General features: G+C 44.4%; 2 long non-coding RNA genes across 2 annotated transcripts; both read left to right on the plus strand.

Annotated features, from left to right (window-relative positions):
• The first annotated feature begins 15,222 nt into the window (after window positions 1-15,222).
• On the plus strand, window positions 15,223-17,710 carry LOC308476798. The gene is made up of 2 exons (XR_013986106.1): window positions 15,223-16,147; window positions 16,953-17,710. It is a non-coding gene; the product is annotated as an uncharacterized lncRNA (long non-coding RNA).
• A 17,312-nt stretch (window positions 17,711-35,022) lies between these two features.
• On the plus strand, window positions 35,023-39,747 carry LOC308476939. Its single transcript, XR_013986238.1, has 4 exons — window positions 35,023-35,234; window positions 35,516-35,693; window positions 37,230-37,345; window positions 39,590-39,747. It is a non-coding gene; the product is annotated as an uncharacterized lncRNA (long non-coding RNA).
• The last annotated feature ends 32,342 nt before the right edge of the window (window positions 39,748-72,089 follow it).

The raw sequence follows: 72,089 nt of genomic DNA on the forward strand, positions 1-72,089 counted from the left end.
AGTTTTCTGTTTATTTAATTTAAATCCAGCCACCCGACCAAAATCATTAATCAGTTGTAATACTCTTTTCGTACTGGGCTCTGGCTTCTGCAGGGTCAACACCAGGTCATCTGCAAAAGCTTTTAATTTATATTGTTTCTGACCGACCTGAATTCCTTCCACCAACCGATCCTCTCTAATCATGTTTAATAGCACTTCCAGAACCGAAATAAATAACAAAGGGGAAATAGGGCAACCTTGTCGTGTCCCTTTTTCAATTTTAAACTCTTCTGTAACCACATTATTAACTATCAGTTTAGCTTTCTGTTCTGAATATATCGCCCCAATCCCATTCTCAAAACCCCGTCCCACTCCCATCTCTTTCAAATTTCCCATCATAAATTTCCAGGAGATATTGTCAAAGGCCTTCTCCGCGTCTATAAAAATTAAGACTGCTTTTGTATTTATGTCTGTTTGCAAAAGTTCCAAGATATCAATAATGTTCCTTGTGTTAGCAAACAGATGTCTTCCTGGGAGAAAGCCGGCCTGGTCCTTATGAATTACTTCATTTAAAACTTTTTTAAATCTAATTGCCAGAATGTCTGCAAATATTTTGTAATCCACATTTAAAAGAGAGATGGGACGGTAGTTCTTAAGTTGTGTCTTTTCAGCTTCCAACTTTGGTATTAATGTGATAAACGCTTCTTTCCACGACTCCGGTGCCCTCTTCCCCTCCATAATTTCATTGCTGACCTCCATCAAAGGTTGTATCAAATAGTCTTTTAATGTCTTATAGTACTTGGAGGTCAGCCCATCTGGTCCTGGAGATTTGCCAAGTTGCATGTTCTGGATAGCTTGTTCAATCTCTTGTCGTGTTATTTTAGAATTCAGGATTGTCCTATTTTCTTGTGACAATTTAGATAGTCCGTTTTTTACCAAAAATTGTTTAATCTCAACATCATCTTGCGGCCCTTGGGTATATAATTTTTTGAAGTATCTCTGGAAACACTTTCTAATGTCCACTGGATTCTGAATGTTTTTTCCATCAACCTCTAAGTTTGTAACAGTGTTTAATCTTTGTCTTCTCTTCAACTGCCAAGCTAGCAGTTTTCCACATTTATTCGCCGACTCAAACGTTTTTTGTTTCATTAATTTAACCTTCCATTCAATTTCCTGGTTTATCAATTTAGAATATTGTGTTTGATAAAGTTTAATTTCTCTCAGAGTTGGCTGTGACTTCGGATTCACTCTTAATTTCTTCTCTAATTCTTTTATTTTTTCCAAGATCTTATCTTTTTTCTCATTTTGTGTTCTTTTCTTTACTGCATTCTGTTGTATCAAGAATCCCCTCATTACAGCTTTACTTGCGTCCCAGATTATTCTTTTTTCCACCATGTTATTCATATTTATCTCAAAATAGTCCTTCAGAACTTTTTGGGCCTTCTTGGTAATTTCCTGATCTCTAAACAAATTGTCATTCATCTTCCATCTAAAGGATCCAGTTGGTAATAATGTCATATCCATCTTTACTGCATTATGGTCGGAGCAGATCTTTGGGCAGATTTCCACTTTTCTGACCTTAGGTGCCAGGCCTCTGGAAATCCATATTTGGTCGATTCTTGTCCAGGTCAGTTGGGCTTCAGAAAAGAATGTTCCCTCTCTTCCTAGCGGGTTCTTTGTCCTCCAAATGTCAATCAAATCCATATTGTCAGTCATTTCAAAAAAGGTTTTAGGTAGTCTGCCGTCTTTTGTAACATTTTGACTTTGTGACTTGTCCATGTTAGTTGATACGACCCCATTCATATCTCCCATCATTATGATGTTGTTATAATCTAGGTAGTCCAGCATTGTCTCCTGCAACTTCTTGTAAAATTCCGATTTCCCTTCATTAGGTGCATAGATTCCTAATATCAGCAGTTTCTCACCTTGATGTTGTATCTCAATAGCCAAAATTCTTCCATGTTCATCTTTAAATAGGAATTTAGGTGACAGGCTCTCTTTTGCATATATCACCACACCTCTCTTCTTGACTTTGTCGGACGATACAAATTCCTGGCCCAATCTTTTATTTATTAACACTTTTCTGTGGAGCCTCGTCACATGTGTTTCTTGTAAACAAATAATGTCCAATTGTTCTTTTTTTAATATATGAAATATTTTCTTCCTTTTTTCCGGAATGTTACAACCATTAATATTCCAGCTCAACAGTTGCAGAGACATCCTGAACTAACTGGTTATTTTTCAAGGGGTGGTATCTTCTCAGGGTCTTCAGGTTCCACAGATGCTGATGTTGGTACTGGCGTTGCCTCAGGCCCAGAAGGTAGTTCAGTTCCTTTTTGAAGGTCTTCTCCGTGTGTAGACAAGAATTTATCTCTCTCTTCCAGTGTTCTCACTTTGACCTTTCTCCCTCTAAAGGTAAAAGATATTCCTTGGGGAAATTCCCACCTGAATGGAATTGCGTTGCTCCTTAGTAGTTTAACAAGTTCAGAATAGGCGGCTCTAAGATCAAGCAGTAGTCTTGGGATATCTTTATAAATTTCAATTCTTCTATCCAACACCTCCAGTGATTTTACAAAGTGTAGTCCCAAAATCTTATCCCTTTCCTCCTTTGATCTCAATGTTATCAAACAGTCTCTGGGCCTCTCCTTCTTTATAAATCTTCCAAGTCTGAAAGCTGACACAATTTTAAAGTCCTTTTCTTCCAGGTTCCAGAACTTGGAGAATTCTTTGGTCAAAAACTCAGTTAGATGTCCTTCTTCTGCCTCTTGTAGTGATCTAATCCTTAAGTTGTTCTCACGGTTTCGCAGTTCTATCATCGAGAGATAAATCTGGTGTTCCCCGACTTGTTTAGTGAGTGGTCTTACCTCTTGCTCTAAGTTTTCAAATCTTTGTCTGGTGTCCTCAGTCAATTTCCGATTTTCTGCTGAGGCCTCCGTTAACTGTCCAATTGCTTGTGCATTCTGTACCACTTGTGTGGTTAATTTATTTAGACATTCAGTGTTTTTATCAATCTTTGCTGATTGCGCATCTGCTTTCTTGTCCAAAGCTTCCAATTTTTCAAAAATTTTGTCTAGTACAGAAACAGATGCTCCTGAGGCCATATCTTCCAGTTGTAACTGCTCTACTTCGCCCTCTCCCTCCACTTCTGAGGGCAAAGTAGGCACAGATGATCTGCGTGTCTGTGAGGCTGAGGTTAGAGTTGTTAGAGTTGTTTGTTTAGCTCTCCCTCTTTTTCTTGTGCCACTCATTCCAACGTTATCTGTCAGTCAAGGTCACACTGAGTTGTTCCCATGGGAATGGAAAGGCCCAGAGCAAGCAAACAGCAAGGGAATCGAAAGTAAAAAGTGCATGTAAAATCACTGTTATAATCCAATCCTCTAGAGGGAGCTTAATCTGTCTTTCAGAGTCTAATTTAATGTCCAAGAACCTTCAAATACAAATGTTTAGCAGAGTTTATAAATGGTCACTTTGTTGCAGACAGTGCTTATTTATCTCCAAAAAGAATGTTTCAAATTTAAAAGGTCTCAATACCCTCAGATTGTTTCAAGTTCCAATATACAGTATCCAAATCTGCAGTGCTGACAGCTCCCTTAATACTCAGGCAGCTCCTGACTCTGGGTTTCACCTTCTAATTTGTAATCCAATAAGAGGAGGAAAGTCAAGTGCAAACAAAAATCCCAAATCTTTAACTTATAGTCTTTACTTTAAGATGCAAGTTCAATAGATGCTTGGATCTGTAAAACTTGGAGTCTCTTTCTTTCAGCCTCCACTCCTCCAGCTGATTGCTTTTTTTCAAGTTCAATGGCTGCGGAAGACGGACTTCCTGCTTCCACGTCTCTCCGCTCTCAGCCAAGTTCAAGTCAATTTAAGTTTCCCTTTTAAAGTCTCAAATTCAAGTGATTCAGTCTTTTACTCACAAGTTAGTTGCTTTTTCGTCCGAATCCGTAATTTAGCAGGAAAAGGGATCAGCGCTCACCGACAGTAGCAGCGCGGCTTCGCTCCTCAGGCTGTGAAGCAGCTCACAGCGCCGCAACCCCCCTCCGTGCTCCGGAGCCCCTTACGGGGTTCCTTCTGCACTTGGAGGGTCGCTCTAGGCGCCCACCGAGCCTCAAGACCCCAGGCTCTTGCCGCCTGGGGTTTTCCAGAGTGGGTCTCCGCTTCGCCGTAGCGGACGACCCGTTGCCTGCGGAGCCTCCTCTCCCGTTCAGAAGAGGACCGCCATTGCCGTTCGCGCCGCCCCCGGAAGTGTGGCTGCAGAATTACCCAATCTGATGCATCTGACTTTGCTTATGGATTGAAACAAACTCCCTTTTCCTGTCAGTGCAAGGATTTCCACTTGTGCAGCAAAACTTTCCCCATCCTCTCCCTGCACGTACCCTACTCCCCTCTCAAATCTGCTCCAGAGGGTTGGGGGAAAAAGCATGTGGCGGCAGGAGAGGGAGGAAAGTTCCGTTACACAAGGGGAAATTGGTGAGGGGTTTTTCCATGAAATTGCATCAGTTCTCCCCATGCCATCACAACCCCTTTCTGTGTGCTGTTTGTTCTGGAGATCATCATGGAATTGGAAGGGGTCACGTAAGTCATCTATTCCAGAATCCTGCTTGCTTTAAGAAGCCTGGAGTCTGAGCATCCTCAACAGATAATTGTCCTGCCTTTCTTTGAAGATCTCTAGATCAGTGTTCTTCAGCCTTGGATCCCCAAATGTTGTTGGGCTACGATTACCATCCTCTCTCACCCTTGGCTAAGCTGGCTGGGGATGGTGGAAATTGAAGTCCAACAATATCCAAAGTCCCAAGGTTGAAGAACACTGATCTAGATCATACTGCTTGAACTAGTTTAACCAAAATTTCTCATGAAGCCCTCAGATAATCTGAGAAGACCAGTTCCCTAGGTGTTTCATGTACCTAATTTGAAGCAGCCATATCTCTGTCTGAGTACATGTTTTAATTTAATTTGCATTTATATCCCATCTTTCCCTCATCATGGAACACACAGTTCCCAGGTGTCCACCTGTCCAGGCACTGACCAGATCGAGACCTGCTTAGCATGTGCCTCCAGACCATACATTGGGCTACAGGAGGTTTCATTCTGGGTGAGAATTGCCCAGTCCAGCCACAACTTCTCAAAAGACATTTTCAGTGGTGGTTCTCTTGGAAACTGCCACTCCAGATCAGGGTTTTAGTGAGGTCCAGTCACATAAACATTCCTGGATGCCATTTTTCTTATGAAAAAATAGATTTCCTAGCAGGTAGGCTATCATGATGGATACATTTGTAAACCATAAACAAACACTGCTTTTTTCTGACCTTATTGAAATCTCCTTCTTTGGGAGGAAAAAAAAATCAATTTCCCATTCTTAAACTGGGGCATTTAATTATCATTGATATTGATTTTAAAGTATCTCAAATGGAATCAGACATTGCTTTGAAAAATACCAAGCAGCAGCAAAACCGCTTGCAGTAAATCTCTGATGCGGCAAAGATGCTTCCGACAAGGAGGATTTTTGTACTCGTTTTTCTTTTTCCCCCTTCCCCCAAGTGAGACAAAATGGCCCACGTTTGTGAACAATCACTGGACAGCATATGTTATCAGAATGGACATGCAGCTTTAAACTAAACCTCGGCCATCTGTTCCGCTTTGTAATTACAGATGCAGCAAAAAATACAAACTCCTCCTGAATGATAAAAAGAGCGGTGATGGATGCAGTTTAAATGCCTTGGTGGGTTGGCCCATTACAGTGATGGATCTGTACAAGATCTTGAGAGGTCATAGAGGACCATGGAGTCTTCTGAGCTCTCTTGGCCTAGTCATGTGAAACTGTGTGCACCCTGTGCACCTTTGTTAAAGGTAAAGGACCCCTGACAGTTAAGTCCAGTCACGAACAACTCTGGGGTTGCAGCGCTCATCTCACTTTACTGGCTGAGGGAGCGGGTGTTTGTCCGCAGACAGTTTTTCCGGGTCATGTGGCCAGCGTGACCAAGCCGCATCTGGCGAAACCAGAGCAGCACACGGAAACGCCGTTTACCTTCTCGCCCGAGCGGTACCTATTTATCTACTTGCACTTTGACGTGCTTTCGAACTGCTAGGTTGAATGAATGAATGAATTTATTAATACGGTCACAGACCAGCGCCAACACACACAACATCACCGATCATAAAAAATATATATCAAAAATACAGAGGACAATATGAGTATAGCAAGCATTTAAATATAAAAAATTAAAATTAATTATTAGCATGCCCCCTGCAATTAACATTTGGGGGTTTGGTCACCATGGGATACCACTTGCTTCCTGCGACTAATTGCAGCCGCACAGAATTTGGCTACATTTAATGTAGTCTTGGGATTCTTGTCCTCTAGTAGTGGTTCCAAACCATGGTGTTCCGACTCTTTCCTGGACTTCCGCAAAACAGGTGCAATAAAAGTCAAACGTATATCCTCATAAAGACGGCAACGTAACAGTACATGTGAAGCAGTCTCAACCTCCAACGAGCCACAGGGGCAGACCCGCGCTGTGTATGGTTTACCCTCAAATCTGCCCTGAAGTAAGGCAGAAGGGAGAACGTTGAATCTGGCGAGGGTAAAAGACCGTCTGTATTTGGGTACCTGAAGACCTGACAGGTAGTTAGCTGGAGAAAAACCTCTCCCATAGTCCCTTATTGCAGGATGTTTGATCATTTCACTCATGTGGCATTGTAATTCTACGTCCCAGATATGCTGGCGAATTGTAGTCCTAGCTTTCTCAAAGCCTGTCGCTATCAGGGTCTGCTGTGGGATCCCCAAGCCTTTAAGCTTTTCCAGAACTGCTAGGTTGGCAGGAGCTGGGACCGAGCAACGGGAGCTCACCCTGTTGCGGGGATTCAAACCTCCGACCTTCCGATTGGCAAGCCCTAGGCTCAGTGGTACTGTGCCTTTGGTATTGTGCATGAAACTTTAGCTGTCTGCTTTTATTCTCTCCAAAGCAAAGCATAACATATATATTGTAATACAGGCTAAACTTAGGATAATAGGTGGCCATGTAGCTAACTGAGGACTGTTCAGTGGAGTAGCTGCGCAAGCCCCAGTGATCGTCTGGTCACTGAAGCTTGTAAGGCTCTGTGTAAACCCCCTTGTAAGACCAACAATCAGCTGGCCCTGAGCTCAGAAGACTCCCTGAGGCAGAACATTGATCCAGGGTATTGTGTAGAGGCAAGAATAACCAATGGTGAGTTTGGCAGTCCCAGCAGGGTTCGCAAAGCACTGTGTACAGGATTTTTGCTGGGACTGCCAAACTCTCAGTTGGTGCAGCCATGCCTTTATGCAGGTGGGTGTGACTTGGTCAAAATGGCCTGGTGGACTTAGTCGTATTTTTATTGCCAGGGAAGGGAAGATGGACTTCCAATAATAATAAATCAATAATTAACTATTCTTGCCTCTTCACAATCCTTGGCTCAATGGCCTGCTTCAGTTTGACAAGTGGTACTGTCAGGGTGTTGTCAGCAGCTCCCGGCTGGATGCCCAGGAAAGTATAAAAAGAATGAAAAGTTTCTTACAGTCCTTTTTTTAATTCCAAACTTTACAGTGTTCCAGTGTGGTGTAGTGGTTAAGAGTGGTAGACTCGTAATCTGGTGAACTGGGTTCGCTTCCCCGCTCCTCCACATGCAGCTGCTGGGTGACCTTGGGCTAGTCACACTTCTCTGAAGTCTCTCAACCTCACTCACCTCACAGAGTGTTTGTTGTGGGGGAGGAAGGGAAAGGAGATTGTTAACTGCTTTGAGACTCCTTAGGGCAGTGATAAAGCAGGATATCAAATCCAAACTCCTCCTCCTCCTCCTCCTCCTCCTCCTCTTCTTCTTCTTCTTCTTCTTCTTCTGACTTCAGCAGCTGACACATTGTCACTAGAAAGCATTCCAGACCCACCATCTCCCAGAACTAGGCGAGCCTTAAAAGTAGGAGAGCAAAGAGCTCGAAGACAGAGGGCACTTAGCGGCACCCATAGAGGATATTAGGATGATGGTGCATGAGGAAGTGGGAGAGATGGGGGGAGATGGAGATTCACTCGTGACAACGCCATTATCCAAGAGGCTGGGTTATATAGCCTCTCTCAGAAGAAGAAGGCTCGCCTAGTTCTGGGAGATGGTGGGTCTGGAATGCTTTCTAGTGACAATGTGTCGGTCAGCTGCTGCTCTGGCTCTGTCTGCTCCTCCTTTCCCATGATTTCCCAACTTTTACCCTCATCTGCCCATCAACTTTTCCCTTTTTTATAGGGAAATCCTATTCGGAATAAGGGAATTTCCCTTAAAAAATGGGAAACGTTGACAGCTATGCATCTGCCTCTGAGCTGTGATGTGATGGCCTGGGATTCTGATTCAGAGGCTGAACCGGAGGAATCCCAGCCTGCACAGGAGTCCCCGCCTCCAGGGCCGGCTGAACTGGGGCAGGGCCTTGATTCTGAGGCGCCTACACCTGTGCCGGATCCTCAGGAGCAGGCACCAGGTGAATCCATTCTGGCTCCAGAGGTGGTTGAGGACTCAGTGCCTACAGGTGAGTCTCCCCCTGGGCCCAGTAACCCTTCAGCCTCTCCTGAACTGCAGAGGCTCAGGGCAGAGAGGCGAAGGGAACTGGTTTCTCCCAGGAGGAGTGCTCGCCTTAAGGCCAGGAGAGGCGGGTCTCCTGGGGGCCGGGACCGCCCCTGGCCTCAGAGAAGATAAAGGCCAGTCAGCCCGGTCCCAGGTTGCGGGAGCAATGTCGTCGTTGATGAGCTATTTCGGCCAGCATCCAGTCCTGTTCCCCCAGTGTTCCTGTCCCCGCCCGGCTTCCTGCTTCGGACCCCACCTCGCTCCTTGTGAACTGTTTCCAGACCAGCGACCCGGGACCGGACTTTGACTACGCCAACGGTAACCTTCCCCCCGGGACCAGCACAGTTTGCTCCCGCCACACCCGCACTCCCCCTTCGTTGGGGTGCATTCGGGAAAAGCCAGGAGCCATAGCCGACCAGGCAGCTGCGCTGGTGGCATTGGCCCAGGAGAACCAGGCCTTGACTCACACCGTGCAGCAGCTCAGCGATGCGGTTACGGCACTTCAGCAGCGGTTGGACAGCCTTCCGGCTCCTGTGGCCGACGCCCCAGCTCCAGGCAAGTACCCAGTGGCCTTGCCGGAGAAATTTGATGGGGCCCCGGCCAGCTTTCCCATGTTCCTCGCCCAGGCCAAGTTGTATATTCAGGGGCGAGCCCGGAACTTCCCTGACGACCGCACCAAGGTGCACTTTTTGATCAGTTTGTTAAAGGACCAGGCGGCCAAGTGGGCATTGCCGCTGCTCAGGCAAGACTCCCCCTTGCTGACAGACTATATGGGGTTTTGCAACCATTTGGAGGCCGCATTCGGCAACCCCCAGAAGGCGAGTCAAGCCAACCGGGCAATTAGGCGTTTGAAACAGGGCAAGTCCACTGCAGCCGCCTACACCATGGAGTTTCGGCTGTTGGCGCAAGACTTGTCTTGGAATGACTCTGCACTTCGGGACCAGTATCTTGAGGGACTGTCGGATGAGATACTGGACCAGTTGGCCATGATGGATCATCCCACCACGCTGGACGCCCTGATTCAGCGGAGCCTGCAGATAGACAATCGGTTGGAGGACCGTCGCCAGACCTGGGACCGCCAGCACCCCCGGCTCCTGGCTCCAGTCCTTCCCAGCAGGTCCACGCCCACAGCCGAGTTGCCGGACGCACCAACGCAGCTCGGGGCTGCGCGACCTCACCTTTCCCCCTCGGAGAAGACGCGGCGTCGGGAGGGGAACCTGTGTCTTTACTGCGGTGGGAGTGGACATTACGCCCGATCCTGTCCCAAGAAGATGCCAGTTGCAGGGAAACCGCCAACCTCGGTAGCCGAAGGCCCTAGCAACCTGGGGTCCCAAACCATGCAAGAGGGGCCCTCACCAGTGGATTTGCGACATCTCATGGTTCCGGTGCGTCTCTACCCTCCAGGTGGGCCCTGGATTCTTATCCACGCTCTGGTGGATTCAGGGGCAACCCGCTCCTATATGGACGCTGCCTTTGCCACTCATCATCAGGTGCCACTTCAGAACAAGCCAGAACCGGTACAGGTGGAGGCAATTGACGGACGGCTCCTGCGTTCGGGTGTCGTCACTCGGGAGACCCAGCCCTTGGTCCTGTGTCTCCAGCAGCACCGGGAGATGCGAACTTTGGACATTGCCTCCATGCCCCGGTTCCCCCTGGTGCTCGGGATGGACTGGCTGGAGGCTCACAATGTTCAGATTGACTGGGTCAATCAGACTGTGCACTTCCCAGACCCATGTCCCCATGCTCAGTCCGAGATGCTAGCAGCCACACCCACTGAGGAGGCTGCATCCACGCTCCCCGCCAGGTACCAGGACTACCAAGACGTGTTCAAGGAACGGGGGGCAGACCAGCTGCCGCCGCATCGGTCTTTTGACTGCGGCATAGACCTCCAGCCTGGAGTGCCCCTGCTGGTGAGTCGCTTATACTCTCTAACAGAGCCAGAGCGCGAAGCGTTGCAGGACTTCCTGCACAAGAACCTGGAGCGTGGTTTCATTAGACCTTCTACCTCGCCCACCGCTGCGCCAGTGCTCTTTGTTAAGAAGAAATGTGGGGAGCTTCGCCTTTGCCATGATTACCGGGCCCTGAACAAAATTACCATCCCAGACCGGTACCCCTTGCCCCTGATTTTGGAGTTGCTGGAGCGGGTGCAAGGGGCGCAGGTGTTCACCAAGCTAGACCTCCGGGGGGCCTACAATTTAATTCGGATCCGAGCCAGGGATGAGTGGAAGACAGCATTCGGGACCCGATACGGGCAGTTCGAATACTTGGTTATGCCCTTCGGATTGTGCAACGCGCCCGCTGTGTTCCAATGGTACATCAACCACGTGTTCCAGGACTTGCTAGACAAGTACGTGGTGGTGTACTTAGATGACATTCTGGTTTTCTCCCGTGACCCGGCTCTCCACGAGGGTCATGTCCGGACCATGCTGCAGCGCTTGAGGGAGCACTGCCTGTATGCGAAGCTCAGCAAGTGCGAGTTCCATCAGCGGTCAGTGGACTTCCTTGGTCACCGACTCTCTCCAGATGGGGTGCAGATGGATTTGACTATGCCAATGGTAACCTTCCCCCCGGGACCAGCACATGTGACTTCCCGCAAACCCTTGTTGTCAATCTATACTGTTTTCCTCTTTCTCCTCCCTGGAAGAGTCTGGATGGGGAGGCAGTCTCCACCACTCTTCCTCCTCTGTTCGGTCCCTGATGGGGAGCGTGAAGCCCTGGGAGGTCTGTCCCTCCAAAGAGTAAAGAATTCTGCTTTATCTAAATGATCTGGTTACACCTGGTGCATGGAAGTCAGAATATGAGACAAAGCCAGGGCAGTAAATCTTCCAGCGATGTCACTTCCTTTGTGGGTGGATGCTTATGGCTCTCAGGAGAGTTACTTTTTAAAATTCATTCCTGGCTTGCAGCATGTTAGCATTTTGCTTGTGTGTGTTGGTGTACGATATTTCTGTACCCATCTGCATATCTGGAAATTACCATTGGGTTGGGAGTCATAGAATCATAAATATGGATGCAAGCTTGCAGCTCAACCTTTTGGTTAGATGCAGAGAATATGTGGCATCCCCAACTAATGGCTATCCAGCTTCTGCTTGAAAATCTCCAGGGAGGGAAAGCCCCTCACCCAAGTAGGCAATGGGTTGCACTGCATAAATTCATTGCACTTAACCCAGAGATTAGGCAGAGATCAAAGTGCCATGGCTGTTCGTTTTTGTTTCTCACTGAGCAGCTGCGTGGAGTCACAGGACTCTGTTTACATTCCAGAGACCTTGCAGTCTCACAGGAAAGGGAGACGGGATGTAAAGTTAATGGTTTCCTGTTTCCTTTGTTCCTTTGTTCAGTTGCTCTCTGCTTTCATAGAGAGAGGATGTCTTTTCTGTTCTGCGTAGTTTAGAAATAAAACTCTTTACAATGTAGCCAAACCTCTCGTCTCTTCCCTGTGCTGGGAACCCTGCTGGATAGAATGTGCTTGAGGCCTTATCAAAGGCTCAGGTCATTAAACACGTCGGAGGCAATTTCAAAGGCTCGGCTCAGAGGAAGATGAGGCCCTATTGGCTTGGCCGAGCGGAGTTCCAAGAATGGCAAGGAAAAGACCCAGCAATAGCATTTCTAAACAACAGCTATTTTGTCTGTCTAAATTGTGTGGCATAACAACAACCTTCTGATATTACAATGGCATTCTTCCTTCAGCCTTCAGCCTTTGAAGGCTCTGTCCTCCATGTCCTTGCCTTGTGGTTCTCTTGCAAATGCAACATCCCAGCCTTCACTTGCTCAGCCATTCTCACTCACATTTCAATTTCCATTCTATAATTTATGTAATTTCAATAATTTCTCCAACTGTTTCCCCTTAGTTCTAAGAAAGGCCCTGTCTTTCCTTGGAACTCATATTTCTAGACTTAGCATTCCAATATCCATCATACCTTGTGCCTCTTCCTCTTCCTTCATGACTTCCATACACAAATCTTCATCTATATTTCTCTCCCCCTCCCCCGGCTGGTCCACCTTCTGAGAGAGGGCTCTTCTGGTGTCACTGCAGCTTCATGATATGACATGACTAAAGGGGCAAGCGAAATTGACTGATTGTCACTAGATCTAGCTCTGCTTACTGCGACCAAAGTGGGTGGAGCTGTGGTCTAAACTACTGAGTCTCTTGGGCTTGCTGATTAGAAGGTCGGTGGTTCAAATCCCCGTGATGGGGTGAGCTCCCATTGCTCTTTGCCAGCTCCTGCCAACCTAGCAGTTCAAAAGCACACCAGTGCAAGTAGATAAATAAGTACCGTAGAGGTGGGAAGGTAAATGGCATTTCTGTTGCTCTGGCTTCCATCACAGTATTCTGTTGCACCAGAAACAGTTTAGTCATGCTGGCCACATGACCTGGAAAGCTATCTGCAGACAAATGCCAGCTCCCTCAGCCTGAAAGTGAGATGAGTGCGGCAACTCTAGTCGCCTTTGACTGAACTTAACCGTCCAAGGTTCCTTTACCTTTTACTTTACTGGGACCACAGAAAAACATGCCTTTGCCCTCTTTTCCATGACAGACCTCTAGCTATTTGAAGAGTGCTATCATAATCCTACCCATCTACCCAGGGGTTTGAACTAGATGACCCTTGGAGTCCCTTCCAACTTTACAATTCTATGATTCTATAGCTCCTTCAGCCTTCCTTCATGTAGGACTTATTTTCCATACTGCTGACCATCTTACCCTCCTCTGAACTCATTCCATTCGGTCTCTATCATTCTTAAAGGGCAGCCCTTTTAAGATAAGGTCAAAAGAGCACACTGTACAGGATTGTGCATTTGCTTCCAGGAATGTCTCCAAAAGTTCAGCAGCAGTGAAGTGATTAATCACACTGGATGAAGAAATAGGCAGTTTTATTTTCTTCTTCTCTAGCTTCCATTCTTTGTATTGGCATAAAATGGGAAGTGAAAAACCAAAAGCCTGAAAACAACTCTGGTTAGAGCTTGGATTGAGAGAGACAAATTGCAGCAAAAAAAATGCAGAGCTGTTCTAAGCCCTCTCCACTGAGGTTTATTGGTTAGAAAAGCATCTCAGGAGGTCAGCCAGGCCCCATCAGAATTAACTGATGGACACATTTCTGTTTACAAATAAGTGGGCGGATTGAAGCAAAGTAAAAAAAAGAGATTACTGGAAGTTCTGCTGTTCAAAAGGATGGGAGGATCTCCACTAAAACGCAGCTAAGAGGAAGTCACCTGCCATTCTTCTTTTTCTGGTACTTCTCCTTTCGGACATCTCTGGGCTAGTACCATTCTCGCTGCTGTTGCTGCGTGCATAAAAAAGTATTTTATCTTCTCTTGGTAACTCTTCACCTGTTATACCTACCAAAAAGGCTTCTGGTTTTTTAAACAAATGTATTTTTAAAGATCTTCTTTTGTTCATTATATATCATTTCCCAGAAACCCTTTAGCAATACACATGTCTGTCAGGGAACTGCCATCAGTGCCGGAGGGAGAGAGCAAAAGCCAGAGGGATTCCAGAGAGCGTCCAGGGATCGGGAGAAGCAGCCCATCTTCTGGGGAAGAGAATCAGCGTAGCACCAGTGGAGAAGGGGGGCAGATGGGGGAAGCGGCGAGGCGGTCCCGTGACTCCTTGCCTGGGACCAGCGGGGAGAGTAGGGGTCCTCCATTGCCTACGCCCTCCTTGCGCAGAAGGCTTTCGCGCAGAGAGAGTAGGAGGAGACTAGGCGTCAAAGAGCTTCTTTGCTGGAAGAAGTTTAAGAAACGCCCACTGACGGATTCTGCCAGCGATTGAGTCAGCCACGGGTGAGTGGCTGTCCGGACAGAAAAGGTTCACTTTGGCAACCCAGCCAGGTGTTTGCACCCAGCCGGGGAGATCAGCACCGGCTTACGCACGAGCAACCCCTAGAACCATTACAATGTCCAAATTCATAGGTTCATTTTTAGCCCATTTGCTATTTTGGTTGAATCGCACAATTCCCTGCCTCTTCCAACCTCCATCAGTGATATGATTTGGGAGCAGGGAATGCACAACATTATAATGGAGGTTAGCAGATCCTATGTTCCATGGGTTTGGGATGGGACATGTCGCATGGATGTTGTTTTCAGCAGCGGTCCCATATTGAGTGAAATGTAGAGGGTTGCCCAATGAGTGCTGGGTAATTTTAAAAACCACTATATTGTAAATAGCTCTGGTGGATATTGAACTTTCAAGGAGAAAACTTGCTGCGTGGCATGTTTTTCCCCCCTCCCCTTAAGAAATCTGGAACAGAATGAAGGACAAGCTAATGAGCATTTGCTTTATTCATAAATGTGAATTGTAAATGACACCCTTGAGCAATTTCAGAAAGGGTTAATGGTTAGATACATTGCCCTGGAAATGCCCAAGAGTAAGATTTTGATTCCTCAAATGTTACTCCAGCTCTGCTTTATGGACATACATAAATTACAGCGTAAATCATTAATATCCAATTTCGGAAAGCCACTGTGCAGGCAACGTAAATGAAAATACAAAGCTACCAGCAATATATTAATTTTGTAGGGCTTAAAATGGAGTCTGGAGCTGTACTTTGCCTAAAGGAGCTGGCTCTCCTTTATCTGGTGAGATTAACTCCTAAGCAAGTGGGGAGAACCCTAATGGTATTTGGCGCATTTAAGATCAAAGCAATTTGTTTCTTCTGGAGACCAGGAAGGTTTCTGATGGTTGTCTAAGTGAAAACACAGCCTTAGGAGCAAATCCGGCTGCATCTCTTGTCAATTTGCATTTCCCTGGAGCAGACCCGTCACTTAACCAAATCATTTTCCCTTCCCTTCAGAGAATCAAGTCAGAATATTGTTGGACAGGCAACAGCAAGAAGCACAGGAGGGGAAGAGGAGGAAGAGTTTTGCCACTTTTTCAGGGGAACAATCTCCCACAATTCTGTTCAGTTATCCAGAGTGCATTCGATTAACTTTTACGAGGTTCTCAATCGGGTGTGGATTGTGTGATGCACACATACAGCTACGTGAACAGGGGTTGTGGGCAGGGCTCAAGGATGGAGCCCATGTGACTGAAATTCCCAGGTGTCAAAAAAGTTTATTTATGTATACCACTTCTGCAGCCCATGTTTTGTTAGCCCCCAAATGGAAAACCAGCGAGGTCCCACTCCTGCTTAGCTTCACCTACTTGGCAGCCTTATGTTCCTCAAGACCACCAACAGTGAAGGATCCTCCTTGGCCACTAGCCCACTGTTCTTTTAAATAACTGTTGGCAACTCCAGGTGGGACCAGGCCCATCTCCCAACTCCCATCAAGCAGCTGGAGCCTCCACATCTCCATACTGAACTCAAGCTTACAGTACACACAGTGGGATCAAGTGAAAATAGCTCACAATCGACCGCTTTTATGATGTAAGCCATGACCTCATGCAAGCTTGTGGCCAGCAAGGATGGAGGCAAGTCAGTTACTGCCTATAGCTATGGCAGGGTAGACTTGCCCTGTTCACATCAGAAGAGGAGGCCACCAAGTGCTTCCATCAGTGCAGCTAGATTCACACCAGAGCTCCTTTGTATGATAAAAGAAAGTCATGGCTCAAGTTGTCTTCTTTGTGTGGGCACAACTCTTCTTCCTGATACATTAGTTTTCTACATGAAAAAAGGTACTTTTCGTGTGGTGGACCTGTAAAAGGGTAAAAGAGTATTGGGAAATAATCCATAATGAATTGAAAAACATGCTTAAAAGTATTTTTCAAAAGAAAAGCCCAGAGTCCATTTTGTTAGGAATAATTCAGACAGAAATTCCCAGGTGCAGCCTGTGTTTTGTTCGCCCAAAAATGGAAAATGAGCGAGGTCCAAACCAAAGAAGAATGGCAACTTAAGTTGATGGAATATGTGCAGCTTGCAGATGTAACATATAGCGTAAGAGAACAAGAAAAACATACGTTTAGAGAAGATTGGAAAATGTTTATTGAATATATGGGAGGAAATTGTGTACACTTGAAAATGTTGCAGCATTAAGATAAATTCAACAGTGTAAATAAGTTTTGATTGATGTAATAATGGAATACTGAGTGGTTTAGTTTATAGACAATATGCAAGGATTTAACATATGCAAAATGAACCATGGAAAGAGAAGAAGGCCAGTCATTGATATTTTAAGGATATTTAAATGAGTATTTTAAAGTGTAAAACAGAAAATCATATTTATTTAATCGGTACATTCATTTAACAATTGATTGGATTAAACTGGGACTGAACTGGATTAATAGAGTCCCTTTTTGAGGCAACTACTCATCCACGCGCAACGTTGAAGCGTGATTCAACTTTAATTGAGAATTTTTATTATTTTTCAAAAATATGTATCAGCTATCAGATGTTTTGTAAGCTTTGCTCTAGTACAAAACACATTCCCCCTCTATCACTATGGGCCTTGGCTTAGTGGCATACCACATTGTTTGTCCACAGAAGCTCAGTCCCAAGCATCTCCACTGGGAATGCTCCTTTCTGAACCTCTGGAGAACCTGTGACAATCGGTGGGGATCCTGCTGAATTAGATGGACCAATGGATTGGAGACTTGGTATAAACTGCTTCTTCTATGCTTCTAATTATGTCATTCTGGTGGCATATAAATTGCAGTGAACCCTCCTTATCATGAAAATCATACAGGCACATGAAAACTGGAAGAGGAAAGCTTCTAGGCTACTGGCAGATCACCAACCAGGAACTCATACATGCAAACCTCTCTGGGTTTTCTTCTTAGACGATTGTCAAACAAAGGGTAACGAATTGTTGAATGGTGACATGAACCCCTTGCCAGGTTATCATGATATCAGAACAAACTGAGTGTGAGAGCCCATGAAGATGCCATCTGTTTCTAATAGAACAACCATGATGTTTTATGTAAGCAGCCCCCTGTGATATTATATTACATGGAAGCCTGCCCACAGAACCAGAATATGCAGTGGAGCAGAATGGAACACTGCCGTTAGCAGTAAATTGAATATTCACTGAGGGATCCACACATCCAATTAAGTTTGTGGCACATCCAGACTCAAAGCTCAGCACAGAACTTAAGCTTCCTACCTAGATTCAGCAGAACCTCCCTTAGTCACTGGTGCTAACAAAGTCTGTTAAATAATGCAGACAGAATCCCAAGAGAATAGAAATCCTGCTAACACTTTACTGAGCAAAACTGAACAAAAACACAGCGAAGACAAAGGAACGGAGACGTTTTGTCTTTCTTACATCAAGCCTTCTACATAGCAGAGAAACATACAACCAAACATATAGAGGAAAAGCTCCCTCAGAACTGTACAGCCAATCAGAGCATGTGCTACTTCTGCCCGTTGCTAAACTATGGGCCCCCACCCCAAGCTCAGTAGACTTAACACTGAGAACAGAATTAACCCTTCAGTTGCAAACTGAATGACAACTGCTGTTGTATTTCCAGTAATTGGGACTGGACCTAATGGTCAGGGGTCCCTTTACCTTTACCTTAACCAGAGCCTAGCTCTGTGATTCTGTCCTCCATTACACATGATTTGGTACTTCTTAATTCTTCCTCATCCTTTTCAACTCCTGCCTTATGTAACATCTTGCCTGATGAACAATTTTGGAGAACTCAAAAGCTTCCTACTGCAACATTTTGATTCATTGCTTTTTTATATATATATAAAAAATTATCTCAATCACTGGACTGAATGCTGGTTCCAGTCAAAAGTAGAAATGGGTAGGAAATTCAGTTTTGTTTACAATTTTAATGAGAAGCTACCTAATTTACACTTCTCAAACCAATATGCAAACTGAGAAACAATCATGCTTTGAAATATTCACTTCTATGAATTTTGCAATGCAGTTCTCCAACTGAATTTGAGACTGGAAAAAAGAAGAAACGGAGAAATTAACAGATTTCCATCCCTACCCAGAAGTGACATGGTTGTTTCTCTCCCATTTGCTAAAGCAGTCCTGAAGGAGGACAAAAAGAGGCCAGAGAATAATTGCTTAACAGCAATATTAATGCCAGCATTATATATCAATATCCAGCAGCAGAACTGGGAGGTTCAGCCAGCAGCACAGAAGCCAATGGTGTTAATCTTCTTTGGAAGGAAGCAGCCTCTTGTTCAACTTCCTCCTATGCCTCTCTCCTCGATATTCTATATATAGACTACAGAAATCATCGGATCGCTTCTCTACTTGGTCTAACGGCAAACAAAAACCACGAGGCATTGATCAGCTGTGGCATGAGCAAAATGAAATCTAAATAATGGGAGAGTGTAAGGGAAATGACCTTGTTTGTCTTGTTCATTTCTCCCATTTGGACTCACTTAAGGGGAATGGAAATCAAATTTGTTTTGCCTGGTTGTATGCAAACAGGGCTCCAAGAAGCCTGTGATGGCTATGACTATCAGGGGAATCAAGCACAGGGATTTCCAGTTCCCTTGGTGAGGGAAAGGAAATTGGAGTAGACTGTGTTAGGTTTTTATACAATGCTCAAAACCAATGCCAAAGAACTTTAAGCACTTTTTACAGAGTCCTAGATGCATAAGGTTGCTCTTTATTGAATAGTGAGCTAGATCTCTTGCAAACACGATCTTTCTGGTAGGATTCAGTTTGGTTTGGGGGGGGGGCTAACCTACCTAATTTGCGCTTATCAAAACAATAAGCAAACTGAAACACAACCATTCTTTGAAATTCACATTTCTCTCCATTTTGCAATGCAGTTCCTCAGCGGTAATGCGTACAAAAATGCACTAGGATGAAGCATTCTTTGCTTTGCAGAATCGTGCATATTAAGTAAAATTGAATTTTAAAAAGTGTATATTTGGAGAAATTCCCCCTTAGATGCTAATGAATTGAGAATGGCATAAAATGTGCATAAAAGGTGGCAACGTGTTCAATGACATCTGCTGTTGTGACAAATTATGCCCATTGATAGGAAAGAACTCTACCATGATGTTACAGAAAAACCATTTTAAAAAGCCACAGTTCCATAATGCAATTTAAAAAGAATGTTACAAACCTGGACAGAAGTATCAGCATTATAGCCAGAAGCCAGGACTGAAGAATATTCAAGAATACAGGAACATATCACAGCTCAGAAAAATGTTACTTAAGCAAGGCTTAACTGCAACAGAAAGTCCTCTTGTCCAGAAGGATCCGATGACCAGCCTGGGTAGAAGTTAGTCCAATGCCTGAAGATATGTCACTGGGAAGCTTCCACTCAAACTTCAATGGATCACACAGATCAAGTAGCTTCTGACAGTTTGGTAACTTCAGGGTAGGGGAATGGTGTGCCTTGGTGTTGCCACCCATGAAAGCACCAAGAAAATTACAAGACCTACATTGGCTCCCAGTATGTTTCCAAGCACAATTCAAAGTGTTGGTGCTGACCTTTAAAGCCCTAAATGGCCTCGGCCCAATATACCTGAAGGAGCGTCTCCACCCTCATCTTTCATCCCGGACACTGAGTTTCAGCTCCGAGGTCCTTCTGGCTGCTCCCTCAATGCGAGAAGTGAGATTGCAGGGAACCAGGCAGAGGGCCTTATTGGTAGTGGCACCCCCCGGTGCAACATCCTCCCATCAGATGTCAAGGAAATAAACAACTATCTGACTTTTAGAAGACATCTGAAGGCAGCCCTCTTTAGGGAAGTTTTTAATGTTTGGTGTTCTCTTGTGTTTTTAATATTCTGTTGGGAGCCGCCCAGTGTGGCTGGTATAAATAAATTATTATCATTATCATCATCATTATTACAATTTACAATTTTCCAGGTTGTCAGGGTTGCAAACATCCCCACCCCTGGAAACAACAGGGAAATGAACACTAAACATCTGCTAGATTCTGCTAGATTTCTAGAAGTGTATTTTATGTCATGTGAAATATCACATAAAACCCCCCAAAGATTATCAGGTAAGGAAACATTAGGAAATGGGGAAAAGGGCTGCCTGAATGCAGTCTTACTCTTTGGTCCTGACTCCTGGCTGATCCCATGGCTCCTGGCTCAGCTCACATGGCTGTCTGTGGCCCATCCATGACACCAACGTGAGCCACATAATTTTGGAACCAGAAAATCTCAAACCTGGCAATCAAATGCAAAAATAAACAAATGTTTACTGCCCTTTCACGATGACACCCCAAATCAGCTGTCCGAGGGGACCAACTCACTCTGCCAAATTTGAAAGCCAAAGATTTACTGTTTGCATTTTAATGACTGTGCAACTGGGTTTCATACTTTATAAGCCACTCAGAAGCCTATTTTTGGCATTAAGTGCCAAAGACATAATTTTACTGCAGCAGCAACGAATTCTGCCAGTACCAGGAGTGAAAATATTTCTACAAGAGGGACAAACTTTAAAAATGACTTGCAAGCTATCCTTGCAGCATAGCCATCCATCATAGATTTGACTTTTTAAAGAAATGTCCCCAAAGACAGAACAGCAAGAGGAGAAGACAGATATAGAAGATGACAGTGCCATCTATTGATAGGAGGTTTTGCTCATTTAATGATTATAATATCTATATTGTATAATAGATCCCTGTATCTGAATATGTATCTGTTCAGAAGTGAATATAACATATCCTTTGGCTGAACTTTTGTGGTCAGGCCAGTGACACAGCTGGACTATCTGTAATGTCAATTCCAGAACTTAATACTTCCCATTGGGCCCTAGAACCTGCAATGAGACATTGTGAAGGAGCTGAGGCTTGTTTTCTCAGCCAGCAGATGGAGATGTTTGCCCCGTTCCCCACAGCGGTATTTCCATCTCCCGTATTAGGCCTTTCTGGACCAGAAGGCATGGCTTTGGCAGACTCTGAAGCAACAGTTCCCCTTTCCTAGTGCTCTGTCCAGGGTCCTGACCTTGATTCTGCCTTACCTGTTGCTATAAGGTAAAGGTAAAGGGACTCCTGACCATTAGGTCCAGTCGTGGCCGACTCTGGGGTTGCGGCGCTCATCTCGCTTTATTGGCCGAGGGAGCCGGCGTACAGCTTCCGGGTCATGTGGCCAGCATGACTAAGCTGCTTCTGGCGAACCAGAGCAGCGCACAGAAACGCCGTTTACCTTCCCGCCATTGCGGGGATTCGAACCACCGACCTTCTGATTGGCAAGTCCTAGGCTCTGTGGTTTAACCCACAGCACCACCTGTGTCCCACCTGTTGCTATACCACTATGCTAAAAGACATAACAGTCATAGCCTGCTTCACTGGGATTTCAGAACAGGATGGATTTTACACACACATGCACACCCCCCCCTGTACATGTGAAAAGCATATCCTTCCTACATGTGTCTATGCCAGGGGTCAGCAAACTGTTTCAGCAGGGGGCTGGTCCACTGTCCCTCAGACCTTGTGGGGGCCTAGACTATATTTTGGAAAAAAATAATTAATGAATTCCTATGCCCCCAAAATACAGTGGTACCTTGGGTTGCAGACGCTTCAGGTTACAGACGCTTCAGGTTACAGACTCCGCTAACCCAAAAATAGTACCTCGGGTTAAGAACTTTGCTTCAGGATGACAACAGAAATTGTGCTCCGGTGGCCCAACGGCAGCAGGAGGCCCCATTAGCTAAAGTGGTACCTCAGATAAAGAATAGTTTCAGGTTAAGAACAGACCTCCAGAATGAATTAAGTTCTTAACCCGAGGTACCACTGTAACCCAGAGATGCATTTTAAATAAAAGCACACATTCTACTCATGTAAAAACACACTGATTCCCAGACCATCCACAGGCTGGATTTGGAAGCCAATTGGGCCGGATCCGGCCCCCGGGCCTTAGTTTGCCTACCCATGGTCTAGGCTTAGGAATCAATGTTTCTGAATTAGAGGCAATGATTTTCATTTGCAGGATCAAAAAATCAGATATTGGGAGATGTAGATAAGTGCCACAACCAAAGTGAAAGTCCCCCCCCCATTGTGAATCTGGTAAAAAATAACAGAAGAAGAAGCTAAATATTGATTTTAAATAGGAAACGGGTCAGCAGTCAAGTATGAAGCTATGTTGAGCACTCCTCAGATGGAACAACCATATGCAACTGTCCTTCATTCTCAATTGGGAACATGGTGTGTCTACCATATCAGGTGGATGCACAATAACTGTCTTGTCCGTGCCTTTCGATTGGGAACCATGCATAATTATGTCTCTGTGCCTTTAAAATGGAGAGCAATGCACAATAACACGAAGGATAACAACTCAGAAAATGCACATAATTTAGTATTCCCCTTGAACTGCATGCAACAAATAGTATCAGTAGGAAAATAAAAGACAACATTTTAGATTTTAATAATTGCAAGAGCGATCTTTTAAAAACATACACAAACATTTGAAGGCATCACCTAATGCATTTAACAGAAATGGTTAGCTAAAATATGGAATACATTTTTAAAAACATAATATTAATGCTATGTATGGAAATTGGGGGTGGCAGGAACACACATTTGTCAGCTGTGATTACTTGATACAGCTGAATTATAAGTAATCATGAAAAGCATTTGCTTGTATCCAAAAGAGCGCCAAGTCACTCATGTTAGGGCAAGGTTTTCTGCTTGTGCAGTGGAACTCCCTCCATCTCCTTCCCAGTCCCATCTCCCAAATATGTTCTGGATGTTCCCACAATCCTCAAGAGCAGGCATGGGGCAATGCGGGTGGGAGGGGGGAGCTCTATTCTGCAAGCTGAAAAACTTTGTGCTTATGGAATAAGGGCATTGGATGCCACCAATTACAATTTATTGAATTTCTTTACTACACATCAAAAATGGGAGTGGGGAAGGATATAAAAATTGGCCATGAAAAATATCAAAATTAGAAAATACCTTATACTTATGAAAATTGCTTCTACAGATAGATGTCCCAAACATGCATCACTTTTTGGTTAGACAGAAATGGAGAAGATTTTGCCCTTCTTTGAGTCAGAGGGCTTGGTTTCGTGTGTGTGTGTGTGGTTTTTCAAATTAAACTTTTACAGATATATATCAAACATAAATAATAAAAATAAGATTCCAAGGAATCTCCTGGATTTCCACCCTCCCCTTTGTGGGTCCTAATTGAATCATTTCCTCCTGCATCTTTTTTTGATGATCCAAATATTTTACTTCTCCATTATGTCCAGAATTCACCCTTAAACAACAAATGATATTCCAGTCCTAGTAACGATTTTAACCCCAGGAGCTTTGTTTAGCTGAACTAAGCACTTGGAAAATCCTGTGTTACATTTGATAAAACAATGACAATAGCATACAGGTAAAGACCAAAAACTGTTAGCTGATGGTGCTAGTGCAGTTCTTCATGTTAATAGTGCTCCCATTTATTGTAATTTCTTTCCACTGCTTATGAATCCTTTTGTTCACTGTCCTTTTATTGCCGACGAAGGCTCACTGTGTGCGGAATACTAAATAAATGCTCCAGCTATCAATCAAAGCAAACACGGACAGGTATAATCAGCGTCATCACAACATCTTCATGATGCATCAAGGAAGAATTTTCGACTCTTGCCTCCCTGCACAGGGCTAGTTAAGAGCTCCTTACGACACCCTATGCATCATGCTAATGTGATGTGACATTTGCTTAAAGCCGATGCTTTTCCCGTTAATGAGTTTCAGAGTTCATGCAGCAAAGTCATCGTTACTGTTCGGAAGCAAGGAAAGAGTTAGTACACGGCAGGGTTTTTTTGTTTTGTTTTTAAGAGAGAGTGAGAGAGAGAAAGAAAACAAATCAAATGCCACAGAAAGGCAAACCAGAGATTTAAATGTTATTTAGTATGGTTCACCCATGCCAAAGGATCTCTCTCTTTTTTAAAAAAAGAAAGTAAAAATGCTGTCATGCACTCTCTAAAAGTTAATGATGGAAAGAGCTTGTGTAAATGATGGTTCTGCAAATGCTATTATGCCTTCATGGGTTCTTCTGCTTTCATTTGATTTAATGACACTTTAGAGTCTGCCCTCAACTGACAACACCAGCAATTCTTCTACCATTAATTGTGGGGCAGGCTAATGTTAACAAGGGGCCATATAGGGGGCAGGTACCTTTTAAAGTTAAATCCAGGGGACTTAAGGAATGGTTGTTTGGAAGTAAGTCCTGCTGTACTCACTGAGGCTTACTTCCAAGTATAGAACTGCAGTATAAAAGTGCATGGCATTGGCTAGATTGTGCCTTGCAAACCTGCCATGCTCCATGTAGCCTTTGCATAAGTTTCCATCAACTGTACTTTTAAATAAGAATGATTCCTGCTTTCATTGGGGCCTTCCAATGGCTGATGCGACTCAGCCAAACAAATCCCTTCTGCCCCTGTCAACAATAATGTGCTTCTCTTTTGGAGGTTCAGGTACCAGCTGCAAAGCCATGCTCTCGAGCATCCCTGTGTAGCAGTCGAAAAAGAAGCTAGCAGGTCGCAGGTTGCCTTTCCTAACCCAAACCACCTTTCCCCTTTCATCATGACTTGTAGGCCAGAAAATGCCCTAGGAAGCTAGAGCGCTTGGCTTTTCTTGTAAAGTCCTGCCAAGATTTAGAGCACAGTGCTGCTGTCTTGGCAGCAAATCCATGGTCTGACAGATGACTCAAAGGAGAAAAATATGCAAAGCATGCCTGTAGTGACAAATGCATGAAATTTTAGGCAAAGCAGTTCCAAAATTCAAGTCTGCGGCGCGGCTGTTTTATGAGCTCCATATTACTTTTCCCTTCTCTATTTGCATTTTCTCCCTTCCATTTGCAATCCCCCTCAGAGCCCATCCTTCCATTTGCAGCACAGCATTGGGGAAAGGCAAAACACGCTTTTCTCCTTCTCTTGTTTACTTGAGATGTGTTATCTGGATGTTTGTTCCTTGCTAGTTGCCAAATGTATATGTTATTTTGTATATATATATATATAGAGAGAGAGAGAGAGAGAGATCACGCAGATCACGAAAGAAGAAAGAGAGCATATCAATCTAATGGGGGGAAAGGAGATCAGGAGATAATAATAATAATAATAATAATAATAATAATAATAATAATAATTTATTATTTATACCCCGCCCATCTGGCTGAGTTTCCCCAGCCACTCTGGGCGGCTCCCAATCAAGTGTAAAAAACAGTACAGCGTTACATATTAAAAACTTCCCTGAACAGGGCTGCCTTAAGATGTCTTCTGAATGTCAGGTAGTTGTTTATCTCTTTGACATCTGATGGGAGGGCGTTCCACAGGGCGGGCGCCACTACTGAGAAGGCCCTCTGTCTGGTTCCCTGTAGCCCCACTTCTCGCAATGAGGGAACTGCCAGAAGGCCCTCGGCGCTGGATCTCAGTGGCCAGGTTGAACGATGGGGGTGGAGACGCTCCTTCAGGTATACAGGATCATGCACAAAGTCATACATGTTGTCTGAATGGACAACCTATTTGTCTGATTACACAGAAATAAAACTTTTATCTGCTTTATATATTAGCAGGGTGTGCCTGGTGCTTCCTGGTGCAACAGACTCTCAGTTTTGGTGCACAATTCTGAGTTCTGATTATTACATTTAAAGTCTTAATATTTTGACTCCAGGGTCATGAAAGGATCATTGCTTCCCATAGGAGCCTGCCAGTTTTCTCAGATCTGCTTGGAAGGTTCTTCTACACTTGATTTCTAAATCTAGTGCATCCCAAGCAGATTTTGACCATTTGGGGAGGGCGAAAGCAGTGCTTGGATCAAAGGACCCCAAGTCTCTGTGTTAAGCTACATTTTGGTTCTTGTATTAAACCACAAGCTTCCCTGCCTATGTCACACTTTATTCTCTGCCTGCACTTAGGACTGCATACCAAGAAGCAATTGAACAGATGAGCACAGGCAGGCACCAGCATGCAGCGACAGAATTAAGTTATAGATCCAAGACGGCGGAAAATCAAGTTATCAGATTCTGCTTGCCAAGTGAAATTGAGATATTTTAAAAGCAAGAAAAAGCATAATCAAAGTTTAAAAATGACAGCAAAGCTACATCAAAAGATGGGTGAACACTATTATGTTATTACTCTAAAATTATTCCTCATACCTCTGTAGTTCTCCTTGTTCTGCAACTGAATCGTATTTTCCAATGTAATGCTGTTGGAAAGTCAAGTGGGCAGGGAAGACCAGACTGAACTTTTAAAGCCTTAATGGCTTGAGGTGAGGCCTCCTCCTCCTCCTCCTCCTCCTCCTCCTCCTCCTCTCCCTCTGGCCATCCCACATGAATGATAGGATGATAGCAGACCCTCCATGTGTCCCTATTTTCCAGGGACAGTCCCATATTTACAGAATTCATCCCCGTTTCTGGTTTGATCCCAGAATGTCCCGCTTTTCCTTAGGACATCCCTATTTTCATCAGATAGATGTTGGAGGGTATGGTAGTACGTGTCTGCTTCCGTTTGAGTGTTTTGAGTCATGCAGCCTCCAAGCCAAAGAGATAAGTAACTGTATACCCTTTAGAAGACATCTGAAGGCAGCCATGCATAGGGGATTTTTTATGATTGATGTTTTATTATGTTTTTACATAAGTTGGAAGCCTCTCAGAGTGGCTGGGGCAACCCAGTCAGATGGGTGGGGAATAATAATAATAATAATAATAATAATAATAATGGAATAGGACATCCCTAGTTTCATCAGAGAAATGTTGGAGGGTATGTGATAAGATCCTATCCATTCTTAAGGAAATCAGCCCTGAGTGCTCACTGGAAGGACAAATCCTGAAGCTGAGGCTCCAATACTTTGGCCACCTCATGAGAAGAGAAGACTCCCTGGAAAAGACCCTGATGTTGGGAAAGATGGAGGGCACAAGGAGAAGGGGACGACAGAGGACGAGATGGTTGGATAGTGTTCTCGAAGCTACCAGCATGAGTTTGACTAAACTGCGGGAGGCAGTGGAAGACAGAAGTGCCTGGCGTGCTCTGGTCCATGGGGTCACGAAGAGTCGGACACGACTAAACGACTAAACAACAACAACAACATGTGATAAGATGCAATTTACTAGGAGCAGTATAGTGCTTTATCTCCCATTAATATGTCACATGAAGATACTACAAGAAAAAAGACTCACAAGAAGTAGTTAACTGGTATTTGACCGGTTAAATATATTTGGTCAACTGGCAAATAATGGCCATGATTTGAAAAAACAAAACAAAAAACCTTAACTTACTACAGCTGGGAAAAAACCCCCACAATATTTCAATGACCTGATACTTATTCTATTTTTTTAAGTTAATGATTGTTATGAAGCGACAATATTATTTTGCAATGATTTATTGAGGTGCAGTTTCTGTAAATGAGCAGTTCTTCTCTTCAATTTTTATTCCAGAGCAGGTGCGGATACCCTTTGGCCCTCCGTATGTTGCCAAAGTAGAATATGGGAGTTGTAGTTCAGCAGCATATGGAGGCCCAAAGTTTCCCCACACCAGAAATAGAGGGCTTGGTTAGAAAGTAGGACGTATTACTATTTTATCACGGTAAAATTGTTCTGGGCGAGGCTTGAGTGACAAAACAACCAATTACTGTTGAATACAAATTGTTTTCATTTTTCTGCCACTCTGCTTCAGTCTGCTTAGGACTGAATGTCTCCATTGTCCCACATAATAGGTGCCAATTTTCAGCATGCCCACGTAAAGAAGCACCATGCTTTTTTACACATTCAAAATGTGTACATCTCTTTATGTGAGGTTTGAGGAGGAGGGCAATAAAAGAAGTTGCTGGTGCAGACAAAGCCAATTTATGATCATGGATGCCTTGAAGAGCACTTTGAAGCAACACCCTAGGAAACTCCCTCTGCCTTAAAGTCCCTCTGATAAACAATGTTGACAAGCAAACTGCGAAGGGGCTAATCTGTTAGCCATCCTTGAAAATTACCCTTTGGACATTCCCTCTTGCCCAGTGGCATAACGTGGGTTGCCCACGTCCGTGGTAGGACAAGTGTTGCACTCCTTGGTGGACTAGGCAGCTGGGGTGGGGGTTGCACCAGGGGGTCATGAGCTGAGTGAACGGAGCCCGCCTCCAACAGGCTCTTTGCCCACTGCCTCCATCTACCTGCCCACTAGAACAACCCACCCGCTGCCACACCTCAGCTGCCAGGGCTCTGTGCCTGTCAGGATGCTGTCAGTGGCTCCTGGCTGGTTGCCCAAGGAAGTATAACAACAAGGAAAAGTTCCTTACCATCCTGTTTTATTTCAAACTTTACACAGAGAGGCTATAGGACCCAACCTCTTGGATAATGGCATTGTCCTGAGTGGATCTCCACCCACCATCTTTCCCATTTCCTCATTTGTCATCATATCACCTCCTCTACAGGTGCTGCTACATGCCCTGTATCTTTGAACTCTTTGCTCTCCTACTTTTAAGACTCGCTGGGTTCTAGGAGATGGAGGGTCTGGAATGCTTTCTAATGACAGCCTGTCAGCCAGCTGTTGTTCTGGTTCTCCCATGATTTCCCAACTTTCCCCCTCATCTGCCTCTGAGCTGTGACCTCCCTCAAATCCCTGTTGTAAATCTATACTGTTTTCCTCTTCCTCCTCCCTGGAAGGGTCAGGATGGGGAGGCATTCTCCACCACTCCTCTGCCCAGTCCCTGACACTGCCTGTTGTGGGGGCATCTGTTTGTGCCCCCTCAAAAATGTGTGCCTGGGGCCACGGGCCTTCTGGCCCCCCATGCTGCACCTCTGCTTTTGCTGTTGTCACAGATGGCACCACTTGACTTATTAAGAGATGGACAACTCCCAAGCAGGATTTTCAGAGACTGGAATTTGCACCTGAGTCATCCTTCTTCACCATATTTCCTGGTTAAAAAACAAAACAAAACAACGACAACCAGAATTACACAGGATGTTAGGTTAAGGTAAAGGATTCCTGGATGGTTGGGTCCAGTCAACGGCGACCATGGGGTGCGGCACTTCTCTCACTTTCAGGCCGAGGGAGCCGGGGTTTGTCCACAGACAGCTTTCTGGGTCATGTGGCTTCTGGCACAATGGGACATCATGATGGAAGCCAGAGCGCATGGAAATGCTGCTTGCTGATCAGAAGCTTGACGGTTCAAAGCCCCGCCACGGAGTGAGCTTCTGTTGCTCTGTCCCAGCTCTTGCCAACCTAGCAGTTCAAAAGCATGCAAGTGCAAGTAGATAAATCGGTACCGCTGCTATGGGATGTTAGGCTAGCTTCAAACACATAAGCAGAGCAATGGCGGACCAGGCCAATGGTCCACCTCGTCCAATATTCAGCTCTCACAGTGGCCAGTCAGAATGTGACAGCCCAGTCCCCACTCTCAATTCCTGGCAATGGGTATTCAGAGGCACAATGCCTCTGGCTGTAGAGGGAGAACAACATGTCAACAATGTTTTTAATGTTTGAAGTTTTTTAAATATTTTGTTGGAAGTCTCCACAGTCAGATGGGCAGCATATAAATAGAATTATTATTATTAAAGGGCAAGAGTAGATAGCAAGTGCATATTCATGTTTGCTAAAAAGAATGTGTTTGTGTGCGTGTGTGGCCAATCTTTTTTCCTGAATCAACTTTTTGTCAGGCTGTCTTGGGTGTGATACACATTTACGTGGGACCAAGTTTCATTGAACTTAATGGGGTGGATTTAGGGCTGTGCAGGCAGTGAATAGGTCCTGGGAGCTGGGCTTGGGCAGGAGACATGAGGCTCTGACAGGGTCCTAGAGCCTTCCCACTTCCTTCCCAAAGCCTTGTTAGCACTTTCCAAGCTTTGGGAAGGATGTGGGTGGGCTCTAGGACTCTGCCAGAACCCTTGCATCTCCTTTCCAAAGACAGGTACCTCCTTACCAGCCTTTGGACTGAGGGGCAACAAATTTGACCTCGTAGCATAATACCCAAGTCCGCCATTGGTCTGAGTAGGTATGCACACTGTAAATCTGGACTATAAAAGAGCAACACCGGACCTTCTGGAATCTTCTGTTCAGTCATCTGCTCAAAATTCAACGACACAAAGTGCCCCCCCCAAATAATAATTTCATATCTCCAAAATATATAAACTTGATCAACGTAACATTTCAAACATCTCTAGGATGTGTCATAATCCAAGTTCTATAATTCCCAATTTATGTGGTATCACATATCAACCACAGGACATTTTAAACAGGGTTTCTTTCAAGTTTGCCAATTGCAAGGTACTAAAAAGGGTGTTTTTTTCATATCCATTGCCCAATATATTGTGGCACAGAGCCCTTAAATCTCTTTCCCGCTTGTTCTGAAATGACATTATTTTTATATTATCAAAGAAAAGTATTTGATAAATCTGTCCTATTGCTCCTTTGTTATTACTCTGATACATCAAGTGCTCACATTTAGTTAGGCTTTTGATTGGACCATAATTTTTGTCATTGCCACAGCAGCGTTCAATTTGAAAATATTGAAAAAAGCATGGTTCATCTGTCTCCCCGGATCTCCAGATTTTAACTCCCATCCCCTCCCACCTCTATTGCTCCCTCACCCTGCAAAATGCAAAGCAAATCTGGGAGTTCCTCCTCAGGCAAAATGTGTGTGTCAGTTGTCTGGGAGGGACTGGGAAAGAACCAGAACATTGGCCCTACAAAATGCTTCCTGCATCTAAATCTCAATGGCTCCGTGTCGAAGAGAAGCCATGTAAGAGTGACAATGCAATGCAAAGCTTTCTACACAGCAGAGCTTGCCTTGAAGGGAAGAAAGAACGAGCCTGTGAGCTGCCACCATCCAGCTCCCCAAACTGCCACCTCAGGGACTTATCAGAGTAACCATTAATCCACAACCTTCATCAACTGTATTTAAATAGAATTCCAGTTTTGTTTACCAAATGCCTCATCATTACTTTGATGCTCTGGGTGAGGGATAGCAGCTTTTTCCTTCACATTATTAAAAATCCTTGCTCGGAAGTGCTACCAAATATAGTTAATAGCAGACCTCTCAAGTGTTACTGACAGGAAGTGTCTAAATTTTAAAGCACTCAGATCTGGTAAAAATTATTGAGGAAGGATGCCACAGCAGAGAAGAAACAGCCACAATGTCTTATAAACAAGCAAATGAGGGCAACCTCGATAAAATAGCAAGGCTAAACATGCCAGTTTCTTATTTATACCTTAAGAAAGCTTTAATTCTTAAATCTCAGCACTGTAGAAGACTGGCAAAGCATGAGGAAGGCATAAAAAGGCCCCTAAACCTCCCCATTTTCTGCTTCTTGTTTCAGGATGTTAATTCTCTTTCATGTTGAAATTTACAGGACTCCTTTGAAGTCTTGGTTATTTCAAGAATGCTATCTACCCTCTTTTCCAATTATGTTTTAAATTCATTAAGTCAATTGGAAATTTGGGTTTTCAAGCCTGTTTTGATAGTGAATGCAAGAGACACAGAGTGCTGAAAGATCAATGGCATCATCTATTCTTTGGCTGACATTCTCAAGGACCATTGATTTCCACATGTGTGGAGGAGTTCATTGAAGATACATACGTGGTCACTAAAAGTGGAATGACCAAGTTCCTAACCTCTCTCAGCCCTCTCTGGGTGGATGACTTGGTGAATGCCAGTGGCATGTGGTGAAAATTTTCGTAGGGGAACAGTTACAGCCAGAGGTGCCAGTTTGTGAGGGCAATGCGGGGAAGAGGAATGTCGCACACATGAGCATTGTGCCTCCCTCTCTAAGCCAGACAGAAGCTTCCTGGGCTTTGGAAAGGAGGTGTGGAAATGTTGAGGAAAGTAGGAGAGGCTATATTAATTAAATATTATCCTTCCACATTCATATTAGTGAGCAGGTAGCAGAGCACATTCCCTTGCACGCTGCTGGAAGCAAGTTGATGGATTCATTAGAATCATTTAAGTTAAGCAATCCACTCTGGCTTTTCCTGGCAAATTTCCCCTTTATTTCCCTCTTAAAACAACAACAACAACAACAACAACAACAGCAACAGCACAACAGTCTTCTTTAAAAGTAATGGTAAAGTTACTTGCATTCAGTTCACAGTAGTATCCTGAAGGCTGGCTTTATCTTGTGGTTACAGTTACATTTATAGAGAAAAAAAGTCTGAGACAGGCCTCAGACTTTCTACCTTGTGGCTTCCATCCTCTGTAAGGATGAGCCATGTGGAAGATGGCAAAAGAGCCAAAGAAGTCCAAAAGAGGAAGATGGCTGTGTGACCAGTCCTTTTATAGGGTCTGCTAGGGTCATGCCCATCAGTCACACGCAGGGGGAGGATGCTCCAGAGCAGGTATGACAGAAAGTCCTCCCTGTCTTGAGCAACATTCCCCTGTGTGTCCACTCTAGGCAACAGGAAATGTTGCATTTGACTGCTACAGTGATGACACATCCCACAGGAGGCACCAAGGGAACATTTAGGGGACTAGCCTAGTCCCCCTAGTCCACACCACTGGTGAATGCAGCTACAAATTGGTGGTTCACATGAACCCCATTGCATGTAAGAGAGTTGTGGGACTAGGCTAGCCCCATTTCTACTTTTGATGTGCCCAGTGACCACAACCATGCATGTGCATACACTGTCATATGATTCCCAAAGATATTCTTAGGATCAACATCCACTGGTGGAGGAAGAGGGGGATGGGGGAGCACACCACCCCCAACACCACAATCCCGGTGGGGTGCCATTGCGGCTGCCCCCCCTGCGCTGGGCACCACGCCCCCACAGGTGGTGTGCCACACCCCCGGGACGTGCGCCAGCCACACCCCCGCCTGCTCTCCGCCCCCGGTGCTGGAGCATGAAGCTCCGCCACTGTCAACGTCATCACATTGTGTCATTCTTTGAGGCCTTCTTGTACAAATAGATAGCTGCCTCCATGGGCCCGGTGATGGCAGCCATTTTCCCCCCAAAGAATGGCCCTGGGGCACTCTCAGGTTGCTCAGTCCATCAGGTGTGTGAGGCCTAGCAGTCCCTGCCAAATCTGAATGCTTGCATTTCAGCTGATTTTTCACCCAGCATACCAAATATCCAGCCATGGGCCACACAGTTAGAAAGCCTCTGCCTCCCAGGCCCATTTTCAGTCACTGGAAACTTGTTTTCTTTTTTCAGGCTAAGCAGGAAGAAACTATTATGGCTACTCAAGGACCTGGCACTGTTGATTGTGCAGCTGACGCACAATACCAAAGGATGTTTGGGGACCTGGCACATCTGCTCCTTGCCTAAAATTTACAAGCCAATAAAATCTGTGAGAATGCTATATGGAATTGGGAGTGGATCCAATTCCTCTGATATAAGGTCATTATGCAGAGCAAAATTAGATGGCTGTAGAGAGCAGCTGATGTCCCTAGAACACCCATAAGTTTTTTTTAATACTGGACAAGCCAGAGGAAATCCCCTCCCCATTTATCCTCTAGACTGTAATAATAAAACACCAAAGCCAGGCACACAGATTAGCTTGCAGATCTGTGGATGGCAACGTGCAATTTCCTCCTGGATTTAAAGTTGTTCTTTGTGTCCTTGCTTAATGTCTGCCTAGACACATGGGCAGTCCTGCCCTGGTGCTGAGCTTCATAGCAGAACAGCTGATAATGAATGCAAGGAGCTCCTGCTAGAAGCGGGCAGTGCTTCATCCTCTTCCTTGAGCATTTGCTTCCGAATAGCTACGTCTCCAAAGTTGCTTGACTCAGTCAGTCTCTTGCTATGGGACAAGTGAACTTCAGTAGGCATTGCTTTAGACCAGTGTTTCCCAACCTTGGGTCTCCAGTTGTTTTTGAACTACAACTCCCATCATCCCTAGCTAGCAAGACCAGTGGTCAGGGATGATGGGAATTGTAGTCTGAGACCCATGGTTGGGAAACATTGCTTGAGACTGCAAGGATTACTGACCAAAGGCCATCATTTTGGGTGCCTTGAGGCAAATGTGCACAACTGCCCTGAAACATGACAGTCTCCTTCCAAGGGACATTCTCCTTCCCAGTGACCATTCTACCTCCTTCAGACAGACAGCATCACAATCACAATGGCCATCTCTTACCTTCATGCAAGCAGCATTAACATGAGGTCACTATGGCCTTTGGTTACCTGAAGGAGGTCTCTCCTTCAGCCAGGCCACTTCAGCATGATGCCCAGTCTCTCTCCTTCAGGAAAGAAGCCATTTGGGCATTACTTATACAGTGGTACCTCGGGTTACAGACACTTCAGGTTACAGACACTTCAGGTTACAGACTCTGCTAAAATAAATTTTATTTATTTTATTTTGTTTCCGCTAACCCAGAAATAGTACCTCGGGTTAAGAACTTTGCTTCAGGATGACAACAGAAATTGCACCGCGGCGGCGGCGCCACGGCAGCAGGAGGCCCCATTAGCTAAAGTGATACCTCAGGTTAAGAACAGTTTCAGGTTAAGAACGGACCTCCAGAACGAATGAAGTTCTTAACCCAAGGTACCACTGTATAAAATCACCACCACCACCACCACCACCTGTGGCATGAGATCACAGCAGTTAGTTTCCCACCTTCAAGGGTTGCAATGGTCAGCCCCTCCTTCAGGCAAGAGCTTCAGCATGAGGTCACAATGTCCAGTCTCTCTCCCTCAAGCAGCCATGCTCCTTCAGGTAAGCAACATTACCATGGCAGCATGGGGTCACAATGGCCAGTCTTTCTCTTTGAACATCAGTGCAAGGCCACAATGACTAGTCCTTCTCTTTGGTGTTGGCAGCATCAACATTAGCCCACAATGGCCAGTATCCTTCTCTCCATGAAATGAGCAGCAGAGGCATGCTGGGACACAGCCTTCTCTCTCTATCCTAGTTTCAAGCTCCAGAGAATTGGATCTCTCCCCCGGTGGCAGTAATTAAGCAGATCAAATGGAAGGAGCGTTCTTACTGGGTAAGTTCTTTAATAATCACAGGGAGAGAGAAAGGAAAGCATAGCACGCTAAAATATGGCGTAGCTCCCAGTAAAGGTTCTCCCCATTAATCTACGTCACTCCTACGTCGGGTAATCTGAGCTTGTTGCCATTGCGGTTTCTGTTCCATCACTTTCCAAGCCCATCTAGTCTAAGGCAAGGGGGGGGGGCTTCAGGGATGCTATCCAAAGACACTGAATCAGCCAGCTGTCCCTCTCCTGGTGTCTGCTCTTCCAGCTGCTCCTCACCCAGTATTTCTCAGCTTTTCTCTTCTAGACTTTGCCCTTCTGCAAACCACTGTTCTAAATCAATACTGTCCTCCTGCCCTTGGGAAGCTTCAGAAAAGAGGGGAGCTCTCCCACCATTCCTAATTAGTCAAGTCCCTGACATCGAGGCAGGCAGAAGGGGGATCATGTGTACATCAGCACTTCCTCATAGAGGTAAGTATATGTGTGCACAAAAGAAATCTCTCTTGCTCCCTTTCTCTCTCTCATTGAGGTGGGCAGCAACACTGTGTGGGCACGTTGATCCCTGTTGTTTGGTGACCCATCCAGAGAACTCATTTAATTGGGAAGAGCAGCGGTGTAATAGACAGACAGATAGTTGTGGCCAAAGAAGCAGCAGCTGAAGATACAGGGGAGAGTTGGCTTCTAAGCAACCCCGATGCTATAAGTTCCCCAGGAAACTCTGGCACCAAAATAAGTTGATAGAAGGGAGGCTGGCACATGGACGTTGGCAACACCTCAGCTATATCAGGGCAACGATTCGCAGAGTCGGCCAGATCTGAGCACAGTTAGAGAGTCAAAGCGGTAGACTGCAAGTGAGCAGGCGTAGACAGTGGCATGACACCCCAAGTCGAAGGGAGTCCTCATTTTTAGTGCCTGCCTCCTGGGTGGAAGATGTGAGGCAGGGAACAGCAGCAAGCTATAGGTGGATCAATAGCTTGTTTGCTCAACAAGCTACCTCTTCTTGAGAGACTTGAGAGGAAATGGTAGGGGTGGGAGACAAATCTTGGGCGCTGGGAGAGTCTGGCCTCTGAACACTGGGTGGGATGGGGATACACCTCTTGGAATGGGATCTCCTGGAACACCTCTTACCTCATTTTGCATTTAAATGAATAGGTGAGGAAGGACACAGATAATTTAAGCATCTGATCTGCTGCTGTTGTTGTTGTTTAGTCGTTTAGTCGTGTCTGACTCTTCGTGACCCCATGGACCAGAGCATGCCAGGTACTCCTGTCTTTCACTGCCTCCCACAGTTTGGTCAAACTCATGCTGGTAGCTTCGAGAACACTGTCCAACCATCTCGTCCTCTGTCGTCCCCTTCTCCTTGTGCCTTCCATCTTTCCCAACATCAGGGTCTTCTCCAGGGAGTCTTCTCTTCTCACGAGGTGGCCAAAGTATTGGAGTCTCAGCTTCAGGATCTGTCCTTCCAGTGAGCACTCAGGGCTGATTTCCTTCAGAATGGATAGGTTTGATCTTCTTGCAGTCCATGGGACTCTCAAGAGTCTCCTCCAGCACCATAATTCAAAAGCATCAATTCTTTGGTGATCAGCCTTCTTTATGGTCCAGCTCTCACTTCCATACATCACTACTGGGAAATTAGGAGCCAGTAAAAGGGAGGTGTTGCTCAGGTGGAAGATTAGATCAGAGTTTTCCAAACTGTGTGTCACGACACGTTGGTGTGTCGGCTGCAGTGTGTAGGTGTGTCGCACAAACGCTCCCTGCGCTCTTCCTGGGGCTGGAAAGGGTTAGTTTAACCCCCGGTTCCCTAGTAAAATTGAATTGCTGTGTCACAAAATGATGCAGAACTGAATTACTGTGTTGCGAAATGATGCATGTCCAAAAAAGTGTGTCACTAACTTGAAAAGTTTGGAAAGCTCTGGATTAGATTGTCATTACATGTCATATAGCTTTAATCAGATCCTTTGAGTCAATACACTTCTGATCTTAATTCCATTTACATGCTTATTCCAGGGTGTAGGGGGGAAATCTCTTTCCATAGTGGATGGTAATATGGACGTAGAAACAGAGTGTGAAAAAATGGATGCCTCTGATTTTTAACCTTTCTTCCCTGCATGTATTTCACAGAGGTAAGAAGTAATTTAATCTAAAATTATTGTGACTATAAATTGGGTGCTGCAGAGAAATTTTCTCACTTGAATTACCCATCTACGGCACAGAGGGGAACCTCTGGCTTTCCTGATGTTGTTGTAGTCCACTTCCAGAAACCCCAACCATCAACAAATGGAGAGCCACATGTTCCTCACCCTTGCTCTAGGACTTGCTCATCTGGCTAAGTAGCAATGGGCACAACCCACATGAGAGAAGTGTTTTGAAGTCTCACAGATCAGTTTGATAGGAGAGTTAAGCACATGTTGGAAAATTTCTCATTGCATTCAACAGGACTGAAAACTGCATAACCTTGGCTGGATCATGCCAAATGCATGTCATATTTTTAAATGATTAGCTATATTAAAATCTTTATGCCAATGAAAATTCATCTGCCAATGTCAAATGTGGCACAATGGGGAAATTAGCAGATTTCTCTTGAGGAAGCTAAAATATTGACCATGGCTAACCAATTCATATTGAAAAGGATATCCCATTATAGTTAAAGAGTGCAGGCTAGAGATCAGTTAGGAACCAGTAACTTAATATTACATTAACTCTTTATGGGCAAAAAACCCATAGTTAACAGACCTTCCTCTGTGATACACACTTTGCCTGATTATATTAATAATGGGAGGGTGTCAATAAATCAATTTCTTGCCATTTAGAGTTAAGACAGGCTCCACTTTCAGTGTGATGGCTATCACCCACAATAGAAAATTAAGAGAAAGAAAAAAGATATGGTATTGCGTCGGGCAGATCCTACTTTTTCAACTCAGTTTCCACACCGGGTTTATTTGAGTCCTGTTCACCTGCTTCTTGTTTGCAGGGTAATTGCATGTGGACTTGGGCGCAGGCCTTTGCTTTTTAGAGCCATTTCTGATATCACATCTGTTTCATGGGAGAACTGTGCTTTATGCATGATGGTCCGTAATAAAGCGCTCCTGCTTGCATGCTGGGGCTCCATGCAAACAGGACACTGATAAGTTCAGGGATGCTGATTGTGCAGAGCTCTCAAAAAGGGAGCAGGAGCTCATCCTCTGAGTTTTGAGCAGGTGGCACTGTGCTCTCAACCACTGAGCCTCTTGGGCTTGCCAATCGGAAGGCTGGCAGTTCAAATCTGTGCAACAGAGTAAGCTCCCATTGGTATGTCCCAGCTACTGCCAGCCTAGCAGTTCAAAAGCACACCAGTGCAAGTAGATAAATAAGTACAGCTGAGGCGGGAAGGTAAACAGCATTTCCGTGCACTCTGGTTTCCTTCACAGTGTTCCATTGCACCAGAAGTGGTTTATTCATGCTGGCCACATGACCTGGAAAGCTGTAAGTGGACAAATGCCGGCCCCCTTGGCCTGAAAGCGAGATGAGCGCTGCAACCCCATAGTCACCTTTGACTGGACTTAACTGTACAGGGGTCCTCTACCTTTTACCTTTACCTTACATAGTGTGTGATAGTTCAAGAAAGCAGATGCAAAGTTGCAGTGGGTGGGGCTAAAATTCTGGCCCTCATTTCAAGTCAACATTAGCTCTGCTGTACACACAATGAATGCCTGAATAGAGCTAAGCCCACTGCTTTTGGGTGCTGAGCAAATTGGAATATTTAATGATAAATGCTCATTTTTAGAGATGGTGGGAGTATTCACAGCTAGGCATGTAGATAAATAATAAAATAGAGTGCATTTGGCAGCGATGGGTTATGTTTTCATCGTAACAAATGATTACTAGACACAGCACAGCATCAGTAAGCACAGTGTGGTGGATATTGATTTTAACAAAAAGGGAAGGTTGCACCTTTTCTGCAACTGACGTTTGTAAGCAAAGCTATGATATCATTCAGGAGAACTGTGATTTGGTACAACAGATCTAGAATACTGTCTAGTGAAGACATAAAGCTTAGAAATGGGTATATGTCCTGTGTGATGGACTGTCATTTCTTCTCTCACCATGCTCCCGTATTTAAGTGGTTCCAACTTCAAACAAAATAAACCAAAGCAACTGATTGTCCAAGGGACCATGTCAAAATTACTATTGTGTAGTTAAAGCAAATTCCTAAATGCTTGCAAGAAGCCTATCTATCTATCTATCTATCTATCTATCTATCTATCTATCATCTATCTATCTATCTCATTATAAAACAGTTGATAAAACAGTTATCGTTGAGGAGTTTCTACAGCACTCCACAGAGGAAATCCAGAAATAATGTACGTTGCACTTTTCTCTCTTTCTAGTACCTGTTGGTGATGATGATAGCTGAACACAAGGGGATGGGCTGTGTCATAGTGACACTCTATTAATGGTGGCCACTGAGAACAATTACGCGGGAAGTGATAACAGCAATGTTTCTACACAGACTCCTATCCTTATTAAAGGAATAATTGCTATTTAATGAGCTCCTATTTTCACTAATGGCAGGAGATTAAAGCTGCTAGCCACCAGGTGAATGCTAATGGAAATTCCTTAAGCAAATTAGATTATCGTTGCTTTAATTTTAATATGTGGCCGAACACACCGTTTGTTCTTGTCTCCGTCGAGCTAAGCACAAAGCGCTTGCTCTCGCTTTGTACATTCCTTGGCTAGACTTGACTTGGGAGGGGAAATAATATTACAGTCATGACCAAATTTTGCCTAAAGCTCAATTCCAAGTACATTAGGAGGGCCTCCTCCTTGAGCAAAACACTGCAGGAATTTCGGGGGAAGTTAAGAGAACTGCAGTAAGTTTATCTTAATTGCTCAGGGACGATCCACTTGTATAGTTACACAGTACTTAGCAGTTAGATAGTGCTTGCAAAAGTGTGCAGAGCACGCTATTTTGTGATCCTTATTTATTTATTGAGTAGACACAAACCTTGCTTTCAGGAAAGCTACACAAAATGGCTTAAAACACTTAAAACCAAAACGAGATTTCAACCTATAACAATAAAACATTCATTCAAATAAACATAACCCTCAACAGCCATCAAGAAAATAGGTCTTCAACTCTTGATATCCCTCTTGACAGGGGCGAGGCCTGCAGAATCTCAAAAAGAAATGAGTTTCACAATTGTGGGGCCACTGCTGAGAAGACCCTTAGCAGTGCTTGCTAACCTGGGCCTCAGCTACATTAGTAAAAAGAAAACATAAATGTGTTAGAACCCTGTGACACCAGGGGGCGCTGTAGAGCTGAAATAATAATTCTATGAAATTTTCCATTGTGAGCTTTAGAATGGTTCTTTTCTAGAGCATTTTCAGTGTTCTTTTAATAGCAGTGTAGATGCAGCCCTGGTCATCTGCCCTGGTGGATACTTAAGCAAAAGCTCTGACACAGATCTTGGGACATGGGTAGGATGGTATGGGTGCAGACAATCCTTATAGCAGCCGGGTACCAAATCTTTCAAAGGTCTAAAGGTTATAACTAGAACTTTGAATGGGGCCAGGAAATGCAATGGCAGCCGGGCAACTGATGTGATATGCTCCGATCACCTGAGGCCAGCCCAAAGCCGAGTGCCTCCTTACCTGCCTTTGGGAAGGCAGGGTGTCAGGGATGATTGGTGAGTGCTAGAAGAGATAAGAGTCCGGGAATCCAGCCATATTTACAAGATTTATTGGTTTCTTCTTGCTATATACATGGAGCTCTGAGAGTCAGCCTGCATCATGGTGAGTCAGTTGCAGAGACTGAAGAAGCTTTCGTTTTCTTCCAGCATATCCACTTCCTGAACCCAACCCCTTTCCTTCCTCTGTTACGAGAGTGGCTGGGCCCCGGAAGCTGCTCCCCCCTCTCTGATTCATTGCTTCCTGACAGCCCTTTGTCACCCTCCTTGTCCGAGGAAGTACAGCTGCTAAGTAACGGAGGCTTATCTCTGTAAGTCCCCATTCTCTCCCCCTTCTCTGCCTCCAACTCCCTGACACAGGGTGAGGGTGAGGGGTGGCACCAAATTTTGGCCTTGCCCAGGTGCCATAGTACCCAAATCCACCCCTGCCTCTGCTCATTCACCCATGCTGTTCTGTTGCTCCTCTCCTTCAATCCTGCCGGACTTGAGTGCTTCCCTCACCCTGGAACATGCACAGTCCATCACCAGCATGACAATGGACTAGTACAAATATAGTATATTTTTCTCATAAATCCTGCCAATAAATTACTGCGTGCTTTCAAACAGTAGGAACTCTCCCCGCCTCTCTTAGCCATCTTTCCGTAATGCCCTTTGGCCTTCCAAAATGACAGGCTCTAATCCCGCTTAGCTTCTAAAATGAGAATGGAGCTTTTCAGAAACACACATTTACATGGTTCGAGTCCCGACAGCCATCTTGCACATTTGGATCCCAAACTTTTTTGCTTGGAATTTCAGCGAGCAAAACAACAACAACCCCAAAACAAAACTTTACCAGAGCTGTTGAATCTGCCTTTCATTTCCCATAGGTGATGGGGGTAAAAGTTGACACCACAGGTAGTAACTGGCAATTCAGATTAAGATGCCTCATTTAAAGAAATTGCTCCTTGGATGAATGGGTACCTTGCAGGGAGAGAAAAATAAAATTCAAGGACCATTAAGTTGGCATATGTTTGACCTGAAACAGCAGCTCTCTGGGAACCACTGTAGGAGCTGGCATTAAGAAGTCTACTTTGGAAAGACTTCAGGGTAAAATAGTTTTCCTCTGCCAAGGATGATCTTGGCCTTAAAAATACATTACACCCATTGCTTAATTAGTGTGAAGATGTGATTGCTGGGTTGTGTTGTTTCTGTTGTTTTTAATTGCTGGCAGGAAGGTGGGGGAAGGAGCTTCTATGGTCAAGCAACTAAAACAGGGAACATATTGCAGGAACATTTTCATTTATTTTAACAAATGCTGCTTATTGAAAGTTAAGCTGAAGACCCACATGCAACATTCAGTTAAAAATTCTGCGTGGCGCATCGGCATGCTCCAAGTTTCCCCAGACCCACGCCACTTGATTGACTGCCTGTTATGGTCCCGGGGGCTAACCAAGAGGCGAGGTCCAAGTCCAGTCCGAGGTCGAGGGTGCAGTATGGAGGCAGTTCGTCAAAGCTGAAGCTAGGTCCAAGGCAGGGAGTCGGGTGAGGTCAGGAGCTCCGGCAGAAAAGCAGGACAGGGTGCAGGCAGGAACAGGCTAGCAACAATGTTGCTCCTGCAACTTGGGACTGGGCTGGCTGGCTTTTATCTGCCCCGAGGCATAGGGCGGCCCCGGTCCACAGGTGACTTGCCTCTCCTGGCCTGGAGGCGAGCACTCCTCCTGCGGGAACTTAGTTCCCTCCGCCTCTCTGCCCTGAGCCTCTGCAGCTCAGGAGAGGCTGGAGGGTTACTGGACCCAGAGGCAACCTTAGCTTCCTCTGACGGGGCTGAGAGTGGAGCACCTGCAGGCAATGGGTCCTCCATCCCCTCAGGAGCCACAGCAGACTCAGCTGGTGCCTGCACCTGAGGATCCAGCACAGGTGAGAACCCTTCAGGCTCATGCCCCAGCCCTGGCTCAGCTGGTTCTGGAGGTGGGGAATCCTGTGCAGGCTGGGATTCCTCAGGTTCAGCCTCTGAATCCGATTCCCAGGCCATCACACTGCCACTTAGAGAATGCAGGGGAACTTGCCAGCACAATGTGATGTGCCTACTTTAACTAAATATTGTTCAAGGTTTTGATTGCATATCACTTTGGGTCACCTTGGGCAAGATAAAGTGACAAGCAAATTTAACGAATGCTGCTGCTGCTGCTGCTGCTGTGTCATTTCTAGGACTGTTTATCTAGTCCAGACAAATCCTGGATCCTGAACCAAACTGGGCCAATTTGGGCTGATCCAGGATTTTGTCTGGACAGAGTTGAGGAGATCATGGGTCACCCAAGGTCAGGTTAGGCCAAAGGTGAATGTGTGAGGGGAGGAGAAGGAGACCGTGCAGGTAAGAGTCTCTGCCTGTGTGCCTCCTCCCCTCCACCTTGCTATCAATCACAATTAATTCAGGTTTAAAACCATGTGTGTGTGTGTGTGTGTGTGTGTGTAGAAGACACAAGAGGAAAGAGTCTCTTGCATATTCAACAAATACCACCTATTCAAATAGCGTTTAAACTCCTAATTAAACATTAGAAATGGGTAAGGCCCACAATTCTGTTTTGAGATTGAGTTGGCATACGGCCTCACCACGACCACTGAAACAAAATTGGGATGCCTTGCACCACCATAGTGGTTTAGACCTAAGAGTTCTTCCGGTCCAGATTCTAGACTTGAGTGTCTGTCAGGGACCATGCTGAGGAGGGCTGCACTGAGGAAGAACGGTGGGAGCCACCCCCTCTCCCTGATCCTGAATCTTCCCAGGAGCAGGAGGACAGTACAGATTTGGAACAGTGGTTTGCAGAGGGGCATCATTCAGAAGGCAAAAGCTGGAAAATACCGGATGGGGAACAGCTAGCAGATGAAACACTAGAAGAGAGAGAGTTAACAGATTCACAGTCTCTGGATAGCATCCACCCCCCTTCTCCAAAGTCACGGAGAGCTCAGAAAGTGTCAGAACAGAACAGAGGGTGCAAGGTCAGATTACAAGATGTAGGAGTGACGTAGATTAATAGGAACGGACGGGGGAGTGCCCCTTAATTGGGAGCACCACCATTTCTAGGAAATGTGTTCTCTCAATGTGATTATTAAAGATTCTAACTGGTAAGGTGTTCCTTTCATTTGATCTCTTATCTACTGCCACGGGGGGGGGGGGGAGGAGCCAATTCCCCAAAGCCTGACAGTGGCTGAAATACTACATCAGCTTGAGACCATTTGGGCCCTGGCTTATGGCCTCGTCTCCATACTTCTCGGTGAGCCCCAGTCACAAATGCTCAGATGCTGATGCTGTTCAATCCATCCTGCTTCCCATTTGGCCCAGTGGCCTCCCAATCTGTTCCACTTGCTATTGCTGCATTCAGGGTTGGCTCCTTGGTTTTGTGGGCTGGTTAGCATATAGTGGCACCCCCGAGGCGAATTCCCTCTACTTCAGTAGCACCGTGTTATACAAGTGACCATAAGAGTTGGTAGAGCTTTCACATAAGGTATGTACCGGTCTTTGATTCATGTAAGTGACATTTGCTGGCAGGAGGAAGAATGTCCACTCCTTTGTGGCTCCAGCTTATGCAGGGAGAAGTACTAAAAAATACATACAGGGCATGTGGGGGAAATTCCTCAACGGGACTTTAATTATTTCAGCGAATATAATGTCTGCAATAAATTGGAAATCAGACAATCTAACGGCAAGCAGAAAGTTATGTATGGAAGGAAGAATAAGTGTGCTCATATTAAAAAAGGGAACCCTCCACATCCCCATAGCCCTTTCAGTCTGGAAATCTATAGGGATATTTCAGTCCTGCCAGGTACTCTATTCCCAACCTTTCTTTGGCAATGCCCCACCTAGGAAAAGGTAAAGGGACCCCTGACCATTAGGTCCAGTCATGGCCGACTCTGGGGTTGTGGCACTCATCTCGCTTTACAGGCCGAGGGAGACAGCATACAGCTTCCAGGTCATGTGGCCAGCATGACTAAGCCGCTTCTGGCGAACCAGAACAGCGCACGGAAACACCGTTTAAATTCCCACCAGAGCGGTACCTATTTATCTACTTGCACTTTGATGTGCTTTCGAACTGCTAGGTTGGCAGGAGCAGGGACTGAGCAATGGGAGCTCACCCCGTCACGGGGATTCGAACCGTGACCTTCTGATTGGCAAGTCCTAGGCTCTGTGGTTTAACCCACAGCGCCACCTGCATCCCTTATGCCCCACCTAAGCATGTCTAAAATCCTGAAGCCCCCCCCCCGTGACATATAATTCTTATTATTCAAAAAGTGAACTCCTATTCATGTGGAGGAAGTCTAAAATGCCATTAACTTGGTCTTTGAAGGTGACCTGGAAACTGCAATTAATCCAGAATGCGGCAGCACCCCAAGGTGGTTGTCACCGATGGAAGCGAAAGCCTTGAAAAAGCTCAATATGGAGGCCAAATGGCCGAAATATTGGGAAATTTTGGAACAAGATGGAGATAGATTGAAACTGCAGAGTTTTGAAAAACTAAAAAACAAAGTGCGAGACTGGCTTCATTATTATCAGATAATGGAGGCATACAATTTGGACAAGAAAATCGGCTTCCAGGTGGAAAAATCAAAATTAGAAACAGAATTGTTAGAACCCAAAACTAAGATTTTGTCAAAGATGTATAACTTGCTGTTGAAATGGAATACTCAGGATGAAACGGTGAAATCTGCTATGATTAAATGGGCACAAGACGTTGGACATAACATTATGTTTGCTGACTGGGAACAGTTGTGGACCACAGGTATGAAATTTACGGCATGTAATGCCTTAAGAGAAAATATTATGAAAATGATATATAGGTGGTACATAACCCCAGTCAAGCTTGCAAAAATCTATCATGTGCCCGATAATAAATGTTGGAAATGTAAAGAAACTGAAGGTACATTTTTTCACCTTTGGTGGACGTGCCCAAGGATTAAGGCTTTCTGGGAGATGATATATAATGAACTAAAAAAGGTATTTAAATATACCTTCTTGAAGAAACCAGAGGCCTTTCTCCTGGGCATAGTATGCCAATCGGTGTTAAAAAAGGATAGAACTTTCTTTATGTATGCTACAACAGCAGCAAGAATACTCATTGCAAAGCATTGGAAGACACAAGATTTACCCACACTGGAGGAATGGCAGATGAAATTAATGGACTATATGGAATTGGCAGAAATGACTGGCAGAATCCGTGACCAGGGAGAAGAGTCGGAGGAAGAAGATTGGAAGAAATTTAAAGACGATTTACAGAAATATTGCAAAATTAATGAATGTTAGAATGATGTTGGATTGAAGTTAAGTGGTTTCTAGCTGTATAGGTACAAAAGAATATGGAAAAATTGGTTTTTAATATGAAAAAAATCTAATGTTACAATATATCAAGATTAAGGATTAGGATTAAAAAGGAGGGAAAGGAATTGTTGGATTAACAAATTGAATTGGAATACAAAAGAGGGAGGTATGAGGAGGTCCGGGAAACAAGTAAACGTAAAAGAAGTGAGGAAAAGATGGAATTGTTTTTAACTGTTTTTTCTTTTTTTTCTACTTTGTATTTTTCCTTTTTGTTGTTAATTTTTTTATTAATGTGATTTTTTTTTTCCTTTGAAACTTTAATAAATATTGTTTTAAAAAAAAACAAACAAACCAGAATGCTGCAGCTAGACTGCTGACTGGGAGCGGCTGCCGAGACCTTATAAGCCTGATCCTGAAAGACCTACATTGGTTCCCAGTACGTTTCCGAGCACAATTCAAAGTGTTGGTGCTGACATTTAAAGCCCTAAATGGCCTCGGCCCAGTATATCTGAAGTAGTGTCTCCACCCCCATCGTTCAGCCCGGACACTGAGGTCCACCTCTCAGGACCTTCTGGTGGTTCTCTCCCTGTGAGAAGTGAGGTTACAGGGAACCAGGCAGAGGGCCTTCTCAGTGTTTGCGTCCGCCCTGTGGAGCACCCTTCCATCAGATGTCAAAGAAATAAACAACTATCTGACTTTTAGAAGACGGCTGAAGGCAGCCCTGTTTAGGGAAGTTTTTAATGTTTGATGTTTTATTGTGCTTTTAATTCTGTTGGGAGCCACCCAGAGTGGCTGGGGAAACCCAGCCAGATGGGCGGGGTATAAATAAAAAAATATTATTATTACTATTATTATTACAAACTCATTCTCGAATTGCCCCCCTTAAAAATCAAATTGCCCCCCTGTGGGGAGTGTGCCCCATGTTGGGAACCACGGCTCTAGAAGTTAAATCACCTTGAGGAATGGAAGGGTATTCATTTTGCCTTGGGAACATCAATGAAAGAGAAATACCAGTCTCTACAATTTGGCTGCTATGGAACCATCTAGAAAATTGTGGCCTGGATTCTTCCTTCACTGAACTTGAGCTCTGAAATCCATGAGTATTGTGATGTCCTTTTCAAAGCATTATACTAGATACTGGAGCTGGTTGTTCCAGATATGGCAGTCTCATTCCACAGTCATCATCCACTGTGCTCTCGGTGCTGCGTTTTCCTTTAGCCATCTGCTAAAACAGGAATTTATGAAACAACCTTGTGGGTTTTCTTTTTCCTTTTTCCTTTTTCCTTTGTAGAGTGTGATGTACAAAAGTGACTTCCGCCCCCTCAACATTTTATTGTTCTGTTTATGGTTCTTATGCTGCCTATAAAGTCCAGACTTTATAAATAAAGTGCCTGAGTTCCAAATGAACAGTATTTTTAAAAAGTTATCCTTAATGAATACAAATGTCTGTAATCTACTTTGCCAAACTCCAAATAAAACTTGGAAAATGTACTGGAGTGGTTGGTGGCATTTACTTCTTTTATTAGGCAATTAATACAATGCTGTAATGAAGAGTTGTGCAGAACCTGTGGTCCTTTTGATGAGGTTGGATTCCAACTCCCATCACCCCCATCCAGCAAGGGATGATGGGAGTTGTAGTCCAGCAACATCTGATGGAGACATGTGCACTTTATTTATTTATTTATTTATTTATTTATTTATTTATTTGGAAGAGGGAGCATTTTATGCTTCCTTTTAGAGCCAAGTCTTCATAAGGTAAGTTTATCTTACAAACACAATGTAGAAAAGCACACCGTTTAAAGTGGGGAAAAACCCCACCACCGAAAGCCGCAAATGACATCCATGGAAGCCAACAGTAGAGAAATGCCATAAAAAACCTGAAATGACAGACTTCCTTCCCTGCGTATTATTATTTAAAGCAAATAAAATAATTCACAACATACTGCATTTGAAAATTGCAGGTAGAAAAGAGATCACATCTCAAATGTGCTATAGCTAAAAGAGCAGAACATCTCCATTCACCACCTATCTAGGTAAGGTAAAGGTAAAGGACGCCTGGACAAGTTGAGTCCAGTCAAAGGCGACTATGGGGTTGCGGCGCTCGTCTCGCTTTCAGGCCGAGGGAGACAATGTTTGTCCGCAGACAGCTTTCCAGGTCATGTGGCCAGCATGACTAAACCGCTTCTGGTGCAACAGAACACCATGATGGAAACCAAAGCGCACGGAAATGCTGTTTACCTTCCCACCGCAGCGGTACCTATTTATCTACTTGCACTGGTGTGCTTTCGAACTGCTAGCTTGGCAGGAGCTGGAACAGAGCAACGGGAGCTCACCCCATCGCGGGGATTCGAACAGTCAACCTTCCAATCAGCAAGCCCAAGAGGCTCTGTGATTTAGACCACAGTGCCACCTGCTCCCTTTGCCACCTTTCTAACACACTTGGGGTGCTGCTGGTAACTGAAAGCAGCTTCCTTGATGCCCTCTGAGTTTCTTGGAGAGTGTACCAAATCCAGCCTTTTCCTATGTCTTAGCCTCTTCTTAGATCTTTCTTTTAACTCTCTCCAAAGGATAACTCGAGAGAGGGTAGAAAGTTTCTTCTTTATCGAGCTTTATCCCTCAATCCTCCTCCCAAGCCTTGTTCAGACAGCGAGTTGCGCAGTGATTTCTGACAAAACATGCTTGCTCTCACAGCAACATGCAATTTCTGATAACCTTCCCAGTTTCTACGGCCATTTTTTTGCACACGCTCGGATTGAGACAAGCTCAGCTGAGCACGGAGCCCTCATTAAACGGCACGGTAAAAGGTTCACGCAGGTCCGCCATAGCCCCTTTGTGGCCCGGTGACAGTGGCAAATCGACTCGGTAGCACTAGCAGGTCCTGGAAAACTAGGTGACTTTTTGTTTCCAGAATGTGCTTTGAAACGCAGCCCGAAGTCAGTAAGTTAGTCTTAATTAAAGGAGTGCTGACAGCTATCTTGAGGGCAGAGCGAACATACAGTAAGTATCATCAAATGAATTCTTAATCGCCAAAGTTAAAAAACGAGGCCAATTCTAGCTCGCACTCCATCAGCCAAAACCCCTAGGGCTCCGTCAAAGATGTTGATAAAAATGGACTTCGGATTTTGGAGCATTAATGTGACATCTGCTGCGGTAACCCAGGCAAAACCCAGCTATAAAGACGTTATTGGGAAGGACAAATTTCACATCTTTGGAGGTGCCAACGTTGCTAATTAGTCTGCCGCCCTGGAAAGGTGGCACTAATCGTGAAGGAAGACACCCCCCTCCCAAATCAGTGACAATGAAAGATGCTATTAACAGACTGGTGGGAAGTTCAACAAGTACAGCAAATTAAAAGCACCACAGAGAATTTGATTTCCGGCTGTGCTCCTGAATCGAGGGAAAGAAAGTGAGGCATATTTTTAAAAAATCATTTTGGGTTCCACTTGTATTTCATTAAGCTAACAGTGAATTCTAAGCTGCTCTCTTGATTTACTGCCCCCTGGAAGAGTAACTTCTGAGCCCCGGGTGCTAATAATAATAAATTTATTTATTTATTTATTTATTTATTTATTTATTTATTTATACATACCCTGCCCATCTGGCTGGGTTTCCCCAGCCACTCTGGGTGGCTCCCAACCAAATATTAAAAACACAATATAGCATCAAACATTAAAAACTTCCCTAAACAGGACTGCCTTCAGATGTCTTCTAAAAGTCAGATGGTTATTTATTTCCTTGACATCTGATGGGAGGGTGTTCCATAGGGCGGGTGCCACTACAGAGAAGACCCTCTACCTGGTTCCCTGTAACCTCACTTCTTGCAGGGAGGGAACCACCAGAAGGCCCTCGGAGCTGGACCTCAGTGTCCGGGCTGAATGATGGGGGTGGAGACACTCCTTCAGGTATACTGGGCCGAGGCCATTTAGGGCTTTAAAGGTTAGCACCAACACTTTGAATTGTGCTTGGAAAAGTACTGGGAGCCAATGTCGGTCTTTAAGGACTGGTGTAATAGGGTTTCGGCAGCCACTCCCAGTCACCAGTCTGGCTGCTGCATTCTGTTTTTTTTTTTTAATATATATTTATTCAAGTTTTTCAATACATAAACATATTTAAACAAATAACATTGATTATTTGACATCTTTTCATCGTTACTTTGGACTCCCCCATGCCTCCCGCACACACTTACATCGTTAAAGAATTATTTCCAAACAAATTATCATTTTGTTCATAATCTTGGATTTAATCATTAGCGTATAGTTTAAGCTTAAGTCTAATTTAGTGGTAGACAATTACTTCTACTCTGACATCCCAATCAACATTCAGCCAAATTACAATACTTTTGCAGATAAGTCTTGAATTTCTTCCAGTCTTCTTCCATCCTCTCTTCTCCCAAGTCTCGAATTCTGCCGGTCATCTCAGCTAATTGCATATAGTCCATCAGCTGCATCTGCCATTCTTCCAGCGTAGGTAGATTTTGAGTTTTCCAGTTCTTAGCAATCAGTATCCTTGCTGCCGTTGTTGCATACATGAAAAATGTTCTGTCCTTCTTTAACACACTCTGGCCGACAATGCCCAAGAGGAAGGCCTCTGGTTTCTTAGTAAAGGTGTACCTAAACACCTTTTTTAACTCATTATATATCATCTCCCAAAAGGCCTTCACTCTCGGGCAAGTCCACCAGAGGTGAAAAAAAGTTCCTTCATTTTCCTTACATTTCCAACATTTATTGTCAGACGAATGGTATATTTTGGCCAATTTGACTGGGGTCATGTACCATTTATATATCATTTTCATTACATTTTCCTTCAAAGCATTACATGCAGTGAAGTTCAGCCCAGAGGTCCATAACCTTTCCCAATCTTCAAACATAATATTATGCCCAATATCCTGTGCCCATTTTATCATTGCCGATTTGACCATTTCGTCTTGTGTGTTCCATTTCAGCAACAAATTATACATCTTTGAAAGTACTTTAGTCTTAGGTTCTAACAGTTCAGTTTCCAACTTTGACTTCTCCACCTGGAATCCTAACTTTTTGTCATTTTTAAAAACTTCTTTAATCTGAGCATAGTGTAACCAGTCTCGCACTTTATCTTTCATTTTCTCTAAACTCTGCAATTTCCAATTGTTACCATCTCTTTCTAATATCTCCCAATATTTTGGCCAGTTGGCCTCCATATTGGCTCTTTTTCGGGCCTTAGCCTCTAGGGGTGACAGCCACCTCGGCGTTTTATTCTCCAATAAGTCTTTGTATCTTATCCAGACATTAAATACTGCTTTCCTGACAATATGGTTCTTAAAGGCCTTATTTGTCTTAACCTTGTCATACCATAAATATGCATGCCATCCAAATGCATTATTAAAACCTTCTAAATCTAATACATCCGTATCTTCAAGAAGTAGCCAATCTTTTAGCCAGCAGAAAGCTGCCGCTTCGTAGTACAGCTTTAGGTCTGGCAGGGCAAAGCCCCCTCTTTCTTTCGCATCCGTTAATATCTTGAACTTAATTCCTGGCTGCTGCATTCTGGATTAGTTGTAGTTTCCAGGTCACCTTCAAAGGTAGCCCCACGTAGAGCTGTGGAACCTAAGGGTCAGATGGCTGAAAAATGGCAGTGTTTTAGTAAATTAATCTGTCAGGGAACCTACAGAAGATTGGAGCACAGAATACAAGTGGTCTGAACCAGTAGTTTGCAAAGGAATTATTACAGGTTGTTTGGGGAATAACGTGAAGTTGCATTTGTCAGATCCTACTACTGTGATAGTTGAAGGACTTACGGGCATTTTAGAGATACACCTGAGAGTGTATACTCATGATGTAATGTGTGAATGAGATATGTAAATGGAAACACAGGGATGATAAGAACATAAAAAGAACTCTGCTGGATGAAGCCAAAGGCTTATCTTCCATGCTGAGGCCAAGCGGTGTTAAGGTATCAAGTCTAGATACCCAGAAGTTTTTCTCTTCGTTTGGATGACAACTCTATTGCATCAGTAAAATAAGCTAGAGACTCCTGAAACCGTTTGAAAACCAAGGTGCGGCTTCCGATTAGCTGCAAGAGCTTACTACACTCAAGCAGGAGCCACATCAGACATTCGGCTTCCAAAAAACGTTTGCAAACCGGAACACTTACTTCCGGGTTTGCGGTGTGTGGGGGCCGATTTGTTTGGGAGCCGAGCCGTTCAAGAACCAAGGTATCACTGTAGTCCAAAAATGGCCAGAGACCCAAGTTTGGGAAACCCTGGCTTACCAGTTTACTACAACCAAGTGGCATACGCATTTGGTTAAATAAATATTATAAAATAAACTTCACTCTACAAACCAACCAGTTGTTGTTTTACCCACATACTGAATATTGCAGTTTTGTTTCCCTCAGCAGTTGGTTTCCTCAGCAGCCTGGACTTCCGACAGAACAGTCAGCACAGGTATGGGAAAAATGGAACACCTGTGGCTAAACTTGTCTATTAATTTCTGTGACTGTCTTTTTTATGGTTCCGTGGTAAAGATGTGTGACACCCCATTGAGAAATGTTTGCCACTTTTATCGACGCTTGCTTTCACTCTCCCCAAAGCCCCCCGGATGTTTCACCCAAGCAGAACTGCAAATTAGCTTTCAAGAAAGATCGCTTTATGTGAAATTCAGCAGAAACTTGGACAAATCTGAACGTTGGAAGAAGAGAACAAGTCCGCTTCTGCACAGAGCTAAACACAGTGCTAAAGCTGTAATACAGGAAAGGAAAACCCTTGGGAATCTCACCAGGACACACCCTCTTTTCCAAGGCTACCCCCACCAGTGGTCTTGCTTTACAATGAGTTGTTGGTTAAATGCCACCCAACTCTGAAGCAGCACCAGGCAGGATTGATGGCTCAATTGGTTCTTTCTGGCACTGCACGATCCTTTTCAAGTGGCTTCACTGAATAGACCCCTTGTAGCCACATCTCCGGAATTTTTCAGACATAGCCAGGATTCATCCACTGAAAATGGCGGAATTTTTGAAAAGCAACTAAAATGTCAGGGGAAACCCGGGCACATGGCAGCCCATATTGGAAGTGTTGATTTTTTTGGCAATATTCCTAAAAATTGGTAAAGATTTCATTTGGGGGGGAGGGGGGGGGAGAGATTTTCCAAAAATAAAGCTCAACAACTTTTGTGTCCGGATTTTCACTTTTTGAAAGACGAAGGGAGGAGACACAACATCTCCTCTCTCCTCCAGGCCATATGTTTAATTGCTTTTTAAAAATAAAACCCTAATGAAACAATAGTCCCACCCAAGTCCCAAAGGAAGCTGGTTGCAGCAGGAGGGGCAGACACTTGTGCCTCTTCACCAGCCTGACTCATCTCTGCCTCTTGCCCCCCCTCTCCTCTCCTGCCTCCTCTCTTGCCTGTTATTCTGGACTGCTCTCTGCCACAGGCTCTTCCTGCTCACCAAGACCTGCTACCTCTTCAGGGTTCTGACGCCTCCTCCTCCCAGTGTTCTGCCTCTGACCACTCATCATCACCATCCCACCACCAGTCCCCTGGCTCTAAGCCGTCTTTCCTTGGGGGTTCCCCAGCTGGTTCCTTCCACCCTTCCTCTGTATCCAACCAGTCCCTGACACAGGGCAAGGCAGATGGTCTCCAGACTGCCCCAGGGTAGGATGACCTGATTGGGAACCCCCGGTTCAGGGTCATGGGGCAGATAGTGGGGAATGTGCACAGGCATCATAGAAAGCAGCTTACAGTGATGTTGGCATCTATCTGTCTTGGGAGACAATGGGAGAGTGTGCCTTTAGTAGTGAAGTCAAACCATTGGAGAGTGCTGTGGCTGTAGAGAACAATACAGGAGAGACATGTTTTATTGCAGCTGGGGCAGATGAAGGCAACCGGTTGTGCTGCTGCAGATGCACCATAGCGTTTCTTCTCTCTGTGCTCCTCCCAGCAGTCATTCCTCCTTTGGTCACTGCTATGGATACACATCAGTAGAGACATCACCTTGCCAACAAAGGTCCGTATAGTAAAAGCTATGGTTTTCCCGGTAGTGTGTATGGAAGTGAAAGCTGGACCATAAAGAAGGCTGATCGCCGAAGAATTGATGCTTTTGAATTATGGTGCTGGAGGAGACTCTTGAGAATCCCATGGACTGCAAGAAGATCAAACCTATCCATTCTGAAGGAAATCAGCCCTGAGTGCTCACTGGAAGGACAGATCATTCAGCTGAGGCTCCAATACTTTGGCCACCTCATGAGAAGAGAAGACTCCCTGGAAAAGACCCTGATGTTGGGAAAGATGGAGGGCACAAGGAGAAGGGGACAACAGAGGATGAGATGGCGGGACAGTGTTCTCGAAGCTACCAGCATGAGTTTGACCAAACTGTGGGAGGCAGTGAAAGACAGGAGTGCCTGGCGTGCTGAGGTCCATGGGGTCACGAAGAGTCGGACACGACTAAACAACAACAACAATGGATACACAACCTGACTGTCTCCAGACACTGCGATCATCTGCAAGGGATTCCCATCCCGTGGGGTTAATGTTGCCCAGCATTCATGTGATGCTTGCAGACATCTTTGTAACATAGAGTTGGTCCATTAAAAGTACTCCCATTTACCCAGGTGCAGAAGGGGATCATTTCCTTCTGCACCTGCAGGTGCTCCTTAAAAACGATTGCAAGTCAGTACAGATGTATACACTGAATTTCTGTCAGAAAACTAGCTTCATTTAAAAGGAAAATACATCCATGCACACGGAATCCCCCCCCCCCCCCAGCACCTGATAGCAACTTCCTTTTGAGGGCAGGGAAGATTCAGAAAATCAAAAGGATCTATAAATTAATAATTGTGGGGAGCAAGGGGGACACCATTGCACAGAATGGTAAATTTAGCCTGCAGAACAAAAAGAATTTATCATAGAGTTAAAACACTTGCCGTAGAAGGACAGCATTTCTGATAAAGGCAGAGGGATCAAACAGAGAAGACAAAAGACTGCAAATGAGCAGCTGCTGGCATGTGTGTGAGGGCGGGAGGGCGGGAGGGGGAATTCATTCAAAATGATGGGCAGAGCATTGACCCCCTGAAAAGTTAATCTGTAAGGAGTGCGGGTTCACTGGGGAAATGTAAAAGAAAGGGAGAAAAATAAATTAAATTGACTGTAAGAATTGATTGTAAATGAATGAATACAAATACAGTTTTATATAGAGAGAGATTTGCATCTAGAGAGTCATGGAGATGGTTCACACAAAAATCTGTGCTGCTTGGTTTCTCATCGCTTGATTATTCAACTCTGTGACCTAATTCAGAGGCCTGGTTGAGGGAGCATGTGGGAACTTAGCGAAGCACCAGGATTCAACTTGTACCTCCATCTAAGCACATATGATTGTGGCTGCTGTGATCTGTGCGACTGGGGTAGCCCTTTGTGAGCGATGATAGTAGCTTCGTTGGGAGGTGCCGGTTGATACTGCTGGCATGCCTGTGTGATTTTCAACCAGGTTGCTAGTCAGCTGGCAGCACCACCACACATGCCCATAGGGGCTTGCAAGAGTGCCACTCTGCATTTGAACTGGGTGACTTCCATCTGAATCTGTGAACTGACTGCACTGAAAAACTTTGCATTGCATTTAAAGTGAGTTTGGGCAGCATGGAAAGTTGGTTTTGTGGTGCTTGATCTGAGGCGGCTCATTCACAATTAGTCAACCGAGGGGTGAATGTACATAAGTATACCATCTATGACTTTGTTATTTACTGAGTTGAATAGGATCCAAAAGGCAGCAGTCTGATTGGTCCTAGAACAATAGGGTCCAGAATGCAGCAGTCTGATTGGTCCTAGAACAATGCAGCAGTATGATTGGTCTGCAGGAGCCACCCAATCCAGCTCCAGGTGGAAGTGAATCCACAACCTGACTGTCCTAACAGGAGAATCCCAGAATTAGCCAATCACTTGCGGCCCATTGTGTAAATAATGTATATAAAGCAGATATTTTGGGGGAACATTCATTCCTCACTACTATGAGCTGAATAAAGGTAAAGGTAAAGGTACCCCTGCCCATACGGGCCAGTCTTGACAGACTCTAGGGTTGTGCGCTCATCTCACTCTAGAGGCCGGGAGCCAGCGCTGTCCGCAGACACTTCTGGGTCACGTGGCCAGCGTGATGAAGCTGCTCTGGCGAACCGGCACCAGAGCATCACACGGAACGCTGTTTACCTTCCCGCTATAAAGCGGTACCTATTTATCTACTTGCACTTAAGGGTGCTTTCGAACTGCTAGGTGGGCAGGCACTGGGACCGAATGATGGGAGCTCACCCCGCCGTGGGGATTCGAACCGCCGACCATGCTATCAGCAAGTCCTAGGCGCTGAGGTTTTACCCACAGCGCCACCCGCGTCCCTATGAGCTGAATAAAGAGCATGAAATCCACACTCAACTCTGAGTATATTTCACACTTCCTGGCCTCCAGTAGTCAAAAGAAGCCATAGATACTCTCCCAGTGGATTTGCAAAGGCTTGTGCTATTGTACAAAGGAACAAAGATCATTAGGGAAAACATCCTGGTGGTAGGAGCTATTTCATGGTGGAAGGGACTAGGGCTGGGTGATATCTGGTTTTCAACATCACCAACTAAACATTGTGATATATCTATATATCACAATGTCTGAAATAAGGATGGAGCTATGTAGAGGCATTGGCTGGTTTCACGGTTTCCCCCACATCATTATTTTTGCCAGTACCTGCTCTTGCGATTCGCTTCCCCCTGCATGAGGCAGGGGAGAGCTGAGCTGGCAGAGTTTACAAGGGCTGCCAAAATCGAGAGAAGCATTGGCTGGCTTCCCAGTTTTTCCCACATTGTGATTTTTGCATAGCACACACACACATCATTTGTGATATATTGCCAGCTCAAAAATTATGAAACCGATATCACGATGTGAGCTTCAAACCTGTTTTGGATGATATAGCGATATATCGTCCAGCCCTAAAAAAGACTGCCTTGGGAGGCAATAGATTGCAGGTATTTAAGTGGAGACTGGATTGTCATCTGTCAAGGATGAGATACCTGCACCCAGAATTGGCCCTACAATTAGGCAGAGTGAAGCCATTGACTCAGGGGGCAGATGTTTGGGGCAGATGTTCTGGGCCCACTAATCTGGCCTGTTGCCTCAGGCATGGTAGAGGACACAATCCTATCTACAGCATTGAAGTAACTGCCAGCCCAGCTGTCTTCTGCACATGATGGAATGAAGAGGGGGTGCTATCCTCGCCTTTGCCTCAGGCAGCAAAGTGTCTTGGGCCAACCCTGCTTGCATCCTGCACTGCAGATCCAGCACTGAACAAGTGGTTAGGCTAGGTGACTTCTAAGATGTCTTCCAACTATAAAATTCCATGATTCAATGAGAAGGGATTGCAGAGCACAACTTGTCTTTGAACCAGGGTTTTCCTGTCCCTGTAGCTGAATAATGCCGTGTAGTGTGAGGTCTTACATTTCTTCATTTTCTTTGGCTATCACTCATAGGCGAGTATCTTCCATAAACACGGTTTTAACACTGAGTCCATAAGTGATTGTGGAGGCCAATTCTGGATCCACACGTCCTTCCACAGCGGGGACATAGGTTTCTGGGTGGGAGTTGGTCATGGTGAGGGTTTGCCAAGTGTGCCTTTCTCTTACCACATTTCTCCCTTTTGTCCTGAGTTTGAGCGTCTTCAAAACTCATGACACCTTTGGTAAAGGCTGCTCTCCAATTGGAGCGCTTGCAGGCCAGTGTTTCCCACTTGTCGGTGTTTACATATACTACATTTTTAAAAGATTTGCTTATAGATAGAGTCTTACGTTTGCAGGCAACAGTGAGGTCTATGAAAGAGGCAAGATGAGATCTAGGAAGGAATCTGCTTTACAAAATTATAACTGTGTATCGAAGGATGTATCTGGAAAGGTCATTCTTGTTTAGCAGCTGGGTAACACAAAGCAGAAGAGAAGGGAGCCATAAAAGGCTTAAAATTCAGAAGGATAACAGTCGCTGAGCCAAGAGATGAAGCTGGTGAATATTCATACTCAAGGCCTACCCACAAGCCCAGGATCACTATTCTCAGAATAGTCCAGGAAGGGTTCTGTATACATGGGGTACAATACAAAGCCCAACAAAGGTTTAGCTGCATGTGCACATACCATGCACAGAGAATTGTCTCCATTCTTTCCCACTGATATGCTTCATGTGTACATTAGACAGTGGGACAATTTTCAGGCTTGTCTTGCTAACTAATATCTACTGTTCTGTAAAAAAGGGTAAAGGTAAAGAACCCCTGGACAGTTATGTCTAGTCAAAGGTGACTAGGGGGTTGAGGCACTCATCTTGCTTTCAGGCTGAGGGAGCCAGCGTTTCTCCACAGACAGCTTTCTGGGTCATGTGGCCAGCATGACGAAACCACTTCTGGTGCAACGGAACACTGTGACATGTGCCAGAGTGCACGGAAATGCCGTTTACCTTCCCGCCGCATAGGTACCTGTCTATCTACTTGCACTAGCATGCTTTAAAACTCCTAGGTTGGCAGAAGCTGGGACAGAGAAGCGGGAGCTCACCCCGTCACAGTGTTTGAACCGCCGACCTTCTGATTGGCAAGCCCAAGAGGCTCAGTAGTCTAGACCACAGCGCCACCTGTGTCCTTTACCTTTACCTACTGTTCTGTAGCAAATGGTGCAATGGGGGGGGGGAACACCTCTCACCTGATCTCTGGTTGGTTACTGGGAGGCAGACGGAAAGGAGCATGGCTATTATGGTGCCAACACACCAGCAGCAGCACCTCATTGGCCCAGCCAGTACATGTGCACAAAGTCAGTCTTGCTGCCATCTCCTGCCTCTACCTCTAGCTAAGCAGCTAAGCTTTGGTTTGTGGGTTTTCATGACCCTGCTCTAAATTTATGCAAGTTATGGAGACTGGGACTGGGAGTAGAGCATTCATACGGATGTGAGAGTGGCCGCTAACACTCTGCCTGCTACTCTCATAGCAAAATCCATTTGATTCCCTCTCATTTTTAATCAAATGTGCCAGTAAATATTTTGAATTCACCTGCCAGTAAGGTGACAATGTTAATGATAAAATCGTTGCTAGAAGAATGTCAACAAAAATCGAAGGAGATGGAGTCTATAAAATGATTCAATCTCCCTGTGAATCTTTGAGTACTTTGAGCAACAGTCTGACTCCAAAATTGCATAATCCAAATGGTACAAGTGCTGGAAAATGTGAAATAATTGTTTCTCTTGTTGAAATCTTCATATTTCCTAATCTTGAACAGTGGATTTCTGTAGGGAAGCCATCTGCCTGTTTTAACTTTAGCCAGTTCTATTAGCATTGCATGCAAGTATTAATTTCAAATAATTGCTTGCTTAGATTAAATTACACTTGCTCACTTGCACTGCATTATGGGCTTAGTAGTTTTAGGATTTCACACTTAATTGTTCTCATTTCTGTGTATTTTGCACGCGATAGTGAATATAAGGTTTTAGAACAGGGGTATTCAGATGGTTTGGATCTGTTCCATGTGTGTTTTATTTATAAGAATGGAGATGGCATATCATGAGAATACAAATAGTTGGGTTCAAAAAGGTTTAAATATCAGAATTCAGATAGCTCAGCTATGGAAAGCTCAGTTACCACACAAGGGTAAATACAGTGGTACCTCAGGTTAAGAACTTAATTCGTTCTGGAGGTCCGTTCTAAACCTGAAACTGTTCTTAACCTGAGGTACCACTTTAGCTAATGGGGCCTCCTGCTGCTGCCACGCCGCTGGAGCACGATTTCTGTTCTCATGCTGAAGCAAAGTTCTTAACCCGAGGTACTATCTCTGGGTTAGCAGAGTCTGTAACCTGAAGCGTCTGTAACCCAAGGTATCACTGTACTGTGTGATAACTTATGCAAGTGCATGAAAGTATGATTTGTACAGACTCAGAGAACGCATGGCAGGATTTAGAAATGTTAGTAGACTCTCTGGATCAGGATTTGGAAGTGCTACGGAACCACAATATTCAACCTGATGCCCCCACCAAATCTATTGATCGATCTGTCTGTCTATCTATCTATCTGTCTATCTATCATCTATCTATATCTATTATAAAAAAGAAAACTTCGTCATATTCTTCATCATGCTTCGTTCTGTCCTCAGATGTCCTTATTGTACTTGAGTCTTGGCCAGAATTCCATACTGTTCTGCGAGTTCCTCCCCCCTCAAAATTAACAATGCCATAAGTAGATATAGGACTTCCTTCCCCTGTTATATATGGCAGCTGCCATGCTGTAAAACACCTGCTTCCATTCTCTCCAGGTGAGAGTCCATTTTCCTGATGGGTGGAATTCTGTGTGGTACAATTAGGAATCAAGAGTGATGGAAAGTGACAGCGGGAGTAGAAACTGAATGGCAGTTTCCATTCTGCCATCCAGACCGCAGCTGATCAAATCTATCTTTGCAAACAGGCACGCTCGGAAGTGGCAAGCTTTCCCTTACATGCTGATGCACATTAGCATCCAAAGCATATTTTAAAATCTCTCGGCTATTAACTCTTAAATAATGAAACAGTGTCCTAGTTGACTCAGTCACCTGTTGTATATCTTAATAATTTCCCAAGTCCCATAATGCTGATGACTTCTGCAGGAAAGCACAATTTGGAAAGAATGTCTCACCACAGGGAAAATTCTCCTTTTCCGGGGAATCCACAACATTAAAAAAAAATTATAGCAGCATATGTCATGCAATATATTGTACTGAATGCTAAGCACTGGAAGTGGGCATAAAGCAAATTTTGGATAGTTTTCAGAGTCCCATTAAACTTCTGCGTTGCAAGCAGTATCGAGGCATGTTGCCAGAGCTGGGGAGAGCAGACTGCATTCTAGAAAGGAAACAGTATCTTGCTTCTAGAAAGTGCTTGCAGCAAAATGGGCCAACAGAAACTGAACTAGAACTGAACGGAGACTACTTTTGGGGGACATTTTTGCTAGAAACAAACTGCCTCCCCTTTTCATTTGCCAGCAAATACTTTTTTTGGTTTCCAGGTTCTGGAAATTGAGGTGCACATTAGATTCGGCGGCACATTAGACTACAGCAAATACGTATATGCGCTACTGCATACACCATGGGATATGAAATATACAGTGGTACCTCGGGTTACATACGCTTCATGTTACATACACTTCAGGTTACAGACTCTGCTAACCCAGAAATAGTACCTCAGGTTAAGAATTTTGCTTCAGGATGAGAACAGAAATCATGCTCCGGTGGCACAGCAGCAGCAGGAGGCCCCATTAGCTAAAGTGCTGCTTCAGGTTAAGAACAGTTTCAGGTTAAGTATGGACCTCTGGAACGAATTAAGTACTTAACCTGAGGTACCACTGTAAAAAGATAAAGGACCCCTGGACCGTTAAGCCCAGTCAAAGGCGACTATGGGGTTGCAGCACATATCTCGCTTTCAGGCTGAGGGAGCCGGTGTTTGTCCACAGACAGCTTTCCAGGTCATGCAGCCAGCATGACTAAACCGCTTCTGGTGCAACAGAACACTGTGATGGAAACCAGAGTGCACAGAAAACACCGGTTACCTTCCCTCTGCAGCGGTATCTATTTATCCACTTGCACTGATGTGCTTTCAAGCTGCTAGATTGGCAAGAGCTGGGACAATGCGATGGGAACTCAAACCCCTTTGGACTCTCTTTGAAATTTTGTCACAAGCCTGTTCCTCCACTTGTCACTGTGTTTCCACTCCAGCAGATGTCCCTGCAATACAGGCTACACATGGAACACAAAGCAAGGAGGAATGCTCTGTTTAAGGTACATTTGCTGCTGCTGAGGTAAAGGGTGTGTGTATTGTTCTGCTTGTAAGGCCAAGCTGTGACAGGAGGCCTGGCAAGGACATGCAAAGCAGCAAGGGGAAGGTGGAGGAACCAAAGGTTTTTCTGAGTATTAGAGCCTCAGGGCTTAAAGAAATGCTGGACTGCTCACACACTGATTCCTAAGATTGACCCTGACTGGAAAACAAAGCAGCTGAATCACATGCTGCAGAAAGCCTGAGCACCCAGGAAGATTTCTATAATAGTGGACAGGCTGCGATGAGAGATAACCAGCTGGCAAATCACAGCAACCAAATCCCTCAGAGTTCGGAGGAGGGGGGAAATTCCTTGCTCCCTCTGTGCTCTGGACCGCTAAGCAATCCTGATGTTTCGATTTACTTCATTCTAATCATTAAATCTATATCCTACCTATCCTCGCAAAGGAGTCCCAAAGGGCGACAAATGATTTTGTTATTTTTTAAAAAAGAAACGCAAGTAAGAACATAGTCAAAGCATTTATAAACCATCTACTACAGTCGTGCCTCAGAAGTCGAATGGAATCCATTCCGGAAGTCCGTTTGACTTCTAAAAGGTTGGAAAACCAAAGCGCCACTTCTGATTGGCTGCAGGAAGCTCCTGCAGCCAATCAGAAGCTGCGGAAGCTCTGTTGGACGTTCGGCTTCCAAAAATAGTTTGCAAACTGGAACAGTCACTTCCAGGTTTGCAACATTCAGGAGCCAAAACATTTGGAACTAAGCTGTTTGACTTCCAAGGTATGACTGTATTTAATAAATTACCAGTAGTTAAATGATTAATTTCTGTAAGTGCAGGACATTATAGCCTCTTTGAGCAGCTCAGAGAGTTAGGAGCTCTTTGGAGAGATGAAGTTTGTGATTTTATATTGTGATTTTACGTTGTCATCACCCTGAGACCTGTGGGTATAGGGTGGTATAAATATTTTGATGATGATGATGATAGTGACATTGGCTAAAAGCACATAAATAGAAGAAATGTTTCTTGTCTGACAAGGACAAAGGAAAATAGGTACCCAACACCTGTGGCTGTATAACAGTTCTTGCTCCCAGGGTAAAATATGAAGGCCATCAGATCTCTCCCATCTCTTTCTATTTCCCGTGAGGCCTCAGATGTGTTCTCTCTCCTCTTCTTTCTTACCACCGAGGCATCAACAACAGCTTCTCCACCTAGAGGCTGTCCTTGAAGGTACCAAGATAACACAATCCGGCTTTTCATCAGAAAAGCAATCTATTTCAGGGCTAAAACATGTGATGTGGGAGGTCTGTGAGGATGAATCTGTTAATTTTGGTTCCTCTCAGTTTCTCATTTTTCCAATCTGATGTGCAGATTTCCACATCAGTTTGTGGTTTTTGTTTAAAATCATTATACTTAAAATTTATCAGCATTTTAGTAAAAAAAAAAATCTTTTTTAATATGCAGTTTCACCTAATATAATGCATTTTTGCATGCTATTTCCACCAATAAATATATGCAATTTTTATCCCAATATATGCATTTTTGTACACATTACTTGACTGAAGAACTGCATTGCAAAATTCAGAGAAAGGTGAATTTTGAAGCATGGCTGTGTTTTGATTTGTGTCTACCCCATTCCTGAGATCTGGAATCAGAAGTTCCCTTTTTTGTGGAAGAATCCGATCCTCCTTTTTTAAAAAAAAAAGGAGGGAGGGGTTTTCATTAAAATATGTATGTATACCCCAAATATCCTGTACACCGAATCTCTATGTATTTTTACTGTGAGGATAGTCATCCTGACTTTTACTCTCTTCCATTGTTGTTTCTTGCTTTAGCCTTGATTGTGCTGGTAAACGTTGCTAAAATGAATGGAATGATAATAATTATTATTTATACCCTGCCCATCTGGCTGGGTTTCCCCAGCTACTCTGGGCGGCTTCCAACAAAATATTAAAAATACATTAAAAATTCAGTCGTTAAAAACTTCCCTAAACAGGCCTGCCTTCAGATGTCTTCTAAAAGTCAGATAGTTGTTCATTTCCTTGACATCTGATGGGAAGGTGTTCCACAGGGTGGGTGCCACTATCCAAAAGGCCCTCTGCCTGGTTCCCTGTAATCTCACTTCTCACAGTGAGGGAACCACCAGAAGGCCCTCAGAGCTGGACCTTGAGTATTGAATACAAAACCCATTAATGGCTGATGGCCACTGAAACTGGTAGGATGGAAGGCAGTGAGGCCAGAAGTAGGTGGAGCCAGATTCAGTGACACTCAGAACAAACCCCAGGCTGGTTATAAGATTGACACCAGGCAGTTTGGGCTGGCTGAAGGCAAGCTGGGGTTGGTGAGGCAATGCCCCATTTGCCATAGTTGACCAGCCTCTGTTAGGAAGTGCTGGGTGTGGCTGAGAACTGATCCACCCTTAGGATCAAAACTGTACTGAGTCTATATTCCAAAGGGAATATATAATTGGTGATAATGTATATGATGTGATTTGATTTGTTAATAATTGGAAGATTTTTATTGTAAAATGAATAAAAAATATTTAATAATAATAATAAAAACTGTACTGAGTCACTACACCACTTGCCTCGAGGTCCCACTTCTTGATGGCTTCCTGAACTTGGGGCTCTGACCCTCTTGCCACTTTTCAACCTTCTCTTCAACCCGACGGGGATTGTTTAGGGTATCTCAGCAATCCCCATCAGGTAGAAGAGAAGGTTGAAAAGCCTGCTTGCCTGTTTCTTGACTCACAACAGAGTTAACAGCAGGCAGAAGCAATTTTAGAAGGACTTTAGCCTTTTCACAATTGAAAATAATATTGGACCCATTCAAAAAATAGTTGCTGATCAAGGGTATAGACCAGATCAGGGATGAGGAATCCGTGGTCCTATAGATGTTGTTGGACTCCAGGTTTCATCAGCCCCAGCTGGCAGTGAGGGTTGAAGTCCAACAACATCCGGAGGACCACAGATCAGTGGCCCCTGGTATAGATAATGTTTTGGTTAGAAAATATGGTTTATAACATAGTTGTCACAAGCAAATTATGTCCTTTTGGGCGTCAAATGATTTCTCCTCCAGAAAAGGAACTAGTGGGTGACAATCAAGCTCTTTTATAATCTGCTAACATGGTTTAATTGGGCCCAAATTGGTGCGGGGAAAAACACACCTTTATTAAAAATGACTCCCCGCCACCAACTAGTTTGCAAAGCAATTTCAAGTCTGCCTAAGTAGTTATCAACTAGTGGGATTAATTTTCTCTTTCCCCCAGCCCAGGAGACTCTGAAGGGTGAAATGACAACTTTTATTTTTATTTACTTACTTGAGAAGAGAACCTGTTGAGAATTTTTCAGGATATTGTTGCAGTAATTAGAGTTTTCATATTGGCACAGACAGGAAATTATTTACCTGTCAAGGCTGTCATGCCAAGCTCCCTGCATTCTGCGATAAACATGTACCCCCCTCCCCTCTGAAAGAAGGATTTTGCTGTCTATCTTGGCCACTTCAAAGCCATGGGGAAATTATAAAACCCATAAGCTCTCTCTCTCCTCTTGATATTCCGAGTCTGTCATCATCTCTCCTGCCTCTGATGTAGGATACAATCTGCCATTTAGAGACCATAGCTGAGCATGTTTCACAAGCCATTACGGTGAGTCTGAGAGGCTGGAGGAAGTCCATCTGTGAATAGGAACAGAACACTTTTGCCATATTGACCAGTCTGCATTTTGTTAACTTCAAAAGAATTGACTGTGTGAGGAGGAGATATATTTGCCATCCTGGCATCTCACCACTATGACAGGCGCATAAATTTGTGAAAGCTTTTCAAAGCGTAATGTCTTAATTCAGGACTTTCTCTGCAGCCTGGCAAGCGCCAGCAATATTACATGAAATCGCGGGCGCAGGGGTGGCAACAGGGTTCAGTAGCCTTGGGGAGCTGCTGAGGCCCCAGAGCTCTGGAAGGGCCCTCTGAGTGTGGTCACATCACTCTCACCTCAGGTGAGCAAGCTGTGGTATGAGGAGCCACATTGCATGGCAGAGTAGGTGGCTTCTGAAGAAAGAGAGCCCTCCAAATATGTTTGGTCTGAAGGCCTCTGGAACCTGGTGTTAGCACTGTGCACACACATTTGTGCACACACACACAAATCGTACACAATCTGAGGAAATATTTCATATTGCAGTACTCAGCTGAGTCTTCGCAAGGATAGGCTGAAGTGACATGTATCATGGTACAGTGGTACCTTGGGTTAAGAACTTAATTCATTCCAGAGGTCTGTTCTTAACCTGAAACTGTTCTTAACCTGAAACTGTTCTTAACCTGAGGTACCACTTTAGCTCATGGGGCCTCCCACTGCTGCCGTGCTGCCGCCGCGCGATTTCTATTCTCATCCTGCAGCAGAGTTCTTAACCCGAGGTACTATTTCTGGGTTAGCAGAGTCTGTAACCTGAAGTGTCTGTAACCTGAAGTGTCTGTAGCCTGAGGTACCACTGTACTAAACAAAGATGGTGGAGAGCAAAGCTATTTATATAGAAAAAAGAGGTGTCAGAACTCCCTTTTTCTCTTATAATGGCAATGGTGTCTGAACTGAGTTCCAGTGAATTCCGGCTGAAAAAAAGCTCTGGTGGTGAGGAAGAATGATGAAGGGAGATAGATAGGCTTAAGGCATGACTGAATCTTACACCAGACCATGAACATGGGGCTAGGATTTTGTCAATGGACCACCATCCAGCTCTGCCTAAAGGAGAGAATTTCAGAGAGACCCAACACACGAGGAAGGCAGAAAACAAACAGGTCAGAGTGATTCAGGTGATGCCAACAGATTTCTGTGAAGGCTTCTGTTCTTGCAGCTGCTTGTGCTGGCTGCAGATGACCTTTTTCTTCCATCTTGGCCTCATCTTGCTCCACCACCAACTTGACAGGAAGAATGGAAGAAGACATAAATATGAAGAAGAATGGGCACACTCGAAATTGAATGCCCAAGGGCTCCTTGTGCTTCGATTCTGACCATCATTCACAGCTGTCTACAGCTGGATATGTAGTTTCTAAGAAATCTGCTGTCCATAATATGAACTCCGTTACCACGACTAACAAAATTGTCCAAGCTCCCTAGGACCTGTGAGGGTCACAGGGATGTTAAGGAGAACACAGAGTGGTTGAGGAGCTCCCAGTGAAGATACATGATAGCAATCCAAAATCAGGATTTACCTAAGAGAAAAAGCCAGGCTGTTTACAGTTTTGAGGAGGGGGGAATAGCTTGGTTTGTGGACACACATTCTGCATGGTACTGATAGGTAAACAAGAATGATCATTTTCCGATCTCAAAAGCTGGAGGCAACGCATTCTCAGTTCCCTACCCTCTATGCCAGGAAGCATTCCTCGAAAGAGCAACAGCAATATTTCTAGCACACAAGCCAAGCTTGTGCAGCTGGCTGTGAAGACTTTATGACTATGCTGGTTTTGGGAACTACACCAATCTGGTGGTCTGTACTGATGCTGTGATAGCTCTGTTACAGCTTGTGCCATGAGATGAGAGGGAAGGCAAGCAAACCAGCTAACCCATCCCTTTGTCCTTTGGTCTTCAGCACTGCCATCAAGTGGATATCTTTATTTGCTGTCTGTCTCCATTAACTCACCATTTGACCTCCTGAACTTACTTGCTGAACCAGAAAGTTCTCTGTATTCTAAGACTGTTAGGCATGCTTCCAACTGTGGCTAGCCGACTACTTCTTGGAATGTTACAAGCAGGGCATGAAGGCAATGTCCCTTCACATTCTTCTCCCCAAATGTCTGGTATTCATGGCTGATAGCGATGGAGAGACCTATTCCAAGAAATCACATTGGACTGAATAAAAATGGCACACAGATAAAAATACATCATAAAAGGAAGGATTTGGTCACTTGTAGACTATGTAATGCAGTGCCAGACTTTTCCCAGCATGCAGATGCAGCGTGCAGATTTTTACCAAAGAGACTTCCACCTAGGGAAAACATTAATGCGTTTCAAAAAAAGCTTCTGTTAAGTCATTGTTAAACCACAGGTGATCTCACTAATACCTGTGTTATGTTCTGCTCATGCCTACTGGATGGCATAACAAAAAGGTAATTTTCCAATCCTCAGTGCACCAAGCATTGAGCTTTTTAATCCCAATGAATGGTGCCATTCATTGTTTATATATTTGGATTGATTTTGCTAAAGCAAAAGAACAAGACTGTAAATAATTCCAGCTGATTTCAAAGCCTCTTCATACAAGCAGTGGGAAACAAATGAGTGTTTTGCAGAGAATGGCAGAACACGCTATAGAAAGCAGAACTCAGCTTGTAGTTCTTTCACTGGAGTGTTGTGCATTTATACTGGTGTTCCTTTGAGTTGATTTCTTTTCTGCAAACAGTATCAGCATCCTCTGAAGTGTATCCATTCACCTTCCCAATGAACAGAAACTTTTTAAAATTTAGAATTGCTCTTAGTTGAAGGTTCTCTCTTTGCTAATGCTTCAAGGCTGTTCTTGGGAAATAATTGCAATCTGGAAGATCAAGGGAATAAATTCTCTCTTCTAATTCAAACAGCAGCAGCAACAACAACAACGACAAAAGACTGTTGTTAAATTCCAGTAGTTGCCCACTTCCAGATCAAGCACGTAAGGTTTTGACTCTAGTGCCATCCTGGGCTTGGCTCTGATGGGAGTTGTAGTTCTAAACATCTGAAGGGCACCTGTTTAGGGTAAGTTGATATGCATACCAACATGTATACAGCTTGCTTTCTAAATAACTGAGGTAGAATTTTGCCTGGGTTGGTCACCTGATGCAATAGGGCTACAAAAAGGTACAAAAACAATGACAAGAGTTTTCTATAGTTTCAATGACAACATCATTTCCTGATTCTCTTCTAATTATCTTGTGGCATTCATTATTGTCCCTGTAAAATGGGCACAAGGATGCCTCAATTATAAAGCTTTTACTCGGTTTGTAATCAGCAGCATGAGGGCCCGATTTTAACTGGTCAGGGCAAATTTTGATTCATAGGGCTGTGAATTAAAGGCAAGCTTATTTATGTTATGAAGCTCATTTTGGCGGCTGTGTATTATTGTGACAGGACATGAACAGAGCTCCAAAAATTTGGGCCAGTTTTTGTTTCTAGCCAGAACGTGTCGTCTTCAGGTCCCTGCTTCAATTTCCAGCATCTCTGGGCAGGACTTGGAAAGACTTCCTGCCCAAAACCTTGGACACTTCCTGCAACTAATCAGTGTAGACATGATCTGGATCCAGATTGATCAATGGTCTGACTCAGTATAAGGCCAATTTCTATATTCCTATGTTGTTGTGGAAGCAGTGACAGCACAACTCCTTCCTTTGCTTCAAAAGTAACACCAGGAACCCTATAAAAGGGGTTGCAATGTATGACATGGACATCTATTGGAGCCCAACACCTTGGCAGGTTCCGTCAACCTACCTGCTTTGGCTCTCTTGCCCAATAAGGAGCTTCTCTGGCTGCAGCAGTTGGGGCTCAAAAGCCACCAGCCATTTAAATTTCCCAGAATGCATCAGAGCACCTGATGTTGCATTGCTCTGGGACACCATGGGGAATTTTATAGGTGGTTGGACCCTCCAGAACCAGCTGCTGCCTCCAGGTAAGGGGTCTCCAACAACTGGCTAGAGATATGTAGTCTATGTGAAACAGTGAAAGTAACCTCTGGGTCACGTGAAGGACTTGCGCTGCAGCGCCATCTCACTCTGTGAACCTAACCTGAGAAGCATGCCCTGGATCTGGTCATCAAATAACCTTAGAACCAGTCAAATGTTGTATGAACACTCTAACAAGTTCCCAAGGGAACAGGGAAGCCTGTGTAGCTTAATTGCTTTGTGTGATGGATCACTGTGTTCTCCTCGACCAGTTCCTGTGGCCTAGATGCTCAGGTTGGTGTTTCCAGTAAGAATAAAATTTCCTGAGTATGAACAAGGCTCCTTTCCTTAGCTGATGCACAGTAATCCCTCGACGGATTGGCTGAATTGCATTAATGACACAGAAAGACAAGTTTTCCGGGTCCCGTTTCATTAGCGCAGAGAAGTGGCTGCTCTTTGTAAATGCAGCATCTCATTGTTTTAGTGTGCCTGTGAAGGGGAATTCTGCAATTTAATGAGGTGTTGGTTTTCTCAAAACATGACATTTCTGCAAGTAACACTCTGGCTGTTAGTTTTTATCAACAGGATTGTGTCCTTGAGGTTTCATTCTCTCAAACACTGAAGGCTAGCTAGCGAGGAAAAAAATAAAATAAAATTTAATATTGGCTAGGCATTCAATGACATAAATACAAAGAAACCATTCACCTTTTTGAAAGTCCTAATGTTTTCAGAATATAGCAAGCCAAGCCAAAATGTAGAAAAATGACCAGTGATTATACTTTTCTTCAGCATGCTGTGAGAAATATATTTACTTAATCGAATTTGCATGCAAGCTATAATGGATTACACAGAACCCAAGTGTTCAGATGTTTAATTTCTAGCCTTCTGCTTGTGGTTTATAATCACTCAGTTTTTGTGACTCCCTTCAAAGTTACTTTTGCTCCCCACCCCAATGAAGGCAGTGAGAGATTTTACTTTCTTGGGCTCCATGATCACTGCAGATGGTGACAGCAGTCACGAAATTAAAAGACACCTGCTTCTGGGGAGAAAGGCGATGGGAAACCTAGACAGCATCTTAAAAAGCAGAGACATCACCTTGCCAACAAAGGTCCGTATAGTTAAAGCTATGGTTTTCCCAGTAGTGATGTATGGAAGTGAGAGCTGGACCATAAAGAAGGCTGATCGCCGAAGAATTGATGCTTTTGAATTATGGTGCTGGAGGAGACTCTTGAGAGTCCCATGGACTGCAAGAGGATCAAACCTATCCATTCTGAAGGAAATTAGCCCTGAGTGCTCACTGGAAGGATTGTTCTTAAATTACCTTTCCTATAATTCTTTTCTGTCTGGAATAAAAAGGACTGGCCCCCTGTTATGAGCACCCAACTAGGGCCAGGTTTTGAGTGCCTCCATATAACAAGCACTATCTCTGGGCTATGGTCTGAAGGAATATAAGGCTATAATAATGATAATTTAATAATAATTTATTATTTATACCCCACCCACCTGGCTGGGTTTCCCCAGTCACTCTGGGTGGCTCCCAACATAATATAAAAAATATGATAAAGCATGAAACATTAAAAACTTCCCTAAACAGGGCTGCTTTCAGATGTCTTCTAAAAGTCAGGTGACTGTTTATTTCCTTGACATCTGATGGGGGGGGGGGGCGTTCCACAGGGCAGATGCCACTACAGAGAAGGCCCTCTGCCTGGTTCCCTGTAACCTCACTTCTCGCAGGGAGGGAACTGCCAGAAGGCCCTCGGTGCTGGACCTCCGTGTCTGGGCTGAATGATGGGGGTGGAGACGCTCCTTCAAGTATACTGGGCCGAGGCCATTTAGGGCTTTAAAGGTCAGCACAAACACTTTGAATTGTGCTCAGAAATGTGCTGGAAGCCAATGCAGGTCTACCACTTTTCGGAAGCTAAGCAGGTCTTGGTCTGGTCAATGGCTGTTTGGGTGACTATCTTGGGTTTCACGACAGAAAGTTAAGTGGGATATAAAAGCAAGAAACGATAGAGCTATTATTTATTGGTCTATATCTATCTCACCTACCTACTTTTCTAATGGTCCCAGTGCATTTTGTTCATGCCATTTCTTCCCCTTTTTAACAGCTTTGTTTGTTGCAGAGTTGAGTTGAGGCAGCTTTTTATTTTGAAAGAAGCCGTCGAAATGAGTTGTAAGCTGCCAGTCAAATGAGCAGTTCAAAGGAAGAGAGGAACTCGGGCTCATTCCAGGCTATGGATTTCCACCTGAAGGAACAACTTCCTTGACTAATCACCCAGCCTGCCAGCCTATTAGTGTGTATATACTCATGCCAAAGTATGCTGTTAACACAACTCCAAATTGAATAAATAGTGGCTGAAGGGAGGGAAAGCCAGAAACTTCCAAGCTGGCTAATTTGCATGTTTCTGCTGGGTTGGAGGAAAAAGAGAAAAATGCATTGTTAAATGACACTATCCAACACCTGACTCCCAACTAGGTAATAAGTCACTTTTTATTCTGGGCATAATTCAAAGTGTTGGTGCTGACCTTTAAAACCCTAAATG

Source organism: Podarcis pityusensis (assembly GCF_964106645.2).
Source record: "Podarcis pityusensis genome assembly, chromosome: 5".
Taxonomy (NCBI): Eukaryota; Metazoa; Chordata; class Lepidosauria; order Squamata; family Lacertidae; genus Podarcis; species Podarcis pityusensis.